Consider the following 60,819-nt stretch of genomic DNA (forward strand, 5'->3'; position numbering starts at 1 on the left):
CTTACTTGAACTATCATAATTGTAGGAATAGAGAACAAGTAATAGTTGATGTGAAGTAGGAAAAGAAAACAAGCAATAGCTAGGGTGTAAAAATTGACATTTCTGTTTTTTTAAAAATAAAAATAAAAATTGATGTTCTAATTTTTCAATTGGTGGGTGCTTTGTTAGCAAGTTTTCTTTGTGTTGGGGCAAAGTTCCACTAGATCCTATCTATTATAGATCTGTATACTTGAATTCAAATGGAAGATTGCTAGCTAGGCTAAGTTAAGCAAATATTTTATGATGTAAGTATTCTCTTATTCCTTTCCTTTTAGTTCTTGGGCCTTTTATTACAAGCCTAATACCATTCTTAAGAAATTTATTTGTTTGGTAAACTAAGGCTTTCAGTTAATATTTGGCTGTATATATATACACATTCTTTGCTAACACAATTGTTCAAGTGTCCAAGAATGTTGAAAGTTCCTTTCCATTTTTCCTCTGATCCCAAAGGTCTACAATGATTAGAATCCCAAGCGAAATGATTTTTTGGTTTGAAATTCAATTACAAAACTTGCATTTTTAGTAATTTATCCATCATCTTATTCGCAATCGGAACGAAAACTTTGGAAATTTTACAAAATTGAACTAATGACATTCTTTGTTAGACTTTACAAGTTTTATTACATAAATGACATAGGGATGATTTAGAGAATAAAGCAAAAGGAAGAAGAAAAGTAAACACTACCCTTTGCGTGAGGAGTAATTTTTTCCATCTAGTAGAGAGAAACTGAAAATTTCCATAAAGTTCTGTTGGAAAATGCACTTCATATGAATAAGGAAATTAATTACATGAAGAAGCATAGGCTGCATAATTTTAGCAGTTGAAATTACAAGGAACTTTCTATGTCAGGGCAGTTAGATATAGAAAATTATACCCCCATTCTTCATATCTCATGAGGATTTGTCTTTCTTTGAATAGCGTATCTCCACAGCAAATAGGTAAGCACACAAATGAGATACACACAAGTAGTTGGTAGTTTTACTTGACAAGGTAGAATAGGTGTGACGACACTTACGACACGGGGCGGGTCATAAAACTTTTAGGCCGACAAACTTCTGAAGAAGGGGTGCAAATAACACGTTGGGCAATCCCTACACCAGAATAAGAGAGGAAAGTGGAAATTCACATAGTGCCGTTTTTGAGCTCAATGATGTTGTAATCCAGGGGACAAATTCGCGAGGCATATGGGGCCAAAGTGGACAATGCGTAACATGGGCTTGGGTTGTGACAATAGGACTCAAACAATCACCCCAATTTGCTACAGATACAAGTTCAATTAAGCTGTTGCTTATAAAATTCCAGAGATGCAAGGAATACCCCAATGATATCTTAAAATATATTGGGTTAGAATAATTATTCTGTCTAGTGAATTACACATTAATATAGAGAAATAGACTAGTCAAGCTGAATTTCAGTGCCTATAACTATTTGATCAAAGATGTCTAAGCCTATAACTATTATGGATTAGAGGATTTCAAATTTGAAACTTATGACTATTGGAAGCCGTAGTTATTGAATTTCAATGCATAAATAATTGTATATGATTTGCATCTAGAAATGTTAATTTCTTTCCTAGTGATAGAGATAAACAAAATATGATAGCATATGATTTGGATCAGAGACCATGGCATGCAGCACGTCTAAGTCAATAATGAAACTCGCAACAATTTCCACGTTGGTTGGGTTTTGCAATTAGAAAGAAGTATAAACCACAGAAATCATTCGTGTAATTTGAAAGTATTTACAGATAATTTCTTTAGATTTTCTCTCTCTCTATTTTGCAAAATATACTTATACATTTCTGCGTTTGTTATACATTGTTGGGATGTGTGATAAAATTGTTTTGCCTGCAATTATGGAAAGAGTAATCAGAAAATATCTTCCAAATCCTTAAATTACGCCATTAAATATCTATAATTATATAGTGTATGAGTTAATATAGTAACTGAAATTTAAATTTCAAAAAAACTCTTAAAACATTACTGTTAATTTGCGTCATTGTTGATATACGTTCTTGAGAAAAAAAATCGTCTTTTTTTCTTTATTTTTGGGGAAAAAAAGATAAACATCCCCATATTGTTGCGTCATTCCGGTGTTTGGGAGTCGGAAATTAGTTATAAATCATACAAAAATGATGCAATTATTATTTCTGAAAGTATTAACTTTTTGAAATTGATTGCGACGATCACCGCGGAATTGAATATTGACGATGTTCGTAAAAAAATTGAAGTTAAATACATTGTTGATGGTAATTCTTCTCCAATTATCATAAGAAATGAGAATGGAGTAGTGAAGGTTTACATTGAGTTGAAGAAATAATTTTCGAGGTTTGTTAATTTTCCATTGTGTTATTATCAACTTTCGACAAATCGAATGAGGATATCGAGTTTAATAGTGAAAAACGGTCAATACTGTGTATGGAAGGTAGTGAATCTGATTTTGTTGCTTTAAAGGTTGTTGAAACGCAAAATCAGTATTCATTATACGTTCCAGAATTTGAAGTAAAAAATTTCATTACTGATTGTAAGAACACTGAAATAAAGGTTAACCAGCTTTATAAGGATAAGCAAACTATAGTATCAGTAATGGCAAAATATGTGATATCGAATAGCTTCAACACCTTTTTTAAACGATCTGACAAACAAAGGTATGAACCAAAAAGTATCTTTATTTCTTGATGCTTTAATGGATATTTTGTTTTGTAATAGCTGTTTTGAATGAATTGTTGTGTTGACAGATGTTTTGTTTTGTAATAGATGTTTCATTAACAATGTATAATATGCCATTATACATTTGAATTAATGTATAATGAAACTGTAACAGGGCAATTTTAGTATTTTTATTAAAATTATTAATTTTATAAGTATATTAATACATTGAGAACATGTTTAAATTTGATGCAGCTATGTACTACGCTGTCGTAACAAAGACTGCAAATAGGTCCTCAAGGCATCTTGTATGAATCATTCAGAAATTTTTGTGATAAAAAGATTTGATTCGGAACATACATACAGTCTGAGTGATAGAGTACTGAATAATTTGGTTGCAACAACAGCTTTTGTCAGTGAATTTATAGCACCAAATTAATTAATTACAAGAAAATACACACACTCGCGGACATAATTGAAGAGATGAAGGTTGTTTACGGTGTTGATATTAACTACATAGTGGCTTGACGGATAAAAAAGAAGGCAATTGCGATGCTTAGAGGTGGACCAGCTGATGGATATCGAAAAATGCCCCGCTATATCTATATGTTGAATCATGTTTATCTAGGTTCACACATTCGGATGCATAAGGCATTAGATAACGAGTTTAAATACTTGTTTATTGTCTTACATCCCATGATAAGGGGTTTCGAATTTTGCCGACCTGTTGTAGTTGTAGATGGTGCTCATTTAAGCGGTCCATATAAAGGAACATTTGTATCGGCAAGCACTTTTGATGGTGCAGGTATTATACAATACTTTTAAATTTTTTTCTATGATCATTGTACATTTTGTATGTATTAGAATTGATTATACATTGCTCTTGTATGTATAATAAAATGTAGACTTGCAAAATCAGTACATACATTATTGACCTACACTTTTTTTTTTCAATTTAGGATGTATTCTTCCATTAGTTTATGGTGTTGTAGATTCAGAGAACGACAATTCGTGGACTTGATTTTTTCATCAATATAGGGAAGCATTGGGGGAACGGAACAATATGTGTGTTGTATCGGATCGAAATGAGAGTATCATAAAATGTGTGAGCATTGTTTATCCTAATGTCCCCCATCTAGCTTGTATTTGACATTTATGAAAAAATGGTTGCAAATATTTTAGAAAAAATAAAAATAGACTTGGTGACCTTTATTATTCCATGGCTAAAGCTTATAGAAAAGAAGATTTTGATTACATTATGACAAAGGTTGATCCCAGGGTTAAGGAATATCTGAAAGAAGCTGGTTATAAGAAATGATCTAGATGTCACTCCCCTGTTAATAAAGGTAGAATGATGACCTCTAATATAGCCGAATGTATTAACGGTTGCTTGGTAGAGGCTAGAGAACTTCCTATTTTAGGTTTCCTTGAAGAAGTTAGAATTTTATTTGCTGCATGAAATTGTAAGAACAGTGACATTGCATCTTATACAAACACAACACTCGGGAGAAGGTTTCAAGAAATTCTGACTCTTAATGGGGTTCAGACTTTGCGGATGACGGTATGTATTAGAATATTTATGTAATTAAATGTCTTTTATATTTGTTATAAATTTTTATATTATTATCTGTATTAAATAATTCATTTCTAACAGGTTAAGGTAGCTGATAGTTATCTGTACTGTGTATATGAATCAGGAAAGAGGTACATTGTTGATATTGATCATGGCACGCGCAACTGTGGACGATAACAAATTGATGAAATACCATATGCACACGCAATTATCATTTTAAAGAGTAAAAATATTGATGTAAAAGAGTATGGCCGTTACTGCTCAAAATTGTATAGGCCAAACACTATTGTCAAAACGTATGAATTCCCGATAGTTTTTATGTCAGACATAAAGGATTGGAATATTCCACAATTTGTTGATAACGAAGAAGTTCTGCCACCCCAATACAAAAGACCTCCAGGTAGGCCAAAGAAAGGAAGTCATTTGAAATCTAGTCAATCACTTACTGCCAGTTCAAAATGTTGCGGTAAATGTTGGCGTGCAGGCCACAATCGTATGACGTGTGATTACTTTTCAAAGAAATCGTGAAGAAGATAATTTGTTGTTCTAAATTCTTATGCTTAATTTGGTTTTAATTAAATAATCATTTTAATTATTTTTTATTGATACACTGGAAGAATTTTTATTTATGTTTTTAATTGTTATCTAATGTTTAGTTATTAATCAATGTTTGACATTTTCATAATCATTTAATACGGTTAGCAAAGATCATATTTTATTACCTTATAACTTATAATTACAATGTAGTTATATGTGTATATACTATGTAATTTGAAAAATATTACAGTAAATAGTTGTTGTAACATATTGTGTTTTACACAGTTACCCAATAACATCTCTTATATAATTGATGTATGATATACTATTATACTTTAATAACATGTATGGTATTGAAGTAACACCAGTGACTTTTAACTGACCGTTTGTACCAGTTTTTGACTACACAATATAAGAAATAATACGTTCACGTAACAAAATTTGTAAAAATTTAAGTAGCCTTTACATTGTGTGTTATGTGTATGAGTGTGGATTATACGTTAGGGAGTATGTATGATATATTTTTTTTTATATAAAATACTTATATTTGCTTACCAATAATACGTTTAATGATTGATACATTAACTAATCATTAAATGTAAAATTCCTTAACGGTATGTTTATAATGTACGATGTAGTATTATACTTTATAAATATGTATGTTGTTAAATATTTTCGTTGTTTTCAATTAAGTCATGAACGTGTGACAACATGTATTATGTTTTGTAATACATAATTTTAATATCATAAGAGACCTGTTCAATGTATTATTAACTTATATCAAAATTTACATACTGGTAAAAATACAATGTGTTACATATATAATAACACATTAATGTGTAATTTGTTGTTATATGGTATATATAATATTAGATAAGGTAAACTCATTAACTACCAAACTATATAGTATCAGTACAATATAGTATACGTAATTGCAAAACAATTCTTCAAAAGATGAATATGTATAAGAACAAAAAGGACATCCATAAAATGTAAATTAAAATCCAACATCCAAAAAATAAGAATTTATGTAACTGTTTAACACTAACTACTTAAAAAATAATTAGACTGTTATAAAAAGGTGCTACTCTAAAGTAACAATTGCACTTTCATCAGTTGATTGGATATAACTATTCCTTCGCCGAAGAGGATCATCATTATCACTGGTGTAACCTTTCTCTACCTTTGTCACTCTGTAATGCCAAAGTAATGAAGCATATTATGTACGTTGACTTCCAGCATCAAAATCGCATGAATGCACTTGCTACCCTTCACTTAATATTTCTGCATATGCAGCCACAAAGATCCCATAGTCGCTGATTTGATAATAAAATAAAGAAACAGTACGTTCAATAATTATACCATTATTATAAATGTTAAAAAAAGTCACTTACAAACTATCAGACGCTTGTTGTGGTATATTTTGAACATATTCAACATAAAATGGGTTGTGACTGATAAGACCAGTTTGCTGACCAAGCTTCCCTTTGTACGCTTCCAGTGTTAACCAATCAGTTCGCTCTGCCTTTTCAAAAAATCACTGTCTGACAAGTAAGTATGCAGTATCACTGCTAACTTTTGTATTTCATCTGGTGGTTCACTTTTTTTTTTATTTGACAATGAATCATACACACGTATCACTCTCTCCTTCCACACAATTACAGCCAATATCCAGTAAAATTCTTTGCTACAGATAACAGGAACATATACCTCATCAACCATATGTCATGGTAATCCAACAAAAATACAGAATTCATTAATTGTATTTGTAATAACGTCTTCATTCTTAGCCACAACATAAGATTCTGCATAGTCTTCTAGCGTGGATATCTGATCTGTTTGAACCTCTGGATAATATCTACCATATGTCTTATCGATATATGTTTTAAAGAAGCAGATAGTTGTTGTATATCTATAATTATCACACTGGTGCAGCTTCGATTTCTTTCTCAAATGGTAGAATATCACATCTAAGTGCTACATGTTAAAAATGATAAAATATATAAAACAGTGAAAGAAAACAATATATTCTTTAATTTTTATTACGTATTGAATATTTACATTAATGTATGAATTATTGCCACGACATGTATGATAAATAATTATACATCATTTTCTATGTATGATGTTATATTCTAGTGCTTATTGTAATAATAAATGTATTTTTTCAACTATTAAAACATGCATGATATCGTGTTATTGTTTAGTTTCTAACAATAACAAGTGCTACATGGTATTATACATAAGATTTTGCTTTATGTTGGATATATGATAATAAAAGATGCTATATGTATGATAATGTATTATACATAGATAGTAATGTATGAAACACACATTAATTGTATTAGTTCTACTTACTACAATATGCTGCATATTACTAACTATTATGCATCTTTTCAATTCCAGTAATAGTACTACAGATAACACTTCATAATTATACATCATTTTCAAATGTATGATGTTAGTTTTTATAGCAGATTTTAAAAGTAACACAAGCTTGAAAGAGTTAATACATGACATTATAGTAAAGTTTCCAACAGTAACCACATTTATGATATGGAACTAATTTAGTTTAATTTACCTCATCGTTCCAGCATGTTTTGCGTTGCGACATCAAGTAGAATCAATTCTTTGACTGTGCCTACGCAATGACAAAGTTCAACTGAGGATAACCTAATCTTGGAGCATTTTTAAGATAGTGATTGTCCGTTTGTTTCCTGCAAAATTAACAAGGATTAAACATCACAAAAATTTATGTTGTCGTAGTATTCTCAAAAATGAAAAAAAGTTTTAAAATTACTTACTTGCCAGCATGATATTTGAGTAATCCTATGCCAATCCACTAAGAGTAATCGAGGATCAATTGGTTATGCAATTCTTGGTAAATAGTACAACCATCAAAAGCATACATCTGCTTCTCTTCATTATCGGAATTGCCCTCATTCTTAGAGATAGAACCAAATTTTGTGATGAATGGTGACCTGAAAATTCTCGACTTCTTTCGATCCCTTTTTACAGGTGATTTGTGGCTTCACGCTCTCTAACTTGAGCATTCGAAAAATCAGGTGGAAACTGACTATTGGGAATCATCCACTGACTTTCGATCACTGTATTTGATGTACCAACATACAATGACTTTGTAGTTGAAGGTGTTGACAAACCAAATAATAATACATCTACAATGTCTTGAACAGAATCCGTTATTGTGCCACCGACATCATCCTACAGGCAAACATATGGATGTGTTATGTATGAAACAAACTTATAAATGTATGACTTTAACTATGCCTAAACAACTGGTATGCTTATGTAGATAGATTTGGAGTAATAAAGCAATATGAGTGACAAAAAACTACCGGCAAATCTTCCATATCAGGACTGTGCTGTATTTTTAATTCTTCATCACGACCTCCTTCTTTATCGGCAATATGCTCATCCTATATTAAATAACAATCAGCATGTTTGAACACTTAATCAAAGTAATACATAGTTGAATGAAAAAATAAATTCTACCGGTAATTTAAAATTGTTATCTGTAAGGCTTGCATATGAATGTATAATATTATTAGCAATGTATAGCATATTATTATACATTCAAATAAATGTATAATGAAACTGTAACAACCCCAATGAACATAGTATTACATAGTACATTATACATAATCCACCATACTTGAGTACAATGAGTTCATATTCTTTCACAAAGCAATCATCACCCAATTTTCGTAAAGATCAATATTACTAGTTTAGAATATGACTTTACAACAAACTTAGAAATTATGGTAGAATAAAGATAAAAAAAAATTTGATACTCAGTCGAGAACATTATGATCCTTTTTTTAACAATAACAGATGGTACATTTATGTAGATAGTTTTGGAGTAATAAACCAACATGAGTGGCAAAAAAATATCGACAAATCTTCCATCACAGGACTGTGCTATTTTTTTAATTGTTCTTCCAACATTCTTCTTTATCGATCATATTCTCATCCTATATAAAATAACAATGTGCATGTGTGAACATTTAATCAAAGTAATATAATGGTGAATGAAAAACAGTTTTACATCAGTAATAATAATTTGTTATCTGTTAGACTTGTGTGTGAATGTATAATTATATTTATACATAGCCTAATATGTATAATGTCAATGATACACATCAAAATTCATTTGAAAACACATAACATTTATATATATCAAAGGTGATTCGAAAATATTATTACTTAACAAACATTTACATATGTAATATTAATTCAATATACCTTCTGTTGGACATTCAGAATGCATGTATACACATTTTGAAGTACAAATGGTTCATCATTTTTTATTTCAATGACTGGTCCCTTGTCCTCATGTTCATGCTGTATAAAAATGAAACAAAAATAGGTTTAGATATGAGAGTTATACAGATTTATAGTAACACACCAACATAATTGACAAAAAAGTACCGACCAATCATCCTTATATGGACTGTCATATTTTTTTATCCTTCTTCGGGACCTTGTTGTTGATCAACAATTTTCTCCCCCTATATAATTTGAATAATACGAATGTATTAGCATTTCATCAAAGTAATAAAAAATTGAACGAAATAATATTTTATATCTGTGATTCTTTATTTTCTTCTTTCTTCAAAGCTTTAACGACCTCAACAGGTATATTGGAGATTAATGTTTTCAGCTCAGCAATCTGTTTATCAACCTTATAACGTATAAAAAAAATAATATTAGAAACACCTCATGTATTTCAAAAAGAAAAATTGTCAATAAAAAAGTTAACTTACATATGTGTTGATGTAAGTCTTTATCTCATCCATATCTAAAGTATACTTAGAAGTCCCTTCAAGCATTGTGGAAGATGAGAGAACAGACTTGAGTTGGTCACGCTCAGTAGATACACCAATTTCTTCTTGATGACGATGATCAAATCCAGACACACCAATTTCTCCTTTATTTGTTGATTCCTCTTTGTTTTTAGAAAACATACCAGACATATGATGTACTGAAGGACCACGTGTAGATTTCTCTTTATTCGTCACCCCTGGACTAACCTCCTAAAACATAATTGTCTTTCTTCTCTTCGATGCTTGTTCAGGTGATAAAGGTGAAGCTAAACCAGCCTTTCCTAGAAATTTCCGCGTTGGTATAGTGTTGAAATCATCAAAGTCTTCACCTGCAGTGACAACGCGCGGTTGATCTTCATCGGCTGACCTTTTCAACATTGGAGCAACAGATGTGGAAGCAGCAAATGTTGGATCAAATATCTCAAAATCTTCAGTGAAAGACAAATCTAAACTACAAACTTCTTCGCTTGTAGGCTGTAAATTCTTGTAAGAATACTAGAAAAATAAATTTCAAAATGAAATATTAGAGCTTTGATAAAATGACTTGAAAATGAAAATAATTAACAGGTTATACAATTACCTTATTAAACATGTCAGACATAAAGATTCATATTTAGGCCTGGTACACTCCATAAACCAGTTGAGCATTCTTGGAATGATGTTTCTTCGTCGCAAAGTAGTTTTTTTATCTACCTCAAAGCAACACTCAAACATCCAAACATTTAGAACATATGGCATTCCACCCATGAATATTACTACTTTGCGACTCTGAAATCCTGCCTTCAGGAGTTTATCAACTTTTCAAATGTAATCTTTCCCCATGAAAAGTGTTTGTATCGACCATCCTCGATCATCTGAAGGTGAGTTAAACTGATGGGTGCTTTGCAATGCTGAGAGAACGGAATGTATGAACAAAAAAATAATATCGTCAGATTCAGAGCATCTTCAGAGTTAATGAAGTTTCCCATCTTCACACGTGTTATCAGTTTTGACCTAGTTATTCCACCTACAGTGTCAGAAAAATACTTAGAGATCAAAGCGGATTTTGTCGATGAAGTATACATATACTCATCAATATCACTAGTGCATTTAAGACCGGTGATAATGACAAATTCAAGCATCATAAATTTCAGGATGTTTCCCTGAACCCACACATGAATTTCGTCCTTATTATCCTGCCGAATTTCTAGCATAAGGAGACATTTTGAAATCTAGACTATCCATTTGCACTGAGGCAAGTTGAGAAATATCCCAAATATCGTATTTCTAAATGCCCCTAAAATATCTTCTCCAAGATACTTCTTTATGTCTTCACCAAAAGCTCGGTTACATAAGCTACCAATATGCAATGGGTGATCCGGGACTTTGTCAATATGGTATTTCATGCCCTGAAAAAATAAAATAAAACCCTAATTACACAACAGTTGCACATGTTTGAAGGAAACTTATACAGCTAAATAATAAAATGCAGTAATGTATAATGACATACTACACATTTTCACCTTAAAACATGTATGACACATAAGCTTGTCAGAATGTATAATGACACCTTATACAATATTAAGACTTTCTAAATGTATAATACCACATAAAACATAAAATTCCTTTTATACGTAATAAGAACATGCAATGTATAACATAAAGAAATATATATCAGAATAATAATATTATACATTAGTGTTCAAAAATAAGCAATGTATAATGTCAGATTAAACATTTTCACCTAACATATATGACATATTAGCTTGTCAGAATGTATAATGACACCTTATACAATAGTAAGACTTTTTAACTGTATAATACCACATAAAAGATAAAATGTCTCTTATATGTAATAAGAACTTCCAATGTATAAAATATTAAAATATGTATCAGAATACTAATATTATACATTAGTGTACCAAAATAATTAATGTGTTCCAAGATATTATACATTAGTGTTCTAAAATAAGTAATGTATAACGTATAATCAATACCTTCGGAAGACGTGGTCGACCGGAATCATCAAACTTCTTCTTACTTGCCGCTTTTGAACCTGACTTCTTCGATCTAGAACTAGTCACTTTCTTCAATTTCTACATTGTTGCGGGGTCGTTTCGATGCTTTGAACGATTCTCTGCAAAATTGGGCTCTTCGTAATCAAATGTACCAGGAACAAACCCAACGAAAATATCTTATTTTTGAGAATCTAACTGACTAAGTCCTAAACTAAAGCTAAGATGAGAATTCATTACCAATTTTACACTATATAAATTAAGCAGAAACAACTACAAACCAAGAAAATCAAAGATCTAACTTGTAGTACATGAAGAAAAAATCAAACTACGGAACTTGAATATACTTGCAAAATATGATAATTTCATATAAACAAACATGCAACCAGAGAAGAAATGGAAAAAAATCCGAAATTGGTAAAGTTGAAAAAAAAATGAAGTAAAACAGTAAAATAAATTAAAGCTTCAAAACTTACAAATTGGTAACCTCCAAGTACAGGTGTTAGGATTCGGACAGAATAAGCAAACCACAAGTTAAAAAAATCAAGAACAACACTCAGATTCACGTGAAAACCCTTGCGGAAAAAATCACGGGTAGAGGTAAATGAGGTTTCACTATAATGGAGAGAGAGTACAATGTGGAGAAGACTGAATTTTCTTAATAATGAAAATAACCCACTAAATCGCACTTATATAGCACGTGCGTACAAATAGGTCCTAGGCCCAAAAACATAGAGGTCCATACCGCGAAATTTTCAAGGCCGAACCAACAAAATTCGGGTCACAACTCTAACAATCTCTACCTTGACACGAATTCTAATTCAGAACTCAAATCCATTTCAAGAAAAACTCTTCACCTCTTCCACAAAAGACCCTAAGGGCTCATCATAACAGCCAACACCAACCAAGTCCAAGCAATGCTCAAACTTAGCACTTGATAGTGTCTTAGTAATCATATCAACAGGGTTATCATGGGTACTAATCTTGCTTACCGCAATATCACCACGAGCAATAATTTCATGCACAAAATGATACCGAACGTCGATGTTCTTTGTCCTCTCGTGATGGAAGATAGCACTCTGACTGTTGCAAAAGATTGTAGTAATCTATAAGTCTTTGCTAAATTCACCGAACATACCCTTCAACCAAATAGCTTCCTTGAAAACCTCTGTAATAGCCATGTACTCTGCCTCAATAGTTGACAAAGCAACCGTAATTTGTAAGGTAGCTTTCCAACTAATAGCACAACCACCAATGGTGAAAACATAGCCTGTAAGGGATCTTCTTTTATCATGGTCGCCTGCAAAATCAAAATCAACATACCTGATTACTCTATCTCTATTTTGCCCAAACTGCAAACAAACATCAGCAGATCCATGCAAGTATCTGAAAATCCACTTAACTGTTTTCCAATATTCTTTGTCAGGATTTTCCATGTATCTACTAAGTGCACTGATGGTATATGATAAATCTGGACGGAAATACACCATCGCATACATAGGAGAACCAACGGCACTAGAGTATGAAACTCGAGACATATAGTCACACTTATCATCTGTCTTTGGAGATAAAATAGCCGAGAGTTTGAAATGAGCTGCCAATGGAGTACTAACAGACTTGGCATTTTGCATATTGAACCTGTGAAGCACTTTCTCAATATACCTTTTCTAACTCAGGTATAACTTACACTTCTCTCTATCCCTCATAATTTCCATGCAAAGAATCTTCTTTGCTGCTCATAAATCCTTCATCTCAAACTCATTACTAGTTGGGCTTTGACTTTTATTATCTCTCTCATATCCTTTGCTGCAATTAATATATCATCAGGATACAAGAGAAGATATAAGAATGAACCATCACTTACCTCCTTGAAGTACACACAACCATCATAGCTGCTCCTTTGAAACATATGAGAGGTCATAAAAGAGTCAAACCTCTTATACCACTGTCTGGGCAACTGCTTTAAGCCATAAAGAGACTTTTCTAGCAATCATACATAGTCCTCCTTTCCTGAGACTACAAAGCCCTCTGGTTGCTGCATATAGATGTCCTCCTCAAGTTCTCCATGTAAGAATGCAGTTTTAACATCCAAATGCTCAAGCTCAAGATTATGCATGGCCATAATACGAAGCAATGATTGAATCAAGCTATGCTTTACAACTGGAGAAAACACATCTGTGAAGTCAAGACCTGGAACTTGAATGTAACCTTTAGCAACTAGTCTTGCTTTATACCTAGCATCTTCAACTCTCGATGTTCCTTTTTTCTTTTTGAATACCCACTTAAAATAGACAACTTTCTTATCTTTAGGTAATCTCACCAGATCCCATGTGTCATTCTTATGAAGTGATTCCATATCCTCCTCCATAGCAATCATTCATCAGTCGAAATCATCACAGCTAACTGCCTCTGAGTAAGAAGAATGATCTTCACCAAAATCAATACCTTCTGCTACACTCAATGCATAAGAAACCAAATTAGCTTCAGCATACTTATGAGGATGTCTAATATCTATTCTAGGCATGTCTTTAGCAATAGAATATTGTGGTGCCACTGGTGGTGAAAAAGAAATAGTATCACTCTATATCTCCGGGCTAGACTGAGAAGTAGGCACTGGTGTAGACTCTGCTCCAATCTGTAATTCAACATGGGTGCTAAACTTTTGCTGAGTCATGTCACTAAGCTCATCTGGAGGCGAAGCACTAGATTCGGGGAAAGCTCAAAACATGACAGATTTATCAAACACAACATCCCTGCTAATTATAACGTTTTTGTTTTCTATACACCAAAGCTTATAACCTTTAACACCGGGCTTATAACCCATAAATAAGCACTTAACAGATCTAGGTTCCAACTTTACATTATCAAATGAGCATACGCAGGACATCTAAATATCCTCAAATCAGAATAACTAGCAGGAGTACCAGACCATACCTCTTGTGAAGTCTTTTTATCAATCGCGATTGAGGGAGAGCAATTAATAAGAAGACAAACTGTAGAAGCAGCTTCGTCCCAAGAAGACTTGGGTAAACCAGCATTAGAGAGCATACAATGCACCTTCCCCATTATAGTCCTATTCGTTCATTCAGCCCACTCATTCTGCTGCAGAGTATGATGAACTATCAAGTGCCTCACAATTTCTTCTGACTTGCACAGAGCATTAAATTCATTAAAACATAACTCTAAACCATTATTGGTCCGAAGGCTTTTACCTACTTTCATATCTACTTTTCAATTATAGTCTTTCACTCTTTGAAAGTAGGCAATACATCATTCTTTTTTTTTTCAGAAAGAACACCCAAACTTTTCTGGAATAGTCATCAATAATGGACAACAAGTAATTAGCGCCTCTTCTAGAAGATACTCTAGCAGGACCCCAGAGATCAGAATGAATGTAATCAAGTGTGCCCTTAGTTGAGTAGTGCCTTTAGTGAATCTGACTCTCTTCTGCTTCTCAAAAATTCAGTGCTCACAGAACTTCAATTTGGTAATACTTTGCCCATCAAGTAGTCCTCTCCTGCTTAGTTCAGCCATCTTGTTTTTACTCATATGCCCCAGGCACATATGCCAAAGTTTAGCAATGTCACTTTTTGATAGAAAGGAGGTAGAAATAGTTGTATCACCTGTAATAGTAGAGCCTTACAGGACATACGAATTTGCAGACTTTCTCTGTCCCTTCATTACAACAAGAGCACCTTTAGTAACCTTCAGGACTCCACCTTCACCAGTATACCTAAAACCATTCGAATCAGGGGTACTCAAAGAAATAAGATTTCTCTTCAGGTCTGGGACATACAACACATCACCAAGTATTTTCATAATCCCATCAAACATCTTGATCTTGATTGTTCCAATACCACCTATCTTACAAGGTGTGTTATTTCCCATCAATATAGCACCTTTAGAGATCATTTCATTTATTATAAACCAATCTCGATTACGACACATATAAAATGTGTAAGCTGAATCAAGAATCCAATCCTCATAGGGTTCGGAGTTACCATCAGAAACTACTAAGAGTTCTCCATCACTACCTCCATCTTTTACAAAATTGGCTTCACCGGACTTCTCTGGTTGATTTCTCGTCAGTTTTAGAGCTTCTCTTTTCTCTCTATTCTGTAGCTTCCAACACTCAGGTTTGATATAACCCTTCTTCTTACAGTAATTATAGGTTTTATTTTATTTTTTTGAATTTTGACCTATTCCTGTCATCACCACCAAAATTCCTTTCACGAGTCCTTCCTCATGAAATAATAAGACTATCTCCTTGAGTCTCTGACCCATTCACAAGATGCTTCATCTTCTCCTTAGAGAATAATGCATCATAGACTTCATCAATCACGACTATATAAAATTGTATCCCTAAAGGCCGTGTATGATGCAGGCAGCGAACACAACAAAATAAACCCTAGATCTTCCTCATCATATTTAACCTCCAGAGTCTCTAAATCAGATATGATTTCCTTAAATAAAGATAGGTGATCCTCTAAGGACGCACCCTCAGACATGCGATGGAAATAAAGTCGTTGCTTGAGATGCAACTTACTTGTTAGGATTTTTGTCGTAAACAACGATTTCAGTTTCAACCACAACGCAGCGGTTGTGGTCTTCTTCAAAAAATCTTGTAGAATCTAATTGGATAAATAAAAGTGGGTCTGAAATAGAGCCTTTCGATCCTTACATCGTATGTCCTCATCTGTCCATGATGAGGGCATCTTCTCAAACCCTAATAAAGCATCATCCAAATCAATTTGTGCGAGCACAGCCCACATTTTAATCTGCCATAACAAAAATTTGGTGTTGCAATCTAATAACAGAATATCATACTTCATGGTTTCCATCCCCAAGAAAATAATCGAACAGGCTCTGATACCAGTTTATTAGGAATCGGGTAATAATAAAGCAAACTACAAGCAGAAAGAAAACAAGAACACACACTTAGATTTACGTGAAAATTCTTACAGGAAAAAACACGGGCAGAGGCAAAGGAGGTTTCACTATAATGGAGAGAGAGTACAATGTGGATAAGGTTGAATTTTCTTAATAATGAAAATAACCCACTAAATCGCACTTATATAGTATGTGCGTACAAATAGATCCTAGGCCCAAAAACATAAAGGTCCATATCGTGAAATTTTCAAGGCCGGACCAACAAAATTCAGGTCACAACTCTAACAACAAGTTACTTGAATTTTGCCGTGAAAAAAGAGTTTTAAATATGGAGGAGATATCGGGTGTGTAATGGGAGCAGATGGGGAGCAAAATACAGAAGGAATTACTGTGTTTTAGATGTATAAGGTTTATGAGAGAGAAAGTAAAAAAATGAGATTTATGTAATTAGTTTGAGATTTGTGTAAATATTTTACCAAATTGGTATTTAATGTAATAAGATAACTTTAGTTTGTGTATATATGTCAATTTTAGTAGAAAGAACAACTAATATTAACGAATGAAAACATAAGTTATATCCATAGTTATCGACAGTGATGAGACTGTTGGAGACTGATTTTATGTACTCATTTGGGTCATTATACAATTTTCTCTTCTGTTGATATATTGGGCTTGGCTCGTAAGTTTATTGTCCATAATATGACCCAACCCACATTACCATGTATATATACATAGGGTCTGAGATTATTTCAAAATAACAATTCATTTTTCCTCTTTTCGATAATAAGAAAATGCTCCTACTTCTCTCTTCTTTCTCTCTATAGAAGCTTCTACTGATTTCTATTATTTCTCATCGATTTGCTTGATCTTCATCTTCTTCTTTGAATGTTAACATGGTATCAAAGTCAGGTATCAGTAGTCTATTGGATTTCAGCTCTTGTATGGTTTCGTCTTATTCAGATGTTACTCGAATTCTAGGGTTTGCTTGTAGTTTTGGTTTGGTAGTAGCCTGGACTCTTCCATTTTTTCCTACACAGAGAGCTACATTGTCGATTCAGTGCTCATTCCTCCAATTTTGAGGTTTTTTTTGGCATCCAAATTTGTCTAGTATTCTTCATCACTCTCGGCCTTTGCATTGCATTGATATTCTGTTTGAGGATAATTTTCTAGTAGATACTGTTATCATATTATATTTTATTATTTTTCTCATTGATTTGATCTTCTATTGGTTTTGTGTTGAATATTTGGTTGTACAATTGAGGGAATACCTAACTCCTCTTCCCCTAGTAGTGCCACTACTGTATTTCCTAGAACCGAATTCCACAAGGATGATTTCACTCATCCTTGTCACCCTTTATATGTACATCCCTTTGATGTATTGGGAGGGTCACTCGTTGTTAATCCTTTCGATGGAACTAGATATCCTAGCTGGAGATGCACCATTTTGGTGACTCTCTCTGTGCGTAACAAATTAGACTTTATTGATCGTAGCTCTGTTCGTCCCTCTTCCGATTTTCCTTTGTCTAGACAATGGCAAAGATGTAATGACCTAGTTCTATCTTGGCTCCTTAACTCTTTAAGTAAAGAAATTAGCAGAAGTGTAGAATATTCTAAACTTGCGAGTGAGGTTTGGAGTGAACTTGAGGATAGGTATGGGAAAGTAGATGGTACAAGGCTATTTGAGCTGAGAAAGGAACTTTCCATATTTCTCAGGGTTCTCTGGACATTGCTTCTTATTTTAATTGTATTAAACAACTTTAGGATGAAATATCATCCATCTCCACCAAACGTGCCAAGTCTTGCACGTGTGGAGCCAAAGTCTTGTATCAAGAGGATGAGGATGAACAAAAATTGTACCAATTTTTGTTATATGCCCAGGTGAGGAGTCATATTCTCCTCATGAAGCCACTACCCTCTATTGGCACAGCTTATGGCCTTTTGTTGAATGATGAAAGGCAAAGATAAGTATCCACTTTCTCACCAGTGTCATTCCCTGCTAGATCTTTGTTCTTTCATGCTGGAGTTGTCAAACACAACTCCACCTTTCCTTCAAAGGTAACCTTTGAGTTTAATCCCACTAAGCCCAGCAACCTGGTTTGCAAATATTGTAAGAAGCTAGGCCATAGCATTAATAAATGCTATAAATTTCATGGGTTTCTAACTGGTTTTAAGTTCACCAAGACCTTGGGTCCTAAGAAGGTTGCTTTCTATAGTGAACTGACACATTTTTAGAAGATGCCTCTAGTTCTTGGTAAGGTAGACAATGGTCTATACAAACTACTCTTGTCATCCAGTGCCGTTAGGAGTTGTCTTTCACATTTTTCTCCTCATATTCCTCTTGACGTATCTGTGCCTTGTAATTCTTTTAGTCTTTTTTCTGCTAATATTGAAAATCCTATACCTGTCATGCATAATTCCATGAATAAAATAGATGTTATTTGGCATTACAGACTTGGTCACATTCCTTTCTCTAAAATGAAACACATTCCAGATGTGCAACCTTTTGTGAGTCAAAAGCAGTCTTTCCCTTGTCCTATCTGTCTATTAACTAGACAAACAAGAATTTCCTTTCCTGATAGTTCCATTAAGTCAACTTCAGCTTTCTAATTACTTCACATTGATACTTGGGATCCATATCACTCTTTCATATATGATGGGGTTAGATATATTCTCACCATTATTGATGACTTTTCTAGAGCTACATGGACCCATTTAATGGGAGCAAAGATCAATGCCTTTGATCTCTTAAAAGTTTTTATCAGCATGATAGAAACTCACTTTAGTTCTAAAATGCTTTGCATCAGGAGTGACAATGCTCTTGAATTAGGATCTAGCAATATTGGTTCTGCTTTCTTTTTATCCAAAGGTATCCTTCATCAAACATCATGTCCACATACTCCACAAAAAAATAGGGTGGTGGAAAGAAAACATAGGTATTTACTTGAAACTGCTAGAGCCTTACTGTTTCAATCATCTGTACCTATCAAATTTTGGGGAGATTGTGTGTTAACTGCCACATATTTGATTAATAGGTTCCCTTCTTCTCTATTGGACAATAAAAGCCCCTATGAGGTTCTCTATTCCCAACCTCTTTCTTACTTTCATCTCAAATTCTTTGGGTGTTTGTGCTTCTTCACTGTCACTACACCTTACAAAGACAAGTTTACCCCTAGAGTTGTTCCTTGTGTATTTTTGGGTTACCCTTTAGGTAAAAAAGGTTACAAATTATATAGCTTTGACTCTAAGTCTTGTTTTGTGTCCAGGGATGACATTTTCCATGAATATATTTTCCTATTTGCTGCTTCTTCACATTATTATTCCTCACCTTGTCCTCCTTCTTTTCCTTTCTCATTTGATGACCTTGTTCCTACCACATTTCATCCACCCTCTCCACATATAACTCCTAAGGGTTCATCCTTGCCTAAACTAGTTGGGATTATTTCTCCTCCTTCTTTTCCTATCTCTTCTGATCCTGTTGTTCCCCCTGTTTCCTCCACTTCTTCCTTACCTCCTTTGAGATACTCTACTAGATCAAATTCCATTCCTAAATACCTCCATGACTACTCTATTCCATCTTACCTTAGGCATACTAGTGGTCAGGCCTCTAGTTCTTCTACTCTTTCAGCTTCTACTACTAGGAGACATGCTTTGGTTGAGCCTCACTGTTATTCTCAAGCTACTAGCATCCCTGCTTCATAGGATACTATGAAACTAGAATTTGAGGCTTTAGATGTTAATGGTACTTGGTTCATTGTCCCTCTTCCCTTTGGTAAAAAGCTCATTGGTTGCAAGTGGGTGTACAAAATCAAGTATAAAGTTGATGGCACTATAGAGAGTTATAAAGCCAGACTGGTGGTTAGGGGTGATACCCAAGTTGAGGGTATTGATTTCTATGAGACATTTTCCCCTGTTGTCAAGATATCTACTGTGAAAACCTTAGTGGTTGTTGCTGTAAAATAAAAGTGGCCTATGTTTCAATTAGATGTTAACAATGTTTTTTTTTTGCATGGACATGTTGATGAGGAGGTTTACATGAAGCTTCCACCTAGGTTATCTGTTGATTATAGTTCTGAAAATGCTCCTTTGGTTTGCAAATTGCAGAAGTCTTTTTATGGCTTACGCCAAGCCTCACGATAATGATATGCTAAGTTATCTCAAGCTCTTTGTTCTAGAGGTTATACCCATTTTCTCAATGATTATTCATTGTTTAAAAAGGACTTTGGTGCCTCTCTTGTTATTTTTGCAATTTATGTGGATGATATCGTCCTCATTGATTGTGACGTCACTGAAATTGATGCTCTTAATGCGCTTCTTCACTCATCTTTTAGAATCAGGGACTTGGGCACCCTCAATTATTTTTGGGGGCTTGATGTTTTATACACCGATTTGGTGTTTTGCTTCACCAACGAAAGTTCATTCATGACTTATTGGCTACTTATAACAGCCTGATTTGTTCCCCTGTTGTATGTCCTCTTGAGCTTAACACTAAGCTTCAGGCTGGGGTTGGGCCTCCTTCTCCTAATCCTGAAGAATACAGGTGCTTGATTGGGAAGTTTAACTTCCTCACACATACACGCCCTGATATATCCTTTGCGGTACAACATCTTAGTCAATTTATGCATACCCCTTGTATGCCTCATATGTCTGCAGCATCACATCTTCTTCGGTACCTCAAGGGGACTTCAGATTTTGGCCTTTTTCTCTCATCTACCCCTGAACTTTCACTTGTTGTGTATTGTGATAGCGATTGGAGTGCTTGTGCTGATAGCCACAGGTCTGTGTTTGGATATTGGGTTCTACTGGGTGATAGTCTCATTAGTTAAAAGTCTAAGAAGCAAGCTGTTGTATCCCTCTCTTCTGCTGGAACTGAGTACCGGGCAATGAGTAAAGTTGTTGCGGAGATTACTTGGCTTATTCATCTTTTTTCTAATTTTGGTGTGTCTGATCTCACTCTTGTTCCCTTGTTTTGTGGCAATCAGGCTGCCATTCACATAGCCAAGAACCCTGTCTTCCATGAGCGGACCAAATATATTGAGCTTGACTGCCATTTCATACGTACCAAGTTGGCTGACGACTTGACATCTCTTTTGCATACTTCCATCTTCTCCCAACTTGTTGATGTCTTCACGAAGTGCTTGACTGGAGTCCAACATCATGCTCATTTTCTCAAGTTAGGAGTTGTGTCCCCCTCCAACTTGCGGGTGGGTGGGTGTTGGAGATTGATTTTATGTACTCGTTTGGGTCATTATACAATTTTCTCTTCTATTGATGTATTGGGCTTGGCTCGTTAAGTTTATTGTCCATAATATGACTCGATCCATATTACAATGTATATATACATAGGGTCTGAGATATTTTCAGAATAATAATTCATTTTTCCTCTTTTCAATAATAAGAAAATGCTCTTACTTCTCTCTTCTTTCTCTCTCTCAAAGCTTCTACTATTCTATTGTTTCTCGTCGATTTGCTCGATCTTCATCTTCTCATTCGAATGTTAATAGAGACTGCTCCACCTACCCTTAATCAGAGGTCTCTAGATATGGAGAAAATCTTGTTGGAGTATCATACCTAGAATGGGTCCTGCAATGCGCGACCTGAATTAATCGAAACTTCAATACGGATACCAAACACTAGGTGGAAAAAAAGAAAGAGTTCTACAGTAGTAGTGTAGTCCATCAACTAAATATTGTCAGGTGACAACTACATGTGAAAAGAGTTGTTTCAACTTATCCCAAAACTTTCATAGAAAGCAACTTTGTCTTGACAGTGTCTGACAGATATTCAACGCTGCTTTAATTCCCATAGACTTCTAGGTTATTTACAACAACAACAATATACTACTGAAATCCCATAAGTAGTGCTTAGAAAAGGTAATGGTAAAAGCGATATTTCTGAAAAATCCTCGACTCAACTTCTAAGAGATTTGAAGCCTTTTTTTTTTGTCATATATGCGAAAATTTAAACCATTTTGACATATAATTTTCGAAATAAGAGTCCTAATGTTTATCCCACAGGAAAATAACTTTTTATGATCATTTATAAATTTCAATAGAAGAATATGACTTTTTAAAAATATATTAGTATGTGTTAATTTTAGATTTTTAGTTAATTTTAGATTTTTATGTGTACAAATTAAAATAGCTCATAGAAAGTATAAAACTAAAAGTAAATTTATAAAAAACCACAAAAGCAAATGAATTCCTCTCCCACGCCCCAAAAAATGAAAATAAAGCAAAAAAGCTCATTTGTTTTCATTTTTGTCTCAAGGGTTTTTTCTTTTATATTCGTTGTTATTTCACTATTACAAAAAAAAACCATAGTTCTCAATTAATATCCCTGATTTAGAAAACGTAACTTTTCTTCTCAACTCTTTGGATCCACTTTCAATACATTTTAAGTACTATCAATTATGCATAGAGTCCTTGTATTACGTCAAACAAAACAGTTCCAATTATATTAATGGTGTAGAAGCAAGAAGAAACATTGTGGAATTAAATTTCTTCACACAACCACTATCTAGAAATTTTTCTAACATTCTTTGTCTAGATTATTCTAGATAACCAGATTTTGTCAATGTAATAAAACAAACGCAGGCAGAAAAATTTAAGTACTAAATGAAGTATTTCTTTAACTTCTTTTACAGCTGGCTAGTTAGTACTGGGGGTGTTAATGGGTCAATTTGGATCCGTTATTGGTCAAAATAATACCTAAATCAACTTAGTCGGTTTTTAAATTTCTAAAATCAAATCAAACCAACACAAAAAATTAATCGTCGGTTTGTTTCTTGTCAGTTCGATTTTTCGGTTTATAACTTTAGTTAATAATAAAAGTTGAAATTTTTCTTTAAAAAATCCAATCCTACATATGAGATGTCAACTGAGTGTTGTTCCACAACCTTGAAATTAAGATGTCAATTTAGTGTTATACTTGAATAAAACCATGAACAACACCATATAAACGCTTCTATAAAAGTATTTAGAAACTACATATAAGAGAATGATATGATAACTCCCAAAAGGTAAACACATAAATTTTTTACTCAACAGGGACCAAAAGAAAGTTCAAAACTAGTGATTATCTATAATATAATAAAACTCACCTATAAAATCCCAGAGACAACAAGATAATTTTCACAATCAGTATCATTTGTCATTCAAAGTGCGAAAATCATATAGAATCTCATACATACCATCAACTAGATGGAGACATATGACTAAAAGTGCTACGACTAAAGTTAAATTCATGATTAAAATTTAAAATATAAAAAATATTTATATTTTATTTATGAATAATATATAAATAATTTATATATGCATATGTATGTGTGTGTATACACATATATACATATATATATATATGTGTGTGTGTGTGTGTATATATATATATATATATATATATATATATATATTCTATCGGTTCGGTTTGGTAATTTTGTCGGTTATTTTAGAGTAAAACCAAAACCAAACTACATAAGTATCGATTTTAAAAATTTAAAACCAAACCTAGCCAAATGTCGATTTTTTTAATCGATTTGATTTAATTTACGATTCGGTTTGATTTTTAACCAACCATGAACACCCTAGTTAGTACTATCTTCCCACATTGTTAATAAATTTATAGTTATCATAAAACATCACCTATAATAATCAATTAAATGGTCTAATTATATAATTAATATACACCTATTATTCACGTGTAAATTTAAACTCCATTTAACGTGCATAGTTGGAAAAGACATTCATACAAGGAAATATCAGGAATCAGTACCTTGTAGGATAATTAGGAATCTCCCGAACAAGATAATTAAAAAGGAACAAAAATATAATATTTAATTGCGTACCACATGCAATTTTAACACTCTAGCTCTTAGTTAACTTTTATTTATTCACGCCGCTGGAAATGATTGACACGAATAGTTACGGGAATATCCATATTTGAAGAATAATTAAGTATTGTTAATGATAAAAAGTGATATAAGAAAACAAGATAAATATTTTTATATAATGGGTAATTAAAAGTGAACCGAAGGAGCAATGTGAAAGCACGGACTAAAATATCTACAATTTACTTGTTTTTCATTCCCATGTGATCTCATCTATATTTAAAGGTAGATTAATTAGAGTAATAATAACTTCTAGAATTGAACAACCTAATTAGTGAATGATGACTAAAACATCTGTTTGAATCGCAGCCATTACAATTCTAAGCTAAAAAAAAGGGAGAAAAAAATTATTTTAAGGGGAAAAAAAGACAACCCTTGTGCCTCCATTTTGAAGCTTGGTCCTCAAAAGATTCAATTAACCCATATGTTTTATTTTAGTTAATAGGAGTACTTCCTACAATTAAAAAATTAAAACCCAACCAAGTCAAACTTCTGAATGAGAAAAATAAATCATCTTTTGGTTTTTTTTTTTTTTTTTAGGTAAATCAGATGTTATATTAAGGAAAAGAGTTATAATACATTTTTTTTGGGGGGGGGGGGGGGGCGGGGGGTGGCTCCAACAGAAAAATAGAAGGGCTAATGACTGATTGTTCTACAAAATTTTTTCCACTAATATCGTCCCAAACTGCATGGACTATAAAAAATGAGGGCGCCACAAAAATTCTACAATTTCTCAAACAAGCATGTTTGACTCCTTTCTTTGTTAAAGCATCTGCAACCCTGTTATGCTCCCTATAACTATGATGTCCGAAAGGTCCTCCTATCTTTCTTATGAGCAACCTACAAATATAAATGATAGGGTTAAATAATGGGTTATCCTATCGAAGCATGTTGATAACATCTTCAAAGTCAATGTTAATGATAATAGGACATAGATTGTGAGTGCCATGAGTTTCATAAAATTATTTGAAGCTTGCATAAAACGTTGAGAAAAAACAAGCACACCCAATCTCCATTGGAGTTCCTAATAACACCCCCAATACTTGAGTAATTTTTGCTTGGTCCATGTTCTATTACTTTGTTAGTTTTTCTTTAAATTCTTTTAGAAATTTATTTTATCAAAATTAATTTATTAATTATAATTTAAAAATTTAAGTTTCGTTTGTATTTTATAGTCATTTAATAATAAAATAATATAAAAAATTAATAAATTCCTTTTAATTTACTAAAATAATTACGAAAATTTACACCGTCTTTCTTCCGATTATTGATCACCAAGAATTTGAACAAAAAGACATGTCCACGCATTACCAAGTAGGTGAGCTTGGATACATCAATTTTTTTTATATTTCGTTCAATTTAGTTTTTATCAAAATTAGATATATTAGTACGGAGGATTTGATTTTAATTTTTTAACTTAGCACCAAGAGTAAAGAAAGACTTTTAAATTTTATAGTATTAAATTAAAGATATATAAAATATTTTTTAGATTTTATAATCTTAAGTATACCATGTGAAATGAAATTAAAATTAAATAAATGTACATTCCTATTTTAATTTTACTTATCTTACTTTTTATCTTGATACATTTTAGATATTTTTGGTTTAAAAGCATTAAAAAAATTAAAAATAATTTTATTAAGTTTTTTTGTCAAATAAAAATTACGTACAAACAAATTGAAAAGGAAGAGTACGAGAAAAGCACTAAAATATGGAGAGAGTGAATTAAAACGGATTTTTGAAAGGAAAATAAAAAAATATGACACAACTCTTAAAAATATACAATAAAAGATATTTTTTTAATTAGTAATAATGACACATATTTTCAAGAATCCACAATTCCTTTTATTTACACAACCTTCCACTAGTTTTTTCCTTTTCCATCCTTCACTCCCTCGGACCTATCCCTTGTGCTCCTAATCCCCTCAAATTACTAGTAGATATTTAAATAATTTTTGATTGTTTAAACAATATTTTTTATTTGCTTAAACAACTCTCGATTATTTAAACAATCACCATTTTCAAATAACTAACAAATATTTAAATGATTCTTAATTATTTAAATAATATCCCAAAGCAACATTTTTTAATTATTTAAACAACTCTCAATTATTTTTTAACGATTGTAATTTTTTTCACCCAATATTATTTGAATATTTTACAATTAAATCTAAATAAAAAAGTAAAAGAAGATAAAAATACACATATAAAAAGATGAAAATTTTATAGGGAGATAAAAGATAAAAAACTCAATAATAAAAAAAACAAATGACAAAAGAATAAAGCAGGAAAAAATGACAAATATAAGAAAGAGGAAGAAGATGAGAAGAAAAAAAATAAACAAGAAAGAAGCAATCCAACAATATTTGAAAATTGAAAGGTGAAGAAAAAAAATAATTTTTAATATTATACTACTATTTATTCTTAAGATTTTATAAATTATAGTATTAAATTTGAAATTTACTTAATTAACTTTGACTAAATATATATCCTTTTAATTCATTCAAGTGTCCTTTTAGCTCATTTATCTCTGAAATGTCGGGATTTTAACGGAAGAAATGGGAAAACTCCTGATAAGATATTGGGAAAGCAACATATAAAGGTCTTGTTCACGCTTGACAAAATTGAAAAATACTACTCAACCAAACAAACACAGGTGTTTTAAAAATTCTGAATTTTGACGGTCGTCAAACTTAGAAACTTCCATGAAAACTCCCAATTTCCCCCTCTTTTGGTTGAATCAATTTTACAAAACCAAATGGGATCGTTCAACATAAATTTATTAATGTCAACATGCAATTCTTGATTCATTATTTTATACTACTAGTGGTACTATTATTATTATATTTTGATTGTGTCTCAGCAAGGATATTTTATTTACACATAGAAGAAGGTTCCATGTGGACTAGAAAGTCCATAAATACCAAACCAAAATTTCCAAATCCAAGAACACCCCCCACAAAGGCTTTCTGTCTTGACCAACTCCTGCTGGTGTTGTTTTTTGGTGGTTTATGTGAATGGATTCGTTGGAAATGGAGAAAGGTTCAAGCTTTAGTGATGAAAATGGAGTAAAAGAGATGAAGTCTGAAGTGGGTATTGAGAAAAATGAGAATAGCAATAAGAAGGAAGAGAAGAAATCTGAACTTGGTACTGAGAAGGATGAGATTAGATACAAGAAGACAAGGAGAAAAAGGTTTTCGATTTGTCCTAGGTTCGCGTGTATGAGATTGGACGATGAAGTTCCTGCTGTTGTTGAGACACCTGCTGGTGAATGTAGTTTCAATGTGGAGTCTAGTCAAAAGGGTCCTCCTCCTCCTCACTTAGTTGTCATGGTTAATGGCATTATTGGCAGGTGACTTGAAATCTTTAACTTAATTTTAATATAAGTGAAACTGGTCCAAACATTGATTTGCTGCACTTGAGTCGAGGGTCTTTCGGAAATAGCCTCTCTACCTCCACGAGGAAGGGGTACCCCAGACCCAACTTGTGCAATTACACTGGGTATGTTGTTGTTGTTGTAAACTGGTCCAAAAACTGATATTGTGGATTTATATAGCTGACCTTAACTAGTTCTGGATTGTCATTTAGTAATTGTAGTTGTTCTATCTATTTTCAGTAGTAGTTGTAGGTTAATCACTTGTAAATGTGGAAATTTTCGTAGATAATTTTAGTCCTGGCGTCGTGACTGCTGATACATTTTATCAAGTAAGTCAGATTGGTGGAAGATAAAAAATGGGTACTAGCTAAAGATAGGGATCAAACAGATTTCCTTAAGACTCTCATACAAAGCGGAAAGACGGAAAGAAACCATGGTTGAAAGATCACTGGGCCTTAATTTAGTCCTAGTGTTATGATTGTTATATGGCAAGAGTTTTAGGTTTGATGACTTGACATGTCTGCTTCTGCAGTGCAGATGATTGGAAGTATGCTGCCAAGCAATTTGTGAAGGCCTATCCACGAGATATCATTGTTCATTGTAAGCTCCTGCTCTTTACACCATTCCCTGGTTCTATTTTATTTCTGTGTTTTGGTGTAGTTGATTGAAGTGATATTCCAGTGTTTAATCTATTTACTTTGGAGTAGCAACTATCTGTTTGAAATGTCATAGTTATATGTATGATTAACCTAAAATTAAAGGGAGGCGTGTGTGCTTTGGTATGTAAGAAGAAATTAATGTTAATGCAAATAAGAGAATTGCCTCTTTTGTTCTTCTTTTTGTTTCCCCTTAGCTATTTAGCGGATTGCCATTTATCTATCACTAACAATACGGACAAAGTCCACTAACTACGCAAGCTAGTCTAAAGAGTATCAAGAAGGTACAAGAAAGAGTACAAACTAGAAAATTCCTTCTATAGGTTGAAGAAATGCAAAAGATCTAACATAGAGTTCATTTCCGATACAATGTTCTTCCTACACCATAAGTATAGATTTTTCAAACATCTAGATCTAACATGACGTATGTTTTCCATGCTATCATTGAAACATTTGCTATCCTTCTGCTGCCAAACATTCCAGCAAAGGCAAGTAGAGACTGCCTTCCAACATAATCTGTTGTTCACAGAAGAGTACTCTTCATCCCAGTTACTTAGAGCAAGTTTTATGCAACTGGCCCATTTGCTCCAAAAATCGTAAGAAACATGGCCCAGAGTTGTCTGGTGAAAGTACAGTTGAGCAATAAGTGATTTTCTTTTTCATTAGCTTCTTCACATAGAACGCCTTTCGTGCATGTAGTGAGATCTCTTTTATGCAAATGGTCCTGTGTGGCAATCCAAGTAAAGCAAGCAGTTCTAGCCTCTAGGGGGTGCGATGGTCTTCCAGATTGTTCTCCACGGCCAACTATCACAGTTTCCTCCCATTCTCTAAAAGATTGTTATAGCATGTCTTTACTGGATATAATTTAAATAAAGAAATATTGGTGTTAGAACTCTTTTGTTTCTCAAAAGCAATGTTAGTGTAGAGGTCCTTGGAGAGGATTGGAATAAATGTTGACTTTGGCATTACACTTCCAAACTTGAACTAGATGTTCATGGCTTTCTGCAATCAAATTCTTAGCTGTCCATTAGTTTCTGAAAACTAATATGAGCTCCAAATTTGCATTGATTGCATATTTCCACTATCTTTATGCATCTCTCTGTCAGTTAGAGACGTGTGTTTCCTGTACTAATCTCAATTTTTTGCTAATTTAATATGCTATTTCCAGGCAGTACATCTAATTGTTCAAGGTTGACATTCGATGGTGTTGACATAATGGGGACTAGATTAGCTGAAGAGGTATGTGAATCATTTGTTTCTTCCGAAATTGAGTCCATTTGAATAAAATCCCGTTCCTCATCACAAACTGCTCTGTTGATCTCATTTTATCTGACCTACCCAATTGTGAGAGTCAACATCTTTTTTGACCATGATCTTGTAAACCAAACTAGATCATACAATTCAGTAAGAAAGTAGTAGCATTTTTATTGAAAGTCTTTTTCTCTTTCCTTCAAGTTTAATTTTCTCCGGGCCATTGTTTCAATCTAGTTGTTATCTTTATCTGTCCTCGGATCCTTATTTCAAATTAATTGATGCTATCAGCCAATTCTCTTATCTTCCAAATCTTAGCTCTTGCTAGCATACTCCATTTACCCGTGGTTGTTGGTTACTAAGGATATTGTTGTATGATGTGCAATTTTGTATTGTATTAGGATGAGATGTTAGTTCAGTTATTTGCTAAACAATATCTGCTTGAGCTTATAGTGACTGTTTTGCGTATTTACTGTCAGGTACTGTCTGTTATAAAACAGCATCCACATCTACAGAAGATTTCCTTTGTTGGTCACTCCCTAGGTGGCCTGATATGTAGATATGCAATTGCAAAGCTATATGAACAAAAATCTGCAAGAAGAGCTTGTGGAGAAGATATGGAATGTAGTCTTGATGGGTCCACTAATTCAAGTGTGGAAGAGGTATCAAAAAGAAAAATTGCTGGGCTGGAACCCGTGAACTTTATAACCTGTGCTACACCACATCTCGGTTGTAGGGGGCACAAACAGGTGTTTATAGAATTTTCACTAAATCCCCATTAATTTATTGATCTTCTTTTAAATTCTGATATTATGGAGCCTAATTCACATTCTTAAGTAAAATGCACTGTTGGATAACTGTTCCTTAGCAACTCGACCTCAACCCAGCCTCAAAAGAATTAAAATGAAAAGGAAAAATAGATAAGTGCAGCAGAGAAGATAATCTTACAAATGAGCTCTGCAACTTACACAACTAAAAATTACAACTAAAACCTGGATTTTAGGTTTTCGCAAGGTAGAATTCAAAAGAAGAATTTCATCATCATGTATACTGCTAATTCAGACATTCTATTTAGATCAAACTACCTCAAGAACGTCTCTGAGACATAGTGGACAGTAAAAGGAGTTAGAAACTTTAGTGGTAGCTTTTCAAAATGAGAAACATTAGTGGTGATGCGTCATTCAAGGTTAAGTATCAAAATTGCATGATCATGAGATGTACTAAAAAAGAGATTCTTAAGTCACTCATCTGGTAAATCTTAGAGAATGTAATCCAAACTCATCCAACATAATTGTATTTTGGTTGCACCAATATTTACACTCGTTGAAGTTTTATTAAACACTTTAGCATCTTTGATGGCTTTAATATTTTTTGTCTAGTCTCATTCTGAACTTTGCTTATCATGTAAGTGCATGGTAAGTTAGCAGCATGAATATTATGAATCCCAAATAACCCCATTGCTTTAGTTTCATTCTTCTTCCTTCATGACAATGTTTCCTATTCCCAAAACGGGGTGGGGTAAGGAAACCAAGCTTTTAACATCTCATAAAAACATTGTAGGCTCCAGCATTCTGTGGGCTATACTCATTTGAAAATGCTGCAGCAAGTTCCTCATGGTTACTTGGAAGGAGCGGAAGGCATCTCTTTTTGAAAGATAGTGATGAAGGGAAACCTCTCCTTCTTCGGATGGCCAGTGATTCTGAAGATCTGCCGTTTATGTGAGTGAACATTAACTAACTAACTAATTTCAGAATGTCAAGCAAATTCTGTATCCTAACTTTTCCTTACAGATCTGCTTTGCAGTCATTTCAGCGTTGTGTGGCCTATGCAAATACATGTTTTGACTGTATCCTACTTCATCACTTACATGTGTATTCGTCAGACCCTCGTCCTTTTCTTCTTTACTTTCTTGTTTGTTCAATCTTCAGTGTATTATATATCTAGAATCAGGTGTCCAAAACATAATCATGATGAGATAATTCAACAGTGGACCCCACTTTGTTGGAATACACTGTGTATGTTGTTGTTGTTGTTGAGATAATTCAACAGTGGATTAGTGTTATGCTGATCAACAAGACCTTAATTCCATATGTTAACTTATTTTCTATAATGCAAAAACCTTGACACTTGTATAGATCTTGTTGGATGGAGTACATCATCTTTGCGGCGCAGAAGTGAGCTTCCAAAGGTAAAAGTTATGACATTTGAGTTTTAGCAAATGCTTGCATCATTCAACTAATACTTTTCTTTTCAGCGTCGAAACTTGAAAAAAGTGGATAAATACCCACATATTGTAAACATAGACAAGGCAACAAGTGTCAGTTCTCAAGAAGAAATTCCCGCTGACGCTAAAATAAAAGGACGCAAGTCTCAAGAAATGGAAGGTTAATATCTTTTTCCTTTCCTTTTCTTTTTCTAATGGTATTTGAGGAGCAATGTTAAGTGTGTTACCATTTACTTTCAGAAACTCGTACATTTATTATCCTAAAATCGTGGATCTATAGCCGTTGATTCCTGCATATTACTTGCATCTTGCAATGTATATAGTCTTCTAGTGCCTTTTTTAGAAAAGACTACAGTCAGATGCATAGAACAACTTGCTGCCTAAATGAAAAGACAGAATGGGATCACTTCACACTAATTCCAGTGTTTCATGTAATCCCACCGTCGAGACTTGAGTAACTTGTGTCAATTGCATAGACGGTGGAGTTTACCACTTCCTTAAGTAACTATTCTTAGAACACCATGCAGTTGATTGCTCATTCTGTAATATCAGTCATTTTCGTCAGATATGATTTTCAACCCTCACTCTGCAATTTCATTTTATTAGCGGCAGTAATAGTTACAACCTAACTAGGGAATCTCAAGGTCACATGATTTCCGCTTTTAGCACTTTTATAATCAGCTTCATCATCCCTTTAGTTGCTTACATTTTCTTCATGGTTAATTGTTGTAGAGGCAATGATCAGAGGTTTAACAAAGGTGAGCTGGGAACGTGTTGATGTTAGCTTCAAAGGAAGTAAACAGAGACACTTTGCGCACACAGCAATTCAGGCATGTATTTGTTCTGTCTTCAACACACTTGTAACTTATAGGGAGTTTCTACATATAATGTTTCGTCACTATAGATCATCATACATTTCACCACATACCAATCTATTGTGACCTAGGCAAATTTCTTTCCCATTAGCTATTTACTCTGGGAATGTCATTTCATGTCTATGTGTTTTCATTCACTTACTTAGCTTGATGTGTTTGCTCTTTTTCCCCAAAACTCATAAAAAATCCACCTTTCTTCCATATTTTGCTCCAACTCAAGATACAGTCATAAATTTCAATATTATGTGGTGATTAGATGGATTGTGGAAGCGTACTATTTTAAGGTTAGACAAATTTGGGTTATTAAGAATGGATAAATTAGGCTCGCAAGGGTAACTAAGGTTATAAATCTCTCAATTCCTAGCTAGTTGGGGCATATGAATCTTCACTATACTACACAATTTTTGGAGGATCCGACACACGCCCATCAACATTTTTGAAGAGTCCGAGCAACATAATTCACTATCCACTTAGCTTCTTTTGAACAAAAGGTCTCTACACAATCCATCATGATCTTGAACTATTTGTTTTCAACAAACAGGAGCAAATTTGGTAGTAGTTTTTATGATTTTTTTTTTTCGAGGTTTCTGAATAAAACTCTAGGCATATGTTGATATGAGGAATGATTAGAGAAAGAAAGGAGGGAGAGTAAAAACCTCTCCTTATGGAATGTATAGCGCGTCAGACGTGTTAGATGTATATCCTAAGCATTAGGAGTTTCCAGTTCTCATGTCACACATTGATCCTCCTTTGTTCTTGTACCAAGGATTTGTCATTTGGTTCTGGCTTTTTGTGCTTCGTTCCGCAGAAAGATTGTTTGCAGTAACAAATCTCATAATATCCTTTGTTTTATAATTTCAGGTGCAATCCTATTGCATCAATTCTGATGGAGCAGATGTTATACAACACATGATCGACAATTTTACCGTATAGAAGTAAGGAAGTTGCTGTATTTACAATACCATATTTACCGGAGGCCTGTGCAATTTACAGCGCCTGCTACATTAATTGTAGAGGATACATGCATACAAATTCAAACAAGATATACAGATTATACGTCAAAGTTTATTTAGGTGTATTATAGTTAGTTATTAGAGCATGTAGATTGAATGCAGTTCAATGTAATGACTAGTACTTACTTCCTTTATACCCAAAAAATAATTATGTGATTCAAGCAAGAGGGCCAAGGCCAATTTTCTTTATTTTGATTTTGGTTTAATTGTATTTCTTCAATTATAATGACAAGGTAGTCTTGTGTATAAGCATAGCATTTTAATGCGTGATTAATTTCCTTTTCAAGGTATAATCCCTATGTGTGTCTACAAATTAACTCGATCCATTGGGATTCAATCCTTTTCGTTCCGATTCGTTGAAGGAAAAAAGACAAATACAACTTTGTTCCATCTCTTCATTTTTACATAGCTACCACTTGTATTCCCATACCTTCACCCATACCCAAAGTTGTAAATAAAATATACAGAGGAAAAAAAGAAGTCTTTCAATTGATGTGTACGTAAATGGAAGTCCAGTTTGGCCAAGTCCTACAGTATCAATAAAGCAGGTAGGTACCTAATATCAGCTTCAGGTAGGATTTGGTCCCTACTTTCTGACTTCTGCTCTTAATGGAGCATGTACTATTCAAATTACCTGCTCTTTTTTTTTAAAAAAAAAAAAAACTGCTTTTCAATTGTTAATAAATTACTGCTGGTCCCTTGGCAAAATCAGTTGGTACTTGGCAAGCATTTGGCCACCTGATTTGGGATTATGATTTTAAATCAACATTGAATATGTAATTTGAGATTATGATTTCAAATTTCAAAAACTTCAAGAAATAGAATTTGAGATTTCATACTGTGATTTTATTTTTTAAAACATAAATCTTGATTCACAAGTTTATATTTTGCAAAAAAAAAAAAAGAAGCAAGAAGATCATGCTCGACGTGAAGAGATTGTTTGTATCATGTGAAAACATTATATGAAAGAATAGTTGGTTAATTTTGTGTATGTGAAAGTCGGTAATCGCAAACATTTGTTTATAGAAGGAACATGGACATGTGTGATTTATCAATGCAGCTCTTAGGACATTTTGATATCTTGTTTATTGATTATATAAGAAATTTTGATAATTTTTCCAACTTGTGAATTTTGGACATTTTGATATCTTGTTTATTGATTATATAAGAAATTTTGATAGTTTTTCCAACTTGTGAATTTTTCATATTTATGAAAAAATAAAACTCGAGAAATACAAATTTTATATCCAAACAAAATTTCAATTTCAAATCAATCTTATTTCAAGTCATTGATTTCAAATTATGCTTGATTTGTGAAAAGTCTTTTTTCTAGTTTTACAATGTTCCTAATTGGGTAATTGAAAGCAGAAAAACAAATGTATCATAACCATATATACATAACTTTACAGCTATTATTACAGCTAGGAAAACAAACTTTTTGCGTGCTCATAGTTAAGTCCACTGTTCACTGTTGTGTGTTTTGTGTGACATACAATATTTGTAGTAGTAGTAGTTCTTATATGTCAAAAAAATGATTACTCATATCTGCCACTTCCATTATTAGGCCTTTGAAACTGAATTGCTTCTTCATTTGGTCAAATAAATTTGCCTTGAATAATCTTTTGAGCAAAGAAGAGGTTTCCAAGATTTACCACTTATTGTTCTTACTGATATTGTTTGTTGTCAATAATGTGTAATGTCTAGTACTAGTACTAACCAGAAAAATATGATATTCACGAGTTAATCAATTAATTAATTGTAAAAATACTAATGTTGTCATGAAATCAAAACATTCCAATTCTTTTAGCCCTGTTTTAATTTGTTTATCTTATTTTGAATCTTGTAATCTTAAACTAAACATATATAAAGTATGTCAAAATATTCTTTAATTTTGTCATTTAAACCTAAAATTAGGATTAAAAAGACGTTATTACTGAAACAGATTAAAATGGAACTAAGCCAAATAAATTGAAGCGAATTAATTATTGAGTTTGACTTGGCAAATTGTGATTGAGCGTGTGATATGACCAAGTATGGTACAACAGTATTTGCGTGGATTTGTAGATAACCTTTCTCATCATAATCAGGCCTCCTTCAGATTCCACCATAGCCTATACATCACACCTACTTTCCTAAAAATGTATCCTAATCTTTCTTGGAAATTATAATTTCACTCACTTCATCACCTACACTGTTTCAAAAAACAATAAAATAAAAATAAGGAAAAAAATATACATATATAGCGTGTTAAAGTAGAATTGCTCAAAAATAAACCAACTAAAACAGCAACAATACATGGGGTGGGGTGTTTGGGGGGTTGGGTTGGGGTGATATATTATTTACAAATTAGAGGGGGACAAAGTGAGTGAGAATGAAAGAAAATGAAAGACCATAAACTACACTGGTGAATTTCACTTGTCCACTTGTGCCCAAAAAAATAAAAACCTGCCCCTCTTTTTTTCAATTTGTGACACCTCACTTTCATTTCAAAATTCATTTTTGTTCTACTAACTGTATTATTAGTAGTTATTTCTCCCTCCATTATTTCTTGTGATTTCTGAGGGCTCATAATACGAGGTTTTTATTTATTTTTTTAAGTGAAATAAGTCATTCCCCTTGTACTACTACAACTAGAAAAAAATGTGTTTACATTCAATTCTTGATCAACTTTTCTTAATTGTTCTCACTTTTTGGTTTTAACATACCAAAATTCCTCTACCTTCTTGCACTCTCACTAGAAACTCTTTTAACATATCTAAAGAATTCAATGGGATGCTCTCAGCTTTTACTATTTTGGCATAGGAATTTACAAACTATCATCTTTTTGTTACTTTTATTCATTTCAGGGTTGACACATGTTAGATTAACGGCTGAAGGTAATAAGGGTCATTCCTGATTTTGTCCAAAGTTACAAAAACTTCAAATCTTGAAAAAAAATAGAATTCTAACAGAGAATTTTCAAACTTTCAACTATTTTGTAGGTAGGAGAATACTCAAGCTGCAAACTGGAATTACTCAGGTGAGTTCTTGAATCTTGATCCAAAAATCATCCGAAACCCCTTTCGTCAAAAAAAGTATATATATGTATATAGGGTCAAAGTAACTTTTCATGTATATAGAATAGAAGGTTTTTCGCACGTTTACCTCTTTATATTTTGAACTCTTTTAGTAGAAATTTTGACTGTGCTACTAACCTTCAAATGGAAAATTGATGAGAAGTTTTGTGTAAAAAAATGCAGAGGAAAAATGAAGAGAAGGTGTTAAAGATGAGATCTTTAATAGGATCAAGGCCACCAAGATGTGAAGGAAGATGCAGAAATTGTGGACCATGTGAAGCAGTTCAAGTACCAATTGTGCCAGCTCTCAAACATCAACAAACAAGAATCAGTCAGTTGAATGCAATTCCAAAATTCTTCTTAGCATATTCAAGAGGTGATGACATATCAAATTATAAGCCTATGTGTTGGAAATGTAAATGTGGCAACTTTTTCTTCAATCCCTGACTAAAAAAGTGGAGAAAAAAAAGATCTTTTCTCTTTTTGTATGGAGAAAATAAGTTTCTTCAACTGTCTATATACATGAATATCAAGTTAATTTTAGCTAGCTAGCTTTTGTAGATTTTTTGCAGTATCAAGATTGTTGTCAATGCATATTTTGTATATCTTAATTAGCACTTTTATAGCACCATCTGTCGGTCCTATGCCCTCTTTTTTCTTTTCTCTAATACAAAACAGTAATTAATTTAGGAAGTGATTGAGCTAATTAATTGTTGTTTGGTTGGCCTATTGATTGTAGTTTGGTTAGCCTATTAATTTTAGTTTGGTTACGTGTTAGTAATATTGTGATAAATAATATAGGTAGTGTCGAAGCATGATTAATTATTCTAAGAGGTTATTTTTATTTTTGAGCCATAGTTTAATGTATGCATGGCCAGCATATCTTTATTGTTTCATATTTTATCTCCTATAAAATACACAAATTTTGATTTACCTTGCTTTTATTTCATACACCATTTCCTATTAAATGGAGTAGTGCATAAGCTTAAACTTATTTTGCTATACTTCATATTCTATTTCACGAAAGAATATTTACAAACTTTGGCTTGACTTAATATTTACGCCAATTATGTGATCACTGATCAGCCTTATTTTAAAAATGCGACAAACTCTTGAAAGTACAACATTTTGTGTGAAATAACTAATCTTTATTAGAAGGAGATTATGATTGAAGAGTAAAATTATTTTGATGTGACCTAAATAGAATACAATTTTGAACTGTAAATTCAATTATAACAATTAATATTCACATTAGGATGCGTTGCTTGAGAGTGTCATCCTTTTCCATAATTCTATGGTAGTGCCAAAATTTGTACACCAAACTCCTTGTTGTATACTAACTTGTTTGTGCACACTATCAACCAAAAAGGACTCCACAGTGTGTGTAACAGATGAGTTTGGATTATTGTTCATCGCATTCTGTGAAATTGTGCAGCTGCTAGTAGGTGTGATGTGAATGTGACGACAGTGAGTGATAGAGGGGTTTGGTTAATAATTTTGAAGGAAAAGGGAGAAAGCAAAGGGGAGTGGGGCGGCTGGTATGTCAGTGGGCAGTGTGCACTGTGCAATAGCAGCTATAGAAAAGAAGGGGGACCTGCTCATATTTTTCGTATCTTACAAGATTTTGTGTGTATGCACTAAAGCGGGGCGGTATCAGATAAAATCGAAAGCTTATTCAATTTTTTTTTTTTTGTGAAAAATTATACTGTCTATACATAATTAAGATGTATGTATATTTGATATTGAACCTCATTCAAATTTTTCATCATATTTTGAACATCGCCGATTAGAGAAAATTCTGATTCCGCTTGTATGACCCTAAAGGGAATGAGGGCCTTCTTCCCCTACAGCCTCCTTATACCTCGAATGTATCAATTCTATGTAAGGCCACGGTACTACGTATGACACTCCCTCGTTTCTTGTGTTCTTTGCATGTGTCTCTGCTCACCCTCGTGTGTGTATTACTACTCCTGGTGTTGTCTTTCATCTTTGGTAGTTAAATTGTATTTTGTAGTTTTTATATAGGGCCTTGATCTTGTAATCTCAACATTGAACTTTGAATTCCTAAGTCATTGAGTCAAGTTATGATCTTGTGCTTGGGGAATCTAAAATGTATATTTATACACTATAATTTTTTTTTATAAAAATACCTTATATACAAAGTATAATATTTTATTGCATAGGGGATGAACATTCTTGCTCCCTCCTTGATCTGCCCCTAATTGTTTGGATATTAAAAATTGTACCTTTTTGTGTAAACTTAAAAAACCTCATTACGTGTGAAAAGATTGTCAAATTTTTCTCGGACTCTTATAATTTTATCAAATGAGCAAATCCTTACTCATAAATAAGCTACAGGAATATTCTACAACATCACATAACATGCAGGCATTTGAAAGTTGTCATCTTTACCGCCGTAATCGCTAACTTAGCGCCTTCACCGCCTTATATAGTTCCTTATTAGTTCGCTTCTCCTCGTCGTTCTTGCATTCCACTAACTTTGCATAAGCAATCTTCTTTGCCTTTGCTTTGCCTTGGATAGCTCCATTCCACCACCAATTCCCTTGATGATCACAAAATGTACCTCTCGACACCCCTAGCACCTCTCTAGCTACATCCCTAAGGCAACCAATTGTCTTGTTCCAAATGTCGTCCGCGTCCCCACTATTCCTCCAAACTCGAATCACTATCAACTTCTCCTCCATTTCCAAAGAGAGGGCATGGGCTTGATCGGTCATATAAGGTCATCTTCCTCCTTTTTCGCTTAACCTTCGAATTCATCACCAAAGACTTATGTACGTTCGGTAGTAAGATTCTCACCAAAATAACTTTGCAGTCTTTACATAAGCCTTAGTCACTCTCCTAAAGAAGAAGTGTTTAAATCAGTAAACAAATACACTCAGTGACCTAAAGTCAGAATTATTCAAATAGATCGTCATTAAATGCAAAAAAATGAGGCTTATTTGTTAGAGCATGTGGACCTTTGAAGATAGACATAAGAATGAAACATGTGGTAAAAGTTGTTCCATCCAACTGAACCAAGGTCACCTGCAAATAAGTTATTGATATGATGACTTGGCTTACAGACAGAAGTGGATAACATTTATCACATTAGAAGTTGAGTTGAAAAAGAAGACTTGCATAAGTTGAGTGAAAAACAGGAAGTGCAGAAGTTGAGTTGAACAAGGAGTCTTGAAGAAAGAGAAAAGAGGAATCCTATTGAAAGAAGAAGAGAGGGGAAGCAAAGAGTAGTAGAAAACTATCTGGAGTCCTATTGAATACAGAAGTTGATATCAATTAAAGGACTCCATGAGGTGGGTGCTTAAATATAAGAAACGAATTCAAAAGTAGAGTCAAGCACTAAAAAAAGCATATCAACAATCAGCATATCAGTTCTCTAACTTGAAGAAAGAACCTGATCTCTTACTTGGCAAGTTGTAGGATTTGTGTAGTGAGTAGGTTCTTTGAGTTGTAATAAGTCATTGTTTTAGTCTCAGTGATCTATAAACTGAGTTAGGAATTGTGTCTTCAAGTTTGAGAACTCGATGACTTGGGAACACTTATCTTGGGAAGATTTGTGTTTTTGTAGTAGTAGGAGTTAGAATTTTTAATTCCTAGTTTACAAGAAGTCTTGTAATTTTGTTGATTGTTGAGGCTCAAATATTATAGTGAAGTTGGGTTAAATCCTGTAGAGGTACAGGTCGTGGTTTTTATACCTTTTCTGATCCGGGTGTTTTCCACGTAAAAACACTGTATTCAGTATTTACTTCTGTGAACCACATTTACTGACTTGTTCCATAGATAGGCAATTAGTAGGGCTCGTATTCTTAACAAGTGGTATCAAAGCGGGGTTGCCTTAAATAAGGCTAGTACCTAAGAAAAGATCACTATGATGAATTTTGCACCTTCTACTGTTCACAGTGAAGGTCAGTCAACTACTAGACCTCCACTCTTTGATGACTCTCATTTTATCTGGTGGAAAGCAAGGATGGAGATGTTCATTCAAGAGGAAGATTATGAATTATGGAACAGGATTACTAATGGTCCCACTATTTCAATAAAGACGGTTGATGGTGAACAAGTAAAAAAGGTAAGGAGTGAATTTACTCCTGATGACTTGTTGGCCTTGAAGAAAAATGCAAAGGCTAAGAACATCTTGTTCTGTGGACTAGGACCTGCTGAATTTAACAGAGTATCCACCTGCTCTACTGCTAAGCAAATTTGGGACGCACTGGTAAATGCTCATGAAGGCACGTCTCAAGTAAGAAAATTCAGGATCTCTTTTTTATTTACTGAGTATGAGACATTCAAAATGAATGAAAATAAAATCCAGTATAAAATAATGACTAGGCTTATCACTTTAACAAATGAGCTGACTTCCTTAGGAAAAGTCATCTCTGAGGAAGAACAAGTTGAAAAGGTTCTGAGGGTATTACCCAAATCAAAATGGAATGTCAAGATGACTGCAATCAGGGAGGCTAATAAGGATCTTGAAGGTATGACTCTGGATGAACTAGTAAGGAATATAAGGACTTATGAAATGGAAGTTGATGGAGTCAAAGAACGAGCAGCTCTGAGAAAATCTTGGCATTGAAAGCTTCTGATAGTGATGAGGAATTTGAACTTGATAAAGAGCAAGTTGCCTTCATAACTAAGAACTTCAGCAAATTCTTCAAAAAGAAGAAGGGAACAGGTACTAAGAAACGTTCCAATGATAATCCAAATAGGTGCTACAAATGTGGCAAAACTGATCATCAAATTAGGTACTGTCCAGTCTGGGAAATAGAGTGGAAGAAGAAAGGGGTTGAAAAGGAGCTGAACGCAAAAAGGAATGAGGAGCATGCAATGATAGCAGCCTGGGGATCAGATTCAGATGAAGATGAAGTTGATGAAACTACATGCATGGCCCTTGGGGATTCAGATCTGGATGAAGAAGATGAGGATTCTGAGGTAAGTATACTTGAACTCAAAGAAAAGATGAAATTTTTCTCAAAGTCAAAACTTGTTACCTTGATGAGTGCATTGATGGATGATTTCCAAGAGTTAACCTGTGATAGGGATGAATTGTTCAACAGTCTAGCAAGTCTTAAATTTGATCTCATCGATTTAAAGGCTTGCTCAAACATAGTTGACAAGGAAAATTACAGTCTCAAGAAATAGGTTGCAGAACTTGAGATTTCAAATAACAATCTTAGGTCTAAAGTTCTCAAATTAACTCTCACTGAAAATGGGAAGAAGGCCATGAGTAAAGAACAAGAAGATGCTGAACTTGAGCTTGTAAAATACAAACAAGAATGCCATGATTTAACTGAAAAATGAATAAGTTGATTCAGGAAATTACAAAACTAAAATTGGATCTTGAAAGGGCAAACAGGTGGACAAACTCCTCTAGCATTGGTCACAAATTAAGTGACAAAAATTTCAATGAAAAGGCAGGTTTGGGATTCCACAAAAGTTTTGATGAACCAAAATATTTATGTTACATTTGTGGAAATCTTGGACATCCCCCCACTGAATGTCCAGTACCAGCAAAAAGCAGATTAAACAGTCAAAATTTGGCTAACAAATCTTCTCAGATCAAAAGAAACAAAACCAGTTTTGGTCAGAGAAACAAGTTGCACTACGTGTTGCCTGCATGGACTAAGAGAATTTTAATTCATCCTTTCACTCATAAAATAGGACCCAAGATTGTCTGGGTTCCTAAGGCTAACCTTTGAATTCTTTTTGCAGGAGAAAGTAAAAAGAAACAAAAGACACTGGTATTTAGACAGTGCTTGCTCAAGACACATGACTGGGGATAAAAAAAAGTTTCTTTCACTCTCCAAAATAAATGGAGGAGGAGTTTCCTTTGGTGTTGGAAAAAAAAATCATAACTGGAATTGAAAATATTGGCTCATCAGAGTCAAAAGCATTGGAGGATGTCTATATTGTAGAAGGATTGAAGAATAATCTGCTGAGCATCTCACAGCTGTGTGATAAAGGTAATAAAGTTGTTTTTACAGCTGCAGGAGTCAAGGTAAAAAAGATGGATACTAAAGAGGTTGTGGTCACTGCAAGGAGATATAAAAATATATACAAAGCTGACATCATGGCACTACCAGGACCTGAACTGACTTGTCTGAGTGCTATAGAAAATGATCCCCTCCTTTGGCACAGAAGACTTGGTCATGCAAGTTTGAAACAACTAAACATACTTTCATCCAAAGATGTGGTATTGGGATTACCCAAGACCAAGTTCAAGGAAGAAAAGCTATGCAGTGCATGTGTAAGGGGGAAGCAGGTAAGATCCTCTTTTAAGTCTAAGAACCATGTTAGCACAACCAAGTGCCTTGACCTGGTTCATGTAGACTTATGTGGACCTATGAGACTTCAAAGCAGCGGTGGAAAAAGGTATGTGTTTGTAATTGTTGATGACTATAACAGGTTTACTTGGACTTTGTTTCTAGTCTCTAAAGAAGATGCCTTTGATGTATTTGAAATCTTCATTAAAAATATTGAAAAGAAATTAGGTACTTCTTTAGTTTCTATAAGGTCTGACCATGCTTCAGAATTTGAGAATGTAAAATTCTTGAAATACTGTTCGACAAATGGTATAGATCAAAACTTCTCAGCTCCTAGAACACCACAACAAAATGGAGTGGTGGAGAGAAAAAATAGAACTTTGGAAGATATGGCTAGAACAATGATGATTGCAGCAAATGTTGCTAAAAACCTTTGGGCTGAGGCAATAAATACTGCAACATATATCATAAATAGATGCATGATCAGACCTTTGTTAGAGAAGACTCCCTATGAATTACTAAAAGAAAGAAAGCCTAACATCTCTCACTTTAGAATCTTTGGATGTAAATGTTTCATTCATAATAATGGAAAAGATAATTTGAGAAAATTTGATGCTAAAAGTGATGAGGGAATATTCTTAGGATATTCACTCAATAGTAAAGCATATAGGATTTTAAACAAAAGAACAAATTGTGTTGAAGAAAGCATGCTTATGATCTTTGATGAATCCCGTGTCAAGACTAACCTGAAGGAAGAAAATGATGCTGAGGAACAGGTTGCACAAGCTGATTCATTGACTGAAGCTATCAAACTTGGAGGCACTTTAACAGGGGGAATTAAAGCTGAAGGCACAGTGACAGGGGGAACTGAGCCACCAACTACCCTAGATCAAAATGCTGTCAATGATCCTAGTGGCTTACTAGGCTTGATTCCAAAAGGGTACAAATATCAAGGATCACATCTCATAGAAAATGTTCTTATTGAACTCACCTCTGGGATTACTACAAGATCTGGACTAAAAAGTATGTATGCTTTCAAGGCATTCCTGTCAGAAATAAAGCCAAATAAGGTAACTGAAGCATTGCTTGATATTGATTGGATCATAAATATGCAAGAAGAGCTGAATCGGTTTGAAGAAGCAAAGTATGGCACTTAGTTCCACTTTCAAAAGATAGATTAGTAATTGGAACTAAGTGAGTGTACAGGAACAAAGTTGATGAGCATGGAACAGTCATAAGAAACAAGGCAAGTTTGGTGGTCCAAAGATATAACCAAGAGGAAGGAATCGACTTTGATGAGACTTTTGCTCCTGTAGCAAGATTGGAAGCTATAAGATTACTTGTTGCATTTGCTGCCTATAAGGAGTTTATACTTTATCAGATGAATGTGAAGAGTGCATTTCTGAATGGGTTTCTCAAATAGGAGGTTTATGTCAAGCAACCTCCAGGATTCGAAAGCAAAGAGTTTCCTGACCATGTGTATAAATTGGATAAAGCTTTGTATGGGTTGAAACAGGCACCTAGAGCTTGGTATGAGAGGTTTTCAAAGTTTCTATTGGAGAATGGTCACTCCAGAAGTAAAATTGATAATACCCTGTTCTTAAAAACTAATGAAAAGGATTTGTTAATTGTGCAGGTATATGTGAATGACATTATATTTGGATCAACTAATATGAATATGACTCATGAATTTGCAAAACTCATGAGTAGTGAATTTGAGATGAGCATGATGGGAGAACTAAATTACTTTTTGGGTTTACTAATAAGACAATCAGCATCAGGGACAATGATCCACCAACAAAAGTATGTCAAAGAGCTTCTCAAAAGATTTTTCATGGAAGAAGCAAAGAAGATCAGTACTCCTATTGCCACTGCCATAAAGCTGGACATGGATGAAACAGGTTCAGCTGTAGAGCAAAAGATGTATAGAGGTATGATAGGATCACTCCTATACCTCATTGCAAGTAGGCCTGATATTGTGTTTAGTATAGGGCTATGTGCCAGGTTTCAAGCTAGCCTAAGGAATCACATCTAAAATCAGTGAAAAGAATCTTTAGATACTTGAAAGAAACAAGTGATCTTGGATTATGGTATCCCAAAGGTAGTAACTTTGATTTGGTAGGATACTCTAATGCTGATTATGTAGGATATCTGGTGGATAGGAAAAGCACTACAGGTATGGCACACTTCTTGGGATCATGTTTAATTACCTGGTCCACAAAGAAGCAAAATTCAGTTGCTTTGTCCATTGCTGAGGCTGAATATATAGCTGTTGGGTCTTGCTGTGCTCAGTTGTTGTGGATTAAACAACAACTTATGGATTTTGGTATAGATGCTGCTTGTGTTCCTATTTTTTATGATAATACAAATGCCATTAACACAGCTAAAAATCTTGTTCAACATAAAAGAACCAAGCATATTGATATTAGACATCACTTTCTTAGAGATAATGTTGAAAAAGATCATATATCAATTATGTTTTGTTCAACTGAGGAATAAATTGCTGACATATTTACTAAGGCCTTGAGTAGAGAACATTTTGAAAGAAACAGGTTAGCCTTGGGGATGATTAAAATTGTATAAATCTCCCCCAATGATTGATTAGAAAAGACTGTACTTAAGTAATAGTTGATTAATTCAGTCTTACACATTTAGTTGTGTATCCTAATTCCAAGATTTTAGAGTAAATTAACTCAGCTATATGTTGATTTTGCAGATAGGAAGAACCATCAAAGCAAATTTTAACCATTTTTTACACAGTTCAGGTATGATTTTCACCTATTCATGATTGCATAAGAGAGAAACAAGTTTCTTTTCTTGGCCCCTTCTGTTATACTTAAACCGCCAAAACTCTAAAAGTCATCTGCCTCAAAAAGCTGCCAACCTTTTCCCATCAGTTCAGACCCCTTCATCATTACGTTTCTATCTAAATTCTTTCCTCACACGATTCAACTTCCTCTAAATCACTCTTAAATACATTTTTTTTTATCTTTTCTTATTCCCTCTATACCTTCCTTACAACAACATAAAAATCTTCTGACTCAGTAGCCATCGATTCTTCATCATCTTCTTCATCATCTTCACCTGACTCCGCTACAAACGTTTTCACCTCCATTGTCATCCACCCAAACATCACCTTACCTCCATTAACTCCTCCTTAAATCACCCAAAAATTCTCTAATTTTGCTGCATTCAGAAACTTCCCAAATCCTTTTACATAATTTTCTTCAAATACCTCATTTCACTCCAACCCATCACTTCCTCCACCAATCCCACTTCAAATTGTTGATCAAGATGATGAACCCATTGCAAATCTCATCCCTTGAAGGTCAAGATCCGTTCTAAAATGAAAACCCTCTTCTGTTGTCATTGATGTAGATGAATCTTCTTCAGTTAATCCTTCTCCTGTAGTTGTTTATCCTTGGATTCCTCTTACTCGAGGAAAGAAACAACAACAAAATGCTTCATTGGAAGAAGCACTTCATGCAAGTAAAAAGAAATGGGTTGCTCATTCTGGTTCTCCACCTCTCAGTAATCTTTCTCCTGATATTCTCCTTCGTTCTAAAAGAAAACGAAAGCATATCATTGTCAAAAACTCAAAATCCTCTTTCACACCTGTATCTCCATCCCAACCCACTTCCAAAACTGCGTTGTCCTCAAAATCTACGGAGAAAGCTTCTCCTGAGAAAGCCTCTACTGTTAAAGGATTCCCTTCCACCAGAGGCTTTTCAAAATCCTCTTCTCGTCTGAAGAAACAAGTATCCCAACCTGTTCCTTCTAATACCTCGAACTTAGATTCTAATTTTCTTCCTGATATCCCTCCTACTTCCTCTACTCAACCTGATTCAGATCTTGACTATGATGTTGCTTTTGATACTCCTATTGACAAGGCCATCCTGCCAGCTTAAGTTCTCCACTTTTAAAAATGTAAGTTGGCTAGGGGTAGAGTTGTTACTGGTTTTAGGGGTCCTGATATGGATGTGTTGCTTACTAAACTAAATGCTCAGGGGTGGTCACACCTGTTTCTTTAAGGTGATTATCAAATGAAGTTTGGAAAAGCTAAAGTGTACGAATTTTACACTAATGGAGTTGTTGTTGGGGAGATGTTCTCCACCACTGTTCATGGTAAAACCATAAATCTCTACCCTGCTGATCTGAGTAGAATTTTACATGTTCCTACTGGGGGTTGGGGTCATTTTGTGAAATGTGCTTGGCCTCCTCTTGATAACCTTCTTTCAGCTATTGGTATTTCTAGAAAATTCTCTAGAAATCCTTCCCTTTTAACTCATAGAAAGGTTCTCAAGAATGAGATGTCTCCTCTTCACCAGTTTTATTTTGATGTGGTTCATAAAATGATCCTTCCTAAACAGGAAAGGAAAACAGTAGCAAATTTTCTTAATCTCACCCTGATGGAATTGCTAGACTCTCAGACTCCAAATGGTCTTTCTACACTAATCATTAAGCACATGCAAAGGGTTTTAATTCAAGATGCAAATGGCCATGCCTTGCCATATGAGTTCTGGCTTGCCCCTGTTTTTGAGGACTTTCATATTCCTGTCAAAGTATGGTCATTGCAGACCACAAAGGATATCATTGGATCTGTGAACCATGCTATGTTGCCTGCTGCTATGAGGAGTGCTGATAATCCTATGCAAAGGCTGAGAAATGCCCTTGTTGCCAAGTAAAGTGAGGTAGATGTGGCACAAGCTGCATCGGAAGTTGCTCAGACTACTCATGGGGAGGAGAAACATGTCCTTCAAGCTCAAATTGCCTTCCTCACAACCCTTTTGGAAAAGGAAAGAGCTGAAAATACAGATATCATTAAGAAGCTGACCTCCCTTATTCCTTCTTCCTCATCCACTTAAGCCCTCTTAGTGTCCTTAGGCATCTTTCATTCCTACTTTTTGGTTAAGCTGGGTCTCTCTTATTATTTATCATGGTATAATGATCATTGTATTCTGTTCTATCAATGAAATGGTCTCTTTTTGTTTTATGTGGCTCACTTCTATTTTATTGATACATTGCTTAATTTTTGCCCTAATGTCTTTATGTTTTAGTGATAGCCCTAGTGGCCATAAATTATAATACTTGTTTCACTCATTGGTCCAGTTTTTCGATGATGTCAAAAGGGGGAAGAACAGATTATACAGTGCTTATAACTCAACTAATTGATCTGTGTTTCATTCTATTTCCTTTACTTAACTTCTTGGTGAGTATGTCAGGTTTTTGGTATGATACTGCTATGTTTGTCATCATCAAAAAAGGGGAAATTGTTAGAGCATGTGGAGTTTTGATGATAGACATGAGAATGAAACATGTGGTAAAAGCTGTTACATCCAACTGAACCAAGGTCACCTGCAGATAAGTTATTGATATGATGACCTGGCTTACAAACAGAAGTGGATAACATTTATCACATTAGAATTTGAGTTGAAAAAAAATACTTACATAAGTTGAGTGAAAAACAAGAAGTGCAGAAGTTGAGTTGAACAAAGAGTCTTGAAGAAAAAAAAAAGGAATCCTATTGAAAGAAGAAGAAAGGGGTGGCAAAGAGTAGCAGAAAACTATCTGGAGTCCTATTGAATACAGACGTTGATATCAATTAAAGGACTCCATGAGGTGGGTGCTTAAATACAAGAAACGAATTCAAAAGTAGAGTCAAGCACTAAAAGAAACATATCAATAATCAGCATATCAGTTCTCTTACTTCAAGAAAGAACCTGATCTTTTACTTGACAAGTTGTAGAATTTATGTAGTGAGTAGGTTCTTTGAGTTGTAATAAGTCATTGTTTTAGTCTCAGTGATCTATAAACTGAGTTAGGAATTGTGTCTTCAAGTTTGGAAACTCGAAGACTTGGGAACACTTATCTTGGGAAGATTTGTGTTTTTGTAGTAGGAGTTAGAAGTTTTAATTCCTAGTTTACAAGAAGTCTTGTAATTTTGTTGATTGTTGAGGCTCAAGTATTATAGTGAAGTTGGGTTAAATCCTGTAGAGGTACAGGTCGTAGTTTTTTACACCTTTTCTGAGCCGGGTGTTTTTCACGTAAAAACACTGTGTTTAGCATTTACTTCTGTGAATCACGTTTACTGACTTGTTCCACAGATAGGCAATTAGTAGGGCTCGTATTCTTAACATTATTGATGTTCACTATTGAGTTCATTTCCTTTTAGTAATTTTATGAGAGTTCTAAGTATTAAGTCATAATCTTAAAATTGAATTAATTATTTCTATTTCATTTTGAGGTTTTATAAGAGTAAAATGACAAAACAAAATAGTCATGGAGTAATAATAACTTACCACAAAACACATGATTTAAGAAGTAAATAAAGTATTAAAGACTCGGTTATATTCTCCTGTCTATGAACTCGATGGGCCTTTTTCTGAAACTAGGAAGCATCCTGATGGGAAACAGATTGAACAGAAGCCCATAATAATAAAAAGGAATGAGCCCAGAACCCTCATTACGGGCGTGTTTGATACGGAGGAAATTTTTTTTCGAAAAAATAATTTTCAATTTTTTCATGTTCGTTCAGTTAAAAAGTTTTGAATAATAAGTTGCTTAGAAATGACAAGTCCTATGAGTGACATTTCAAGTTCATTATCTCCTCCTCGTTCATTAGGGGTGTGCATCGGTCCGTTTGGTTTAATTTTTGGTTTAACCGATTAGAAAATACTCTCCTAATTTTTCTTTACTTTCTCTTATTTTCATTTGTTCTACACTATCCTCATGTATAAAGTTTACACAAATTTAAAGAATTAAGAAAACAACTATAAAATACAATAAAGTATCTGTATAGAATCTAAAACCACTATTATATAAATGCGAAAAATATAATTTTAATATAGGTTATCAGTTTAATCATTAACTAAAATCTTAAAATCGTAAACCGAACTGATAGCCCAATAAAAAGATTTACAAAGCCGTTAAACAACCATTAACCTAATAACCGAATATCAATAAATCAATAATATTTTTATCAATTGAATTAATTTTTAAACACTCCTATTATACATCTAAACCCTACCCTGTAACCATCCCCGCCCGGAACCCACTCCACATCCCACTCTTATAGTATTTTGTTATATTACATTTAAATATTCTTACAATAATAGTTTCTCCTTCAATCTCCACCTTTTATTTATTTTTATAACTAGTTAGTACTCCATGTTTATATGTAAGATCATATTTGGCTCTTTTATTATACAAGGGCTAGAAAGTTAATATTTGAGTAAATGTGATGCTAATAGACAAACAAATAAGAGTACACATATTTGGGGCCATTGCCAGCGTGGCAGGTGATCCAGTTCATAATAATTTCACATGGATTAAAAGGTTCTCACACCGATAATAATAGGGTAAACAACATAAATTTCAATACTTTGCTATCTAATTATTTTTTCTCCAAACTTTTATATTAATTACATGATATTCTGGATATGATACATTTTTTAACCTCCCATACATAAGCTTATGATACATTACTAACCAATTAGTTGGAGATAAAAAAAAAAAAAAACATTAAAAGTACCTACAATTGAGGAATTAATACACTGAATTTAAGATATTTTTCATTTAATTATATAAAATCCTCAACAACTTCATTATTTGAAATTTGAATAATCAAATCAATCTTCATTTATCATAATCTTCCAAAACTAATTTCTTCTTCAATCGTTCATTCCCTGCGTTCAGAAAAAAATTAAACATGCTATAAGAATCTGATGTAGCAGGCAAATCTCATATCACATATATATTATACTTTTTATGTATCACAAAACGAATTTAAAAATTAATTTTTTTATATTTATGTATCAGAATAAGAAATATATATTGAATGTATCAGAAATCATTGATTACCTCAATCCGAAATAGTTTTATGTATCAGAATGCATGTAATATCTCTGTCAAAAAAATATCTATGTATCAAAAAACGAATTTAATACTTAATTTCTTTATGTTTATGTATCAGAATAAGAAATATATATTGAATGTATCATAAATCATTGATTACCTTTGTCAGAAATAGTTTTATGTATCAGAATGCATGTAATATCTCTGTTAAGAAAATATCTATGTATCATAAATAATATTTATAGTTCTGTTTGTTTCATTGAACATTATGATATATAAATAGAATGTATATGGACGAAATTTATCAATCTGATACATAAAAATTTTATCTTTGGTAATTGATCTCTTTTCGCAACTTTTTTTTTCTCTTTGCAACATCAACAATAGACTTATAAAGAAGTACGTTAATAGAGGTTGTTTATGAAATTTTCCTGGCGGCCAATGGCCATAACACACATACTACGAGTTTTTTTGAATCTCGTTTCACAACTTTTTATTTTCTCTTTGTAACATCAACAACAAACTTATGAAGAAGTACGTTAATGGAGGTTGTGTGAAATTTTTCCGGCGGTCAATGGCCATAACACAGATATGATTTTATTTTTTTTGCTTATTTTTGAAATTTTGTCAATGAGAGTTAATAATTGTTGAATTTATTGTTCACTTTTATTACTTAATGATTAATAATTTAATAGCCATGTTTTCTAAGGAAAACAGAATTTATCTTATCTGCAACAACGTCAACGTGATTTAAGCCTTAAAAATAGGAGTTGTGTATTACGTATCAGATAAAAAGCTTGTTTAGAGATTTAGAAGAGATTTTTGTAATTAGTTTTGTGGGATGAGATTTTAAGTAATATATGATTCTTAAGATGTTTTATGTAATTTATCCGTAATAATTTATACTTATAAAAAAGCTCCTTCTTTGCTTACACTTCCCAGCCCAAAGGCCAGAACCGACTTGAGGCCCCTGGCTTATCTTATGTATTAACAATTAGATTAGGAAAAATTACAGAAACTAGCATTCTTAAGACTATAATTATAATAAATAGTAACACTTTTTTAAAATTATAACTTATAGCAAAAGTTACAATATTTTACTCACTTCATAGTAATAGAAGAATATGTATTTTTCAGTTGTGCATATGTATTTATATAACGACATTTTACTTAAATACAAATACAATTTGCTATTTTTCATAATTATGAAACTATTGCTATAAAAGTTATAATTAAAGTTACAAAATTGCTATTTCTGAAATTTTCTCATTAAATTATAGGTTATAACTGTTCAAATCTAAACGAAGGTCTCATATTGGTTGTGCAACATTACTAAACGTCATTCCATTTGTTGTAAGATGACAATGTTTGAATTAGTTTGTGGGCATTTTCAATAATTTTATCAGATATTTGATACCTTACTAAAAATATAAATATGTAAATTATAGCTTATGATTCATAATTACGCTCTAAACTACTGTTATTTATGAAATTTTGTACTCCTTCCGTCTCATTTTACCCGTTTCAAATTAGCTAAGTTGATGTCCCATTTTATTGATAAGACAAACTTTTCTTTCCATGTTTTGCCCTTTGTATTAATTATCTTTTCTTTAAATTAAAATGTAAACATCATTTAATAAGGGTACTTTGATAAACTAGCTATGTTATTTACTCCTTTTTCTTAATTATTGTGTTGAGACAAGTAAAATAGAACGGAGGAAGTATTAAATAAATATGCTCAATTGATGTTTGACTCCGGTGGTGAGCCTCTCATTAAATTCATTCTACCGACGAAGTTGTCAATAAAAAAATCTCTTTCTCTCTCTCGTTTGATTCCCTTCACCGTCTTCAAGGTACGCTCGCTCTTCTTCTCCTTTCCATCTCCTTATTCTGGAATTTGTTATTGTTGTAGATGCTTTGTGTAATTTGTTATCGTTGATGTTCGTTCTGGTTTAGATTTGATAACTGAATTAAAATATATACTATTAATTTTAATTGAAACTATTTTAAAAAAAAAAACTGATAATAATCAATTATATATTGTTAACAACAGTAAGGTATTGAGATATTTTGAAGTAGCATTTGTTTACTACACATATCAATAATATTTTTTTAATTAAATATATAACTGTTTATTTTTTTAAATAAATTTAGCACCTTCAATTTTTTTTTTTTAAAAAAAAATCACTTTTTTTCGCGTATCCAAAATGGGCTCTTAATTTACCCACTCCAAAAGCACCGAGTAACCGGCGACTTGATAGTGAACCGGGTTCATCTATCGGGTCAACCATCTCTCAACCACCTGATTAAAACACTTCACCTGTCCATTTTCTTTTGTCTGAACAAAATTGAAATCAAGAAACCACTGAGCTTTTCTTCTTCTTCTTCTTTTTTATTTTTTTTAGACAAGAAAAAAATGGAGCCAAGTCGGAGGAAGTTATTATTACTGGTAGTTTACGTAATTACAAATTTGTCCCTACAAGTAAGAGGTTGGACTGGTGAAATTCATGGCAGAGTTGTTTGTGATGTCTGTGGTGATTCTTCTGTTGGTCCTGAAGACCATGTTCTACAAGGTTCCTTTTTTACCATTTTTTTTATTTGATTGTTTTATGCTCTTTTTTATTTTTTAGAGGGTGGGAAATCGAGCCCTCATCAATAATCGAAATGTTTAGATAGTCGAGATTTTTTTTTTTATTGTTTGAGAACTTTGATCTTTAGCTCTGGTAGATAAGAAGAATTTCCAAATTAATCGGAAGGAAGTTTAGTAGTAATGAATAACAATACTTTCTACTTAGCGAGTCTTGTGTAGAATCAATACGCGAGGCTTGGACTGAGTAGTCGAATAATCGGAGTTTCAAAGGGCTGAATCTTAGGATACCATCATCCAGACCACTTGCGACTTACCATGCAACTTTTTGTTGTTTTCGAGCTTTGGACGATAATTGAGAGTTTTACTAATTTCATAAATAATCAGTAAAATTTCTGTGTTTTCAGAATCATATTGGACGTTTATTTTGTTTGATTAAATGATTTGTTAATATTTATGCTGATACTTACTGTTAGTTTCACAAAAATTGGCCTGCTTAAGAATTTTTGCTCTCAGAATCGAAGATAGGGGTGTTTTTTTTGGAACCCGATGGTCCAACTAAAGTTCCAAACTGTCAACTTTGTCATCATGGGAAACAAAGTTATTTCTTTCTTTCTATGTTTTTACTCTTTTTATTTTCTATGTTGGTTAAAAGGAGATAAATTCTTCGGTTTTGCATTAGAAACAAGCAGTATGTTCATGAACCTAGTTACCAATTTACAAGTAAGCTAATGCATTGGATACCCTAATCATTGATTTGTTATTACTCTTTGTGTCTCAAAATACTTGTCACTTTTCGCCTCTTAAGATTCAAACTATATGAACTTTGACTAACATTTTATGATGTAGTTTTCTCACGTACCTATTCACACGCACTTACACTGAAATATAGGCGAAGCAACCCTCTATAGTTTGCGTGCTCCTGAAAAAGAAGTTATTGTATACCAATGACACATGAATCTATCTCCCTTTTTCCTGGGAACCATATAAATTAGAATTACTACCATTGGGAAGTTCTGTTGAATTGGTGAGATGCAAAGGTGAAAGCTGTGGACTTCAAAGCACAATGAGAAATCTTGGCATGTGTATCAAGTACTACAGACACAATTGCACTAGCAGCATACCATTGCTACATATGTTCAACTAAGTTGCACGGACTTTTCACTTTTGATGTCGCACTCGTGTCAGATTCTCATAAAATACATTACTTTTGGAGAATCTAAAACGCACCTGTTGACATTTTTGAAGAATCCGATCAACATAGTTGTTTAACCTCACCTCAATATCATCCATGAAAAACTAAAATAAGAGAATCTTATTGCCCCACTAGATGTCTAATGCAAAGTAATTGCCTTGAGTCTTCTTGTGCTACCTTTAATTCTTCCATTTGGCTATTCTGCCTTGCTTAGTTCATCACTTGCTCTTCCTTAATTATAGACGCTGCTATGTCATGTGCTTTCATTATTTGGTATTTGCCAATGATATTGAGGCTTATAGGACAAAGGTGCCAAAATCAGGAAACTTGATTTATAACTCATTCATGTTAGGCTTCACTTTTAACCAACTCCAAAAGTCTATCAAGAGTTTTCACATTATATTTTTCCTAGTTAATCAAAAAGTAGAAGAAGCAATCTCACAAATGGGCGTGACTTGAATTTTTCCAGAGTGTCAATTTTAATCATGGGTATCATGATGATTTGGTCGTCCCACTGATGATGGTGAGAAGGGTAACACGCGTACTGTCTTTCACCTTTTAGCTTTCTTCCTTTTCCCTAGCCATTTATGCTAGATATGGATTGCTATGTTGAGCAGTTTCTTGGTGTTTTCTTTTAGGAACGTTAATCTGTAGGTTCTTGTTATGCTATCCTCCCCACTTTTGGTTCGGGACACTTCATTTCATGGGAAGATTTAACTTTTCACCCCATTCTTGCTCTCTAGAATATGCTCTGGTTTGTATCTGGCAGGTTTAAGGTCCTATTGAAGACCAACCAAAATTTAAGGCTGCGATAAAAGAATTGTTTATTTTGCACTCGTATGAGATAAAGTCTAAGCATTAGGTACTCTTGTGCATGATTTACTTAAAAATGTTTTAATGTTAGCTCATAATAATAGATGTTTCATTGTGCCTCTATTTATGAGAGATGATGTCTCTCTGGAGATCTTTCGATATCAAAACTTTCGGCAAAGAAAGCATAGAACAAAGTGTTTGTATTCTTTTTTGCTCAATTTGTGATGAAGTATCGACTATGTTTCTGCTGATAGATGTGATTGCTTGTACCGTTGATGCTGGTTCAACATGCAATGCAAGACTATCTTATCCTTATTTTTGTGATACTGACACACGTGTAAATACTAGCACCAGTTCATTTTTCGCTGTTCCTGAAGGCGTTTATCTTATTTCCTTATTGCAGGTGCAGAGGTTGCTGTTCTTTGCATAACGAAGTCTGGGGAGGTTCTGAATTATCAGGCATTCACAAACTCCAAGGGGATATATAGAGTGGCAGAGACAATGCCAGAGAGCGATCGTTGGGATGCATGCCTAGCAAGACCCATCAGCAGCTTCCACGAGCACTGCACACGTCTGGGAGATAACAACTCGGGAGTAAAGTTCAGCTACAAACATCCTTCAGGATATTCACACACAGTCAGACCATTTGTATATCGTCCAACAAATGTTCCAACGTACTGCATCTAAGAAATATGTATATTGTATCATATGCTACAGGCTATCTAAGCTTGTTACTGTTATTGTATCCTGGTTGCCTTGATTTTATTGAAAATTCAGTAGCAATCTGGATATATCTGATAATATTTGTTTGTTCGGTTTATAAAGTTACTATTAACTACTCCCCTCCCGATCTATTTGACTTGCACAATTTTAAGAAAGCTGGAAAAGCTTTTCTGAAGTAAACTTTAGACATTATGTGGATAATAGTTTCTGGTAACCTGCGTTGCACGTTTATCTCAAAATATTTAGTGAAAAAAATTACAGCAATATGGTAAACTTTAATGATACAGATATACACAGGCACGCACAGGCACAGTCTTGTTTCCTCCGCCCCTATCAGTTTTGACTTTTGAACTACAGTAATTAAACACTTTGGGCTCGTTTGGTTTTGGTCCCAGTATCTTTTCCGACATTATAGAGTAATTTTAAGATGGATTTATTTATTTTTGATTGGGGTAAAATTGCAAGTTATAACTAATTTTTTCTATAGTTTTAATTTAGTTGGTGATTTTACTAAATTTCGTATTAGTTGATCACTTACTAAATTAAGGTAAAATGAATTATAATTGATGTAGATGATAAAGATGCAACAAGAAGAGATGCAGTTTGACAAAAAAAAAATGTATAGTATTCTTAATTAGTAGATAATATTTATAAATAGGGTGTTGAATAGCTGCTATTTAGTATTGTCATTTTCGCGGCTTCAAGTCGTGGAAACAACTTTTTGCAGAAATGCAGATAAGGCTGCATATAACTGATCCTTGTAATTCAACTCTTCCCTGAATTTTGCGCGTAGCAGGAGCTTTGCTGCCCTTTCTTTTAGTATTGTGATTTTGATTAGAGAAGAATGTTTTTGCTAGAGCATTTTAGGATTTGAACAGGTGACTGGAAGTTAATTGTCAAGAAGTTAGCTGCTGAAATATAGAGATGCAAGGATTGCACATATGTAGTAGTAATTGTAATTGTGTTTTAAGTTCATGCTAATAGTATCTTACTATAAGGAACGTGTATTGAACTCTGTGGAATGGTGGTTTTCCAGAGTTTAAATCTTCTTTTGTGAAAAATTATATTATATGTATATTTGATATCGCACTTGGGATTCTTCATATTTTGAACGTTGTTAATTATTGAAAATTCTGATGCCCCTTATGACTACAGCATGGCGATGGGCCTCCTTATACCTCGAATGTATCAATTCTATGTAAGGCCACGGTACTCCATCGTTTCTTGTGTTCTTTGCATGTGTCTCTGCCCACCCTTCGTGTGTGTATTACTACTCCTACTCCCTATCTTTTTTCTTTGGTAGTTAAATTGTATTTTGTGATTTCGTATATAGGGCCTTCATCTTGTAATCTCAAAATTGAATTTTGAATTCCTCAGTCGTTGAGTCGAAGTTATGTTATAAATAAGCTATCAAAATATTCTACAACATCACATTAACACACAGGCCTTCGAAATTTGTCTTTGCCATCGTAACTGCTAATTTACCCTTCGCTGTCACCTCCTTGTTAGTTCGCTTCTCCTTGTCGTTCTTGCATTCCACTAACTTTGCATAAGCAATATAATCTTTTTTGCCTTGAATAATTCTATTCTCCACCACCGATCCCCTTGATAACCACAAAATTTACCTCTCGACACCTCTAACACCTCTCTAGCTACATTATACTAATGCAACTAGCTGTCTTATTCCAAATGTCGGCTGTGTCCCCACTGTTCCTCCAAACCCGAATCATCATCAACTTCTCCCCCATTGCCAGAGAGAGGGCATGGGCTCGATCGGTTATATAAAGTCTTCTTCCTCTTTTTTCGCTTAACCTTCAAATTCATCACCAAAGACTTATGTTCGGTAGTATGATTCTTACTAAAATAACTTCACAGTCTTTACATAAGCCTCAATCACTCTCCTAAAGAAGAAGTGTTTAAATCATAGTAAACAAATACACTCAGTGACCTAAAATCAAAATTATTCAAACAAATCATCATTAAATACAAATAAATGAGGCTTATTAATCTTCACTATTAAATCCGTTTCTTTTAAGTAATTTTATGTGAGTTCTAAATATTAAGTCCTAATCTTAAAATTGAATTAACTACTTCTATTTCATTTTGAGGGTTAATTAAATTATTGTTCTATAAGAGTAAAATGACAAAACAAAATAGTACATGGAGTAATAGTAACTTACCACAAAACACATGATTTAAGAAGTAAATAAAGACTCGGTTATAAAATTTCATAAAAGAACGACTTAAGTTATAAGACTAGTAAAAATCTCTTCACTTTAAAAATATTAGAAATATCTCAATATTTACTACTTTATTTACTATTTTTATCTTATGTCTCTTTTACGGGTTATAACTTTACCAAATTAAGCAATGATTTTCTCCTCTTTCAACGCTTTCTTTTTTGTTGTGGTTTCAGTCTCTTTTTTTTGCTCTAATTCAAACTTTTGAATCAAGGTAAAATTTTCTCCTAAATCATATTCAATATCTTATTATCAACTTTGCCTGGTATTCATCTCTCTACAAAGCAAAATTATCTGATTTCTCTATAGAATACTCCAACCAAAATCACTTTCATACCACTAGATCCGATGGATTCAAATTAAAATTCTCAATCCATCCCTCCCAAATCGCCAAATAGCGACGAAAATGATACAAAAATAGATGTCTCACCTGCGTCAAAAGTTAGCTTCAAATTCAAGTTTCTACTCGATGAAAAAATTTCTGAAATCAAAATGGATTTCTCCAATAATATTTTACTAAGTGAAGCAAAAAATCCATTGGAACCCCCGACAGAAGATGATACGGTGACCAACGGATTTAAAGTCATTCATCTTTCCGAGGAAGAAAAATCCAAGTACACTCACCTTGGAAATACTCTCTAATCATCAAGTTACTGAGGTGAAAAATTATGCATCACCATCTCAAAACAAAAAATTAAGATCTATGCAGACCTTCAGAGCAATTTCTTGTATCTCTTATTCACTATTTTTGTTGTTATATGTGTCTCTTGTTTTTTTAGTTTTAGCGAAATAGACATATCAAAGATACATATTAGTAAGCTTAAAGATATATATTGTGTACGAGGTTGTTTTGTATGTATCTCACACTATTTTTTATTTTGATTCAAATATCCATACCAAAGATATATATTCTGTAAAACAACAGATACATTTTAAGCTTTTTGTATATCTGATTTTGTATTATTGTGGATTTATGTATCTCTTGTTATTTCAGATTTGTGTAATTTCAGACTTAGATACATATTTACACATACATGATACATTTTTCAATATCTTATATCTGTTGTTATTTGTTTAAGTTTTATATATATATATATCTCTTGTTTTTAAGTTTTAGTGAAATCAGCATACTAAAATACATGTTAGTAAGCTTAAAGACACATATAGTGTATGAGGGGTATGTTATATATATCTTGCTTTTTTTTTTTTAATTCAATTTTTTTGAATTCAATTACTTAGTCCTGATACGTTATATCGTTAACCCAAACACAGGAATGACGTAACAACACTGAAATATTCATTGCAATTACTTAAGAAAAAAGGTCGTAGGAATCGTTTATAACTGGAAACGAAATATGAAAGAAATTTTATTTAAAAATGTGGAACAACAAACTAATACCTATTTTCGTGGGATTTTATTCAATTTTTACCATTATTAGTTAGGTTAATTGCTAAATTAAAGGAACTTTAGTCATTACAATCCTTAAATTATGTAAATTAGTTTAATTATTAAATATATCTGTAGGATGTATCTCACGTTATTTATATGTATCTTCAACGGCAATATGTTAAAAAATTAAGATGTATTTTATCGTACAGAAAAAATTAACGAGAGATACATATATGTACTATCATGCACAATATGTATCTTTAACACTACTAATATGTATCTTTGGTATGCTTATATCACTAAAACTAAACATCAAGAGGTACATATGGATATACATAGCCCGAACCAGAGATACAAGATGAAGAAAAAATGTATCTAGTTAGACCAATTATGTATCTCAGCTTAATAAAAATAACAAAAATAAAGTTACGTAAAACAACAACCAATTTTATGTTAAATGCATAATTGAATAAACAAGAGACAAATAACTACTTTTGAAACGTCAAACAAGATACAAATCTTTTTTTGTCAGATCTTTTCACATAGAAATTAAAGGAATGCGCAATGACATACCATGTCATAACTGAAATAAGAGTACACTTGTCCTTGTAGATTTTCCCAACCTTAACTTTACTATTTTTGCAATCTGTAATTGTCACGCCTCAAATTCTATTGGGGCGGACTGGCACCCGTAACCGAGGAGGCCCGGGAGAACCAGCTCATAACCTTATACTTGCCATGCATACCTCTATGACAACCCGAAATTCGGACAGCATCATGTCGCATATAAAAGGAAATAATCACTTGTATAAGCTCGAGCACACACATATATATGTATATACAATACTTGGCCGTTGGAGCCATCACGTCTATTAAC

At 33.4% G+C, this 60,819-nt stretch overlaps 3 protein-coding genes across 6 annotated transcripts; all 3 read left to right on the plus strand.

Annotated features, from left to right (window-relative positions):
• Positions 1 to 26,945: 26,945 nt before the first annotated feature.
• Positions 26,946 to 34,077, plus strand: LOC107867299 (putative lipase ROG1). Of its 3 annotated transcripts, none has more exons than XM_016713466.2 (10): positions 26,955 to 27,760; positions 28,317 to 28,384; positions 29,609 to 29,679; positions 30,171 to 30,440; positions 31,252 to 31,409; positions 31,482 to 31,537; positions 31,827 to 31,879; positions 31,946 to 32,075; positions 32,648 to 32,745; positions 33,652 to 34,077. In XM_016713466.2, the coding sequence occupies exons 1-10, from the start codon at positions 27,426 to 27,428 to the stop codon at positions 33,721 to 33,723; spliced, it is 1,311 nt and encodes a 436-aa protein (XP_016568952.1). In that variant the 5' UTR covers positions 26,955 to 27,425; the 3' UTR covers positions 33,724 to 34,077. The 3 variants fall into 3 exon arrangements, 2 of the variants coding, with proteins under 2 accessions (XP_016568952.1, XP_047267046.1); XM_047411090.1 differs by having other exon boundaries at positions 28,322 to 28,384; XR_007054682.1 differs by lacking the exons at positions 32,648 to 32,745; positions 33,652 to 34,077 and having other exon boundaries at positions 26,946 to 27,760; positions 31,495 to 31,879; positions 31,946 to 32,039.
• A 2,091-nt stretch (positions 34,078 to 36,168) lies between these two features.
• Positions 36,169 to 38,730, plus strand: LOC107869472 (EPIDERMAL PATTERNING FACTOR-like protein 2). The gene is made up of 4 exons (XM_016716010.2): positions 36,169 to 36,679; positions 36,785 to 36,822; positions 37,043 to 37,235; positions 38,295 to 38,730. Exons 1-4 carry the CDS (start codon positions 36,571 to 36,573, stop codon positions 38,498 to 38,500), a joined length of 546 nt encoding a protein of 181 aa, XP_016571496.1. The 5' UTR covers positions 36,169 to 36,570; the 3' UTR covers positions 38,501 to 38,730.
• Positions 38,731 to 52,709: 13,979 nt separating this feature from the next.
• LOC107867300 lies at positions 52,710 to 56,390 on the plus strand. Of its 2 annotated transcripts, XM_016713467.2 has the most exons (3): positions 52,710 to 52,847; positions 53,400 to 53,567; positions 55,993 to 56,390. In XM_016713467.2, the coding sequence occupies exons 2-3, from the start codon at positions 53,411 to 53,413 to the stop codon at positions 56,274 to 56,276; spliced, it is 441 nt and encodes a 146-aa protein (XP_016568953.1). In that variant the 5' UTR covers positions 52,710 to 52,847; positions 53,400 to 53,410; the 3' UTR covers positions 56,277 to 56,390. The 2 variants fall into 2 exon arrangements, with proteins under 2 accessions (XP_016568953.1, XP_047267047.1); XM_047411091.1 differs by lacking the exon at positions 52,710 to 52,847 and having other exon boundaries at positions 53,200 to 53,567.
• The last annotated feature ends 4,429 nt before the right edge of the window (positions 56,391 to 60,819 follow it).

This window comes from Capsicum annuum, chromosome 4 (assembly GCF_002878395.1).
Source record: "Capsicum annuum cultivar UCD-10X-F1 chromosome 4, UCD10Xv1.1, whole genome shotgun sequence".
NCBI lineage: Eukaryota > Viridiplantae > Streptophyta > Magnoliopsida > Solanales > Solanaceae > Capsicum > Capsicum annuum.

What these genes read in the sequence shown, in the direction of transcription:
- LOC107867299 (XM_016713466.2), top strand. Translation starts at nt 27,426, where the DNA reads ATGGATTCGTTGGAAATGGAGAAAGGTTCAAGCTTTAGTGATGAAAAT. An exon ending in GGACTAGATTAGCTGAAGAG is followed by an intron (nt 29,680 to 30,170) that starts GTATGTGAATCA and finishes ATTTACTGTCAG; the next exon opens with GTACTGTCTGTTATAAAACA. An exon ending in TTGCGCACACAGCAATTCAG is followed by an intron (nt 32,746 to 33,651) that starts GCATGTATTTGT and finishes TTATAATTTCAG; the next exon opens with GTGCAATCCTATTGCATCAA.
- LOC107869472 (XM_016716010.2), top strand. Translation starts at nt 36,571, where the DNA reads ATGGGATGCTCTCAGCTTTTACTATTTTGGCATAGGAATTTACAAACT. An exon ending in TGTTAGATTAACGGCTGAAG is followed by an intron (nt 36,680 to 36,784) that starts GTAATAAGGGTC and finishes ACTATTTTGTAG; the next exon opens with GTAGGAGAATACTCAAGCTG. An exon ending in TGCAAACTGGAATTACTCAG is followed by an intron (nt 36,823 to 37,042) that starts GTGAGTTCTTGA and finishes AAAAAAATGCAG; the next exon opens with AGGAAAAATGAAGAGAAGGT.
- LOC107867300 (XM_016713467.2), top strand. Translation starts at nt 53,411, where the DNA reads ATGGAGCCAAGTCGGAGGAAGTTATTATTACTGGTAGTTTACGTAATT. An exon ending in TGAAGACCATGTTCTACAAG is followed by an intron (nt 53,568 to 55,992) that starts GTTCCTTTTTTA and finishes TCCTTATTGCAG; the next exon opens with GTGCAGAGGTTGCTGTTCTT.